Source organism: Danio aesculapii, chromosome 6 (assembly GCF_903798145.1).
Source record: "Danio aesculapii chromosome 6, fDanAes4.1, whole genome shotgun sequence".
In the NCBI taxonomy this organism is placed as follows: Eukaryota; Metazoa; Chordata; class Actinopteri; order Cypriniformes; family Danionidae; genus Danio; species Danio aesculapii.
Window position 1 is genome coordinate 27,307,707 of NC_079440.1, and position 72,089 is coordinate 27,379,795.

The 72,089-nt window shown below is 40.1% G+C and overlaps 2 protein-coding genes across 2 annotated transcripts; both read left to right on the forward strand.

The window, feature by feature from the left end:
• Positions 1–31,823: 31,823 nt before the first annotated feature.
• p4hb (prolyl 4-hydroxylase, beta polypeptide) lies at positions 31,824–46,727 on the forward strand. The gene is made up of 11 exons (XM_056459870.1): positions 31,824–32,131; positions 33,299–33,505; positions 37,366–37,499; positions 37,598–37,735; positions 40,749–40,853; positions 41,023–41,148; positions 41,238–41,438; positions 41,600–41,720; positions 42,561–42,742; positions 44,628–44,738; positions 45,505–46,727. Exons 1-11 carry the CDS (start codon positions 31,993–31,995, stop codon positions 45,568–45,570), a joined length of 1,530 nt encoding a protein of 509 aa, XP_056315845.1. The 5' UTR covers positions 31,824–31,992; the 3' UTR covers positions 45,571–46,727.
• Positions 46,728–50,060: 3,333 nt separating this feature from the next.
• On the forward strand, positions 50,061–52,608 carry ppp1r27b (protein phosphatase 1, regulatory subunit 27b). Its single transcript, XM_056459056.1, has 3 exons — positions 50,061–50,913; positions 51,038–51,188; positions 51,386–52,608. The coding sequence occupies exons 1-3, from the start codon at positions 50,679–50,681 to the stop codon at positions 51,504–51,506; spliced, it is 507 nt and encodes a 168-aa protein (XP_056315031.1). The 5' UTR covers positions 50,061–50,678; the 3' UTR covers positions 51,507–52,608.
• Positions 52,609–72,089: the final 19,481 nt, after the last annotated feature.

Below are 72,089 nucleotides of genomic sequence, written 5' to 3' on the forward strand. Positions count from 1 at the left end.
CTTGTGAAGGCTGTCCATTAATATTCACAAACTGGTAACGGTCAGCTAAGTATGACTTAAACCATTGTAGGGCCTGTCCCTGGACACCTGTAGACTTTAAGCGATTAATGAGGATACCTTGGTCAATGGTGTCAAATGCCGCACTAAGATCGAGTAGAACTAATAGCGAGATGCACCCTTGGTCAGCAGCTAAGAGTAAATCTTTGGTTATTTTCACTAATGCAGTTTCTGTACTGTGAGGAGCTCTGAAACCTGACTAAAACACTTCAAAAACATTGTTCGTCTGCAGAAAAGAGCATAATTGAGCAGAAACTACTTTTTCTAGTATTTTAGACATAAATGGAAGATTTGAAATAGGCCTATAATTAGCTAAGTTGCTGGGGTCCAGTTGTGGTTTCTTAATAATAGGTTTAATAACAGCTAACTTGTAAGGATTTGGAACATGGCCTAAAGATAAAGAAGATTTGACAACGTTAAGAAGAGGTTCTCCTATAACAGGTAGCAATTCTTTCAGTAATTTTGTTGGAATTGGATCCAACATACACGTAGCTGGTTTAGAGCGATTTATAATTTTATCTAGCTCTTCCTGTTCCATGATTTTAAAGCACTGTAGGTTATTTAGATTCAGTGGAGTGTTTACTGGATCTGAAGTATAAGGCAGTGCAGAAAGTTTAATATCTCCTATTTTCTGCCTAAAGCCTTTTATTTTATCACTGAAAAAATTCATGAAGTCATCATTACTAATTTGCGGTGGAACATTTTGTTCCAAAGATGACAGATTATTTGTTAATTTAGCAATGGTGTTAAATAAGAATCTAGGATCAGTTTGTGGAGGTGCTCAGCCCTGGCAGATTTTAAAGCCCTCCTATAGCTGGACATACTGTCTTTGTACGCAATTCTAAAAACTTCTAAATTAGTTTTTTTTCATTTACGTTCCAGGGCACGGGTTGCTGTTTTGAGAGCGTGGGTATGACTATTATACCATGGTGTAGTTTTATTCTCTCTAGACTTTTTTTGTTTGATGGGTGCCACAGTATTTAGAGTGCTAGTAAAGATGGCATCCATACTGCTGGTTACTACATCAAGGTCATTTGCGTGTGCATTTCGAAGTAGAGAAAGATCAGGTAAGTTATTTATAAATTCATCTTTGGTGGATGGAACAATAGTTCTACTAGGGCGATATATCGGAGCGGATCTGCTAATTTCAGGTAAACACAGCTTATATAGTAAGAGGTAGTGGTCTGTAATATCATCACTTTGGGGTACAATGTCTACATCAATGACCTCAATTCCATAAGACAGAATTAGATCTAGTGTATGCTTTAAGCTATGGGTTGGACCAATAACGTTTTGCTTTATCCCTAGTGAATGTAGTAAGTCCATAAACGAGAGCCCTTATGTGTCGTTAGCGTCATATATGTGGATGTTGAAGTCTCCTACAATTAATATTTTATCAGTTTTAACTAGTAAGTCAGAGATAAAATCAGAAAACTCGTTTAGAAAATTGACATAGGGTCCTGGGGGTCTATATATGGTGATTAGAGCGAGAGATATCATAGATTTTTGCATAGTGTTCGGAAGCATAACATTAAGCGCTAATACTTCAAAGGAGCTAAACATAAGTCCGTTTCTCTGATTAACATTAAGAATATCACTAAAGATTGATGCAACTCCACCACCACGACCAGTTTGACAAGCCTCATGTTTATAAAGGAATCCTGGAGGAGTTGCTTCATTTAAACTAATATAGTCATTTTGTTTCAGCCAGGTTTCAGTGAGACAGAGTGCATTAAGATTGTTATCTGTTATTATTTCATTTATGATAGGTGCGTTAGGTGCTAGTGACCTGATGTTTAGGAGACCAAGCTTTATGAAATTTGTATTTTCACTTTTTAGTGGTTTTTCTGGTTTAATTCTTAATAGATTATTTCTGGAGCACACAGTACGTTTGTTTCTTGATCTAATAATGCGAGGAACAGACATAGTCTCTATGGGGTTAGCTAGGTATGCATTACTGTTATTTATGTGGGACGAATAGGATTCTGTATAGCTAAATTGTGAATTTTTACTTACTAGTCAGATAGAGTGGCGTATTCTGGAGATGTTGTCCGACAGGAGTTCAGCTCCAGCTCGACTGGGGTGCAGCCCGTCAGCGCGGAAAAGCCTAGGACGCTCTCAAAAAAGATTCCAGTTATTGGCAAAGAGCAATTTCTGTTCTTTACACCATGTTAATAGCCATTCATTCAGAGCAAAAAGTCTACTGAACCTTTCATTTCCTCGGCGGTAGGTAGGAAGCGGTCCAGAAACGATGATCTGCGTGGCGGGCGAGGTGCGTCGAACCGTCTCGATCAGGCTCCTGAAGTCCTTCTTCAGGATCTCTGTCTGCCGGAGCCTGGTGTCGTTCGTCCCCACGTGGAGAATGATGGCACCGAGGCTCTCGGCAGCGCTTAGAATAGTAGGTATCTGTGCAGAAATATTCTTAACTCGGCCACCAGGGAAGCAGAAAGTGCGTACTTTGTTACCTTTGGAGGAAGCGGAGGCCACATCGCGACCTGTCTCGCGGAGAGGGGCGAAGCGGTTCTCCGTGAGGATCTCGAAAACCGGAGGAGGAGACGTTCTGCCCCGGGACCTGGTAAGCACCTTACGCGGCTGCACCCAGGGGCCGTGGTAGCCGGGTGTCGGCGTGAACGACGCCTGGGAGAGCCGCGCCCTCGGTGCGCTGGGCCTGGACAGAGAAACACGCGGGGTTGAGGAAGACTTACTGGGCTGGGCTGACTTGTGAAGGCTGTCCATTAATATTCACAAACTGGTAACGGTCAGCTAAGTATGACTTAAACCATTGTAGGGCCTGTCCCTAGACACCTGTAGACTTTAAGCGATTAATGAGGATACCGTGGTCAATGGTGTCAAATGCCGCACTAAGATCGAGTAGAACTAATAGCGAGATGCACCCTTGGTCAGCAGCTAAGAGTAAATCGTTGGTTATTTTCACTAATGCAGTTTCTGTACTGTGAGGAGCTCTGAAACCTGACTAAAACACTTCAAAAACATTGTTCGTCTGCAGAAAGGAGCATAATTGAGCAGAAACTACTTTTTCTAGTATTTTAGACATAAATGGAAGATTTGAAATAGGCCTATAATTACAATAGGTGAGAGTTCAAAGTGACTATTACCGCCGGTCCTTATACCGCCGCCGTTTGAAATAACTGCTGCTCTGTTTTTAGTGTAGGACCGCAGTTTGTGAAAAAGCCGCCAGGGGGCGCAAAGGGACGGGATGCGAACGGAAAGAAATAGCCTTTACAGCAGCTTTAAATATGCTACTGTGCTTGTAAATGATATTAAACAATAGGTCAAAGCATTATAAGTCCTTCATTAATCATTTAAAATTTGTTAACACACTTTATTGTAAACTTTTTAAGTGCAAAGAGGACTCGTTTTGGAATTGAAGAAATAAAAGACAACTAACATGACACACACATTCAATACAAATAAGTAGTCTTAAATAAATAAAGCAGTCTTTTAGCCTGCTTTTAGTGTTTGCCGTTTTGATAGGACTAAGACAAGACTTTTTCATTTATGTTTTTATTTATGTTTTTATTTACATTTTCGTTGTTGATTATATTTTACTATCTTATTTTATGTCTGAATTATTGTACATAATAATAAACGAATAATGAAAATAAATTAATAATGAAAATATGCCTAAATAAATAATTTATTTAAAGATATTGCGGCGAAACACTGAGAAACGGTCAGGGGCATGGTCTAAAGAGCTTAAGTTGAATGCTGCTTCATCAAAAGCAAAAAAAAATAAATTAACCTACCTTAAGCAGATCACTAAAAGTATAATAAAAATAATTTTTTGCTCTCTCTCTCTCTCTCTCTCTCTCTCTCTCTCTCTCTCTATATATATATATATATATATATATATATATATATATATATATATATATATATATATATATATATATAATTATGTATTTATTTAATTATAAATAATTCTAAATATATTCTTAATAAACTTCCCAGCCACAAATATTAAAAAAACACAACTTGTATTAAAACTGGGCGAGGATTAGAAAGAATACGATGCTTGTTATATAATTTAAAATGTTATTCCTCTTGTCCAATTTCTTTATCCACATTTTTTCACTCGCTACTCTGCCAGGAACTTCGCCGCTAGAGAGCACCTTCAAAAATCTCAATCTCATGGCTTATTCTTCACGAATATAGAATTAAAATAATGGTGCGTTAGGTTCATTGTGCATCCCGCGGGTGCAACCAACAAGAGTTGTGCATTTTAGTTTAACTTTTTGAGCGTTAAATGCAGTTCGGTGTTAGTTTTTATTTAAATATATCAAGCCGAAACTAAACAGCGCATTCTCTCCGCCTCCTCGTTCATAGACCGGGACGCACTGCTGAAGCAGGCAATAGAGAAACTCCGTCATTCATCATAATCTTAGCTGATGTTTCGGAGTCGAAAGAATATATTAAAGAGAAATGTTCTTTTAACAGTCCCTATATATTTAATCTTTTTCTTTCTTTTTTTCCTGTAATTTCTCTTCAGCAAATTATATTTTTTAAAGCTGCTTGATTCTTTTAAAACTGAAAGCAGAGCCCGTCAATTGGTGTTTTTCCATAAGATACGTTTATCCTACGATAATTTATCCTCTGATCCTTTTGCATAAAGGTTTTAATAAAAAAAAAAAACAGGTCACTTAATTACTTTCGATGTGCTAAAATATTTGTTAAACGAATGTTATTTAAAAAAAGCATATGCACATATTACAATTGTAAAATAGTCTAAAATGCATGGTCTAGTCAGAAATAAAGGAAATTAGTTATATTTAATGCATAAAATAGGCTAGCCCTTTTATAAATTGAGTTTAATTGATTTGAAACTTTTAATTGCATTTTAACGTCCTGTATAAATAATAAAAGTTGCATCAGATTGACGAAAAAACGAATATTAATACCTGCAAACAGTGCCACGGTTACTTTTTTTTCACTGACTTGCATGACTGGCAAACGCATCAGAAAAAAAACTGCTGAATCTCTGCGAATATTTGGTTAACTTATAAAACAAATGTCTGGTTTAGTGATGTTAGTAATGCATAGAAAAATGCAAAGCAGAATTCTCCTGAGCTCATTAAACCACTGATGACAGCGACGGAATCACTGGCCCACCACGTTCTTACGAACATATTTTATTTATTAAAGGTATTATTTCATTGACCTGAACATAACCAGTTATAATATAATTACTAACCCATCGTTTAAAGCAGGCAACACTCTATTCAGCTATGTTCTGTGTTTTTACTTAAAAATATTTTCGTTTTGGCGAATGCTTGGAGCGTAATATAGATATTTTAAATAACAGGTAGTAGGGGTGGGCGGTACACCGGTGTCATAGTCATCACCGGTGTGACATTGCGCCACGACATGGATTTTCTAATACCGTCAATAGCGTAATAAATCAATTATCCGCCTTGAACGGCTGCATTTACATCAATAATAGCTAATTCTAAATAATAAGGCATTCAATTTTCTTCAAACGTTCAGTTGTGGTCTGAAAACATGTCCTTATACTACAGGGCTCGAAATTGCAACCATTTTGGTCGCATGAGCGCCCGAAATTTAATCTATGCGCCCTCATAATATATTTGGGAGCATTTGTGTGTCTGAATATAATGAACAGGGAGCTTTTGTTACTGCAGGAAATACAAACGGCTGAAGAGTGAAAAGTGCACAGGTTTGCAAACCTCACCTAAAGTTATAATAATAATAATGGCGCAGATGACAGCGATCATGACATGAGGTAAATGTTGATCCGCCAGCTGAGATCAATCGAGTGTTTTCGGAGAAGGTGCCAGAATCTTGATGCGTTGCATTCACCGCGTGTTCAGCGCAAATGTCCGCTAAATATAAAATCTAACACTGTACACATCATCGCCAAAGAAACTCACCTTTACTAAGTTTACACTGAAACTACGGCTCATAACAAAGAGCGGAATTGCGCTGGTGGTCATCGCGAGAATCCTGCTCTGTCTGCTCATAAATTGGTGCGGCTGACTCGCCTGCTTTATTCCACCAACACAGAGAAATGAAGATCAGCTCATAACGAGACTGAGCATTTACAATGACCCAAACCGAAACTTTTAAAGAGTGATAGAAGTGAGACTTTCTTTTGTCCGTTCTTCCTTGAGATGTTTTTTATTTTGCTATTGAAAGTAATTCCATGATATTATGCCGTCACCGTTCAAAAGATAGAAACATTCATTTTCATAAGGCCCCATATTTAATGCGGTTTCGTTTTTAAACGCATAGGTTTTGTTATGCCATCCGTCCTATAGGAGTTTTGGATTTTGTGTATTCATATTTGTGAAAAACACTTAATAGTGGAGACCCCCTTCATAACCAAAAGCTTGTCTGTCAGGTCAAATCATGTCGCGTTTTCACTGTAGGGCTAGCATGCAGCATGTCACGCAAACCCTGCCCCCAGAACTTCCCCGGAATTAGATGTTGCATATTATTCTGTGATCTTAAGGAAAGTGTTAAGTAGACTATTTAAGTGTCTTTAATATGGTGTATAGATTATTATGCGTTATTGAAACATCAAGGGGGACGCAGCAAAGTCACTTATAAATTAAAATTGTATTATTTTAAGCAATTTTATTATTTTATGCAACAGCCTTACATTTAAAACGGAAACTTAACGGCGATAATAAAGAACTCAGCCTATAAGGCTAGATGTTTTCTTACCCTTATTTATTAATTTATTTGTTCATGTTTGGCGCATGTAACTCGTGTGCCATCGGAAAACTAGTGTAATGACGGCAAGCCATCTTTCCCAGACTCGGGGCAAAGTCCGCCTCTCCTTTCACTCCGTCCCGAAGCCCCAGCTGGCCCTCCTGGCATCCTCTGCGTAAAACATATGCTGGATAAGTTGACGGTTCATTCCGCTGTGGCAATTACAGACTAATAAAGGGACTAAGCAAAAAAGAAAATGAATGACGAATGAATGAATGAATAAATAAATAATAATAATAAAATAAAAATAAGGTAATAATCTTTACACACAGATGCCGCGTAAGTGGCCTTTTTTAATTTAGAGATGGTACATTTGAATTGCCTCTGCCACTTCTTCCCCCACCTCAAACCTGAAGGTTGAAGAGAGAACTATATTCTTTGAATAAAACACTTAAAAATGCCTTTTGCGTTTGAAGATGATCGACCTGCGAAGTTATGTTTACAGTGTTATAAAAGAAAAATGTAGGCTATTTAGTGTGTGTGGATTTACCGTAGACAGGCTTTCTGTTTGGCTAATGCCTAAAAATGTAACTAAGTAACACATTAATTTTAGCAACTATTTTTAAATGGCATTTAAAATTTAAATTAATTTTTTTATTTAATTTAACATTTAAATATAATTCAATTTAAAACATTTATTTTTTCCTCGCTGATTTTGGTTGGGTAATAAAGCGTGATGACTCAGATATGATCTAGTTTAGCTTGCATGTGTGGGCATATTTTGACGTCTTTACCTAAAACTTTAAACATTTATAATATTTAAAATAAAACGGAAAGAAATAAGGAGACTAACATAATTTAAACCACTTATTTGGTGCTTAAACCACCTTCAGAAAGTTTTGCCAGCTGTGGTAGACCGCAACGGAGGCTCCACTGGAATGTAGCAGATGTGTTAAAACTTGGTATTATTTATTAATATGTTATTAATGTGTTTTTGTGTTCCTCGTCTTGTACGTCGCAGTGTTATTGTGCGTCAACGTCACGTTTATCTGTCCTTAAGCGCGCATATAGTCGAACATTTCTGCTCGACATCGGTAAAAACAAACTTCACAAGTTAAACTCCGCAGACACTGATGAGCTGCAAGATCTTGGCTTGCTCCGGATGCCTACCCATCCTCCGACCCCCACCTCACCACCTCGCCCACAATGGAGGCGCTTCAAGCGGCGTGAGAGGAAGCAGAAGAGGGGTAAGCGCGGGGGTATCCGAACAAGGCTAGCGGCTAACCCCCACAAACCCGCTATCCCCTCCATCATTCTAGCGAACGTACGCTCGCTAGACAACAAACTGGACTACATCCGTCTACTTCGTTCATCACATAGGACTGTAAAGGACTGTTGTGCTTTTGTGTTTACGGAAACTGCACATTAGTGAGCAGCAGACAGCCCACCCCGATGCTTTTCTCATCCTGGCAGGGGACTTTAACCATGCAGACCTAAAGAGTGTGTTTCCAAAAATACAACAACACATAGACTTTCCAACACGGGGCAATAACACAATGGACTTTGTTTACACCACACAGAGAGGAGCTTACAAAGTCTTCCCCCTCCCCCACCTTGGTGGACCACTTAACTGTCATGCTAATGCCTGCTTACAGACCGATCGTTAAAGTCACCAAACCGGTTTGCAAGGAGATACAAGTGTGGCGAGAAGGTTCTTCAGAGGCTTTACAAGACTGCTTCAATACCACAGACTGGGATATGTTCAAACAGGCTGCCACTCAAAAGAGCAAGAGCACCAGCCCCAATCATGTACACCTTCTACAGAGGCACTATTGAGAGCATCCTGACCAGCTGCATCACTGTGTGGTTTGGAACCTGCAATGCATCCTGCAGGAAAACACTTCAACGCATAGTGAGAACAGCTGAGAAGATCGTTGGTGTCTCTCTCCCCTCCCTTCAGGACATTTACAGCACACGTCTTACCCGTAAAGCCCTCTGCATAACAGCAGATGCCACCCACCCAATGCACAACTTCTTCAGTCTGCTGCCATCACACACACACACACACACACACACACATTAATTTATATATATTTGGTTGACAATAAATAAATAAAAGAAAGAATTAATGAATGAATCCTACAGTCTGCTTGTGCCTCTATGTTTGTTAGTTACTGGAGACATCCAGTAAGACACAGTCAAATATTCAGTCCAAATGCACTGGAGAGACCTGAAACATGTTAATTTTTCCTTATTGGCTATATGACATTTAGATGTTGCATATTATTCTGTGGTCTTAAGGAAAGTGTTAAGTATTTCAGCACATAAGAGCAAATATAGCTTATAGCCCATTTCGTTGCGCTCGGCAGCTTTTCACTAATAAAGCTTTTCATGTAAATTTCATTTTTCAATTTTAGCACGTCATATAAAAACATCGCCCTTGCGCCCTCATTTATGATATCCTGCCGCCGGGCCTGCTATAGCGAAACTTTATTGTTTAAGAAGAAACAAAAACGGAAACTGTGCATGAAACCTGGCTGGGAAGACGGCGATAACATGAATTTTCTGTTCTTCAACGAGAAAAAAAAAAACAAAAAAACAAAAAAAAAACGCAGACACGACACAATGACGGCGTTAATTATACAACGCAGTGTTTACGATCATATTAACAACTAACATTAATATCAATAACTCCTCTGGCTTTAGACTTTACCTTTTAGAGCTTGTTCTTGTCGGCGCAATATAAGTTTATTGCATGTATAGCTAGGAATCAGATTATGAAGAATGATTGAGAGCATGCTTTTCCTTTATTTCATCCTTTCCGTAAGGTGTTTTATTTATTTATTTATTTATAATTTTTTAAATAATGATGACAATATTCACTGTCTAAGCATTCCTCGGTATACTACCAACAAATTACGCCCCTGTACCCAAGTAGCCTACCTAAGTTAATTTACATTTCATGTAAAAAATAAGAAATCAAAAAAGACCAAAGTATTATGCTAAATATCCGTACAAACGAACATGTTTGTTGTTTAACTTTCGTTGATAAAACAACACAATACAGCCTATAATAATGTAGGCTAGTTAAATAGAAATAACTTTAACTGCTTGAAACAGTAAACGTTACATTTAAGAAATTTCACAAATACTAATCAATAATAATATAAATAGTAACGAAGAACAAAAATATTAGCCTAGGCTTGTAACAACATAAGTCAGATGTTGAAAAACCTGGCTGGGAAGACGGCGATAACATATATTTTCTGTTCTTCAACGAGAAAAAAAAAAAAAAAAAAAAAAAAAAAAAAAAAAATCGCAGACACGACACAATGACGGCGTTAATTATACAACGCAGTGTTTACGATTATATTAACAACTAACATTAATATCAATAACTCCTCTGGCTTTAGACTTTACCTTTTAGAGCTTGTTCTTGTCGGCGCAATATAAGTTTATTGCATGTATAGCTACGAATCAGATTATGAAGAATGATTAAGAGCATGCTTTTCCTTTATTTCATCCTTTCCGTAAGGTGTTTTATTTATTTATTTATTTATTTATTTATTTTTTTATTTATAATTTTTTAAATAATGATGACAATATTCACTGTCTAAGCATTCCTCGGTATACTACCAACAAATTACGCCCCTGTACCCAAGTAGCCTACCTATGTTAATTTACATTTCATGTAAAAAATAAATCAAAAAAGCAAAAGTATTATGCTAAATATCCGTACAAACGAACATGTTTGTTGTTTAACTTTCGTTGATAAAACAACACAATACAGCCTATAATAATGTAGGCTAGTTCAAGAGTTCACACTTAGATATTGTTTGACAACTGTTAGCAAGTTTGGCATGCTGTCCCGGGAGAGAACCCTGAGCTTGGAGATAGGTGAGCCCAGGGCTCCCGCCTGGTCCATAGAGCATATGAGGGGAGTACGAGATCAGGTGGTTCTCGAGAGCTCCCCGTGGTAAAAGAAAAAAAAAGGAGGAGAAGGGGTGGATGGGGGGTTTCTTCGGAAAACGAAGATAAGAGAGTAGTTCTAGCTAGGCTACTTATAGTGAGTTGGGGTTACTCTGATTGGCTAACTAGTGAATGTAGATGAGTGGCCAGCTGCAGTCAATCATATCACGTGCTCCTCTCGAAATTAGTTTGAAAACTTCACTTCAAGAGTTCACACTTAGATATTGTTTGACAACTGTTAGCAAGTTTGGCATGCTGTCCCGGGAGAGAACCCTGAGCTCGGAGATAGGTGAGCCCAGGGCTCCCGCCTGGTCCATAGAGCATATGAGGAGAGTACGAGATCAGGTGGTTCTCGAGAGCTCCCCAAATGCAGGAGACTCGGGACAGCAGCCGTGAATTCGAAGAAACTCCCCAAAAGGCTTGGAAGGCTATATCCGGCTGCTGGATATAGTGGTTTTACAGAAAGAAAAATAAAGGGGGCTCCTGTGGGAGCAAAGGGTGATACAGACTCCTGCGGGAGCCCGAGCAGGGTTGGCGTGGGCTATGAATACTCCTGCGGGAGTAGAGACTCGGGGAGACCCCTGCGGGGGTTAGAGCCATGGGATGGACAGGAATCCTGCTGGAGTAGTTAAAAATGGGGAAGGGGAAGTGAGGACTCCAGCTGGATAAGGGGGGGGGGTGAAGGGGGCTGGGGTGGGGCATGGACTCCAAAGGAGTGGATTGCTCAAGGAACACTCCTTGCGGAGATAGAGCTGGGAGGTGGCAGCGCTATATATAAATATATATATGTATATATGAAAATATATAGATATATAAATATATAATGGGGTAATCTAGTGCCTTGGGGGGGGGGGGGGCGATTTTTTGGACTCCTGCGGGAGTCGAAGCTCCTGGACACTCCTGCGGGAGATAGAGCTGTATGTGCCATCTCCAGCTGGAGTCGGGAAGAGGAAGGGCAGGTGAAGGCCCCAGCTGAAGGGTGAATGGCAGTTGGGCGATGACCCCTGCGGGGGTCGATGCTCGGGACCACTCCTGCGGGAGTTAGAGCTTGAGGGTGACGGCACTATATATAAATGTATATTTATATGCGTGGGTGCATATATATATATACATATATATAAATGAAATAAAATAAATGAAAGGTAAATGTGTAAAATATATGTATAAGAAAATAAAATAAGCTAGGGCCGGGGAGGGTCGGTGACGTGACTCGTGCTCGTGTCACAGCTCGGGGTTGGTTGAGCTATTTTGGCCAGCTCCAGCAGGAGTTGGGAGAGATGAGGGGGAGGTGAAGACTTCTGCTGGAGGGTGACGGGCAGAATTGGTGCTCTGGGGGTGTTCCTGCGGGAACAGAGCGTGATGGTGGCAGCGCTATATATAAATTAATATTTATATGCGTGGGTGCATATAGATATGAATTTATATAAATAAAATCAAACAGAGAAAAAAATAATGCTATATTATATGTCATTGTTAAAATGACTTATAATATGTAAAAGCTAGGGTTGGGGGAGGGGCCGTGAGATGATTCCTGCGGGAACCGAAGCTCGGGGTAACACTTCTGTGGAAGTCAGAGCCATGGGGGGGGGGGGGGGGGACAGGGGGGGCCTGGGCGGGAAAAAACTCCTGCTGGAGTTAGGTGAGTGAATAGGGAGAGAAAGCTGAGTAAGACTCAGAGCCAGAAGGAAGAAAGAAGGGTTAGGTGACTGGGTCGTGCCCGCGCCCTTGGGTGGCTGAGTAGCTCCTCCGCCCTCTGGAAGCCGGGATGGCTGTGTCTTGTCTTATCCCTGGATTGGGCTCATGCTCTTGGCCGCTGGGTTTAAGTGGTTTGCTGGTGAGGGTCTTTTGGGCTTCCTTTAGATAGCTGTGGCTGAGTCGAATGTAAGATTTGAAGGTGTCCGAAGACCACCTTCCTAGTGTTTGTATGTGTTGTTGAGATAGCCCTTTGTGTGCAGCTGTGGTGGCGGCTCCTATTCTGAATGAGTGATTGGGGTATGATCCTGGTGGGAAGCCTGAATGGTGGAGGACTGCTTTGAGGTGTTTTTTGGAACCAAAAAACGTGTCACTGGGTGGTGTGCGTCGTCTATGAAAAGGGGGGCTAGGGGACTTAAGCTTAGTGTTTTCCTATATTGTATGTAAGCTAGGAGTGTTTGGAATGGGCTTGTGGGGGAGGGGATATTAAATATGTAGATGCAGTGTCCCTTTCTGGATTGATCTGTTATACTTTGCTTGATGAGGAAGGAAATTGTTTCCTCGTCAATCAATGTCAGATCTGCGATGGTGGGGTGAATAAAGGGATCGAAGTTAGAAGTACTGTAAATTCGGAACGTCTGAAAAATCCGAAAAAGGCTAGAATAAACATAGCGTCTAGAGTGTGGTCTGTATGCAAGGATAGATATCCTTTCTGAGTGTGGAAATGCATTGGAGAGTATGTAGGGCGAGATGGGCAGTCTAATGTCTGGGAGGGTGGGATGCCTTTAATAAGGTCGGTTGTGAATTAGCAATAGAATCATAAATGGAGCCATACAAAGCTTGTGAATTTTTTTTTTAATTCCATTTAAATAACTCTTGATAGAGTTGGCTTAAATTGTTTGTGTGAATGCAAGTATGTGATGAATAGACTGATTGTTTGCGGGGGCAAACGGGAATGAAGTGTTGTGTGGGGAATTAAATGTTTGGATGTGTTCTGTAGTGAGGAACTATTGAGATGTTCTGGGGTTACTTCCTAAAATATATTTATGGGTGTTAGTGCAAATCGTGTATGCAGCAATTGTGGGAATGTCATCTTCAAAGGAGGGATGAGGTCAGGTGTGGCTCTGCTTCTGGTACCAGTTTCTAGAAACAAAAGGCAAGAAAGGGGATCAGCAATTTCCTTATAGGAACATGTACGACAGTTATAAATTATTATTATTTATTTTATTATTATTATTATTTATTTATTTATTTATTTATTTATTTATTTATTTATTTATTTATTTATTTATTATTTATTTATTTATTTTATTTTTTTGCTGAAGTCCAAATAAAGAGATAGAGAAGCAGCCTTAAAGCATGATAATGATAACGCCTTTGTTAGTGCAGTGGACAGCGGCTTCATTGTAACAGTAAATGAGAATCTTGGAGGATTAATTTCTCCGTGATATGGTCCGTTGCTAGTGCGTCGGCAGTCCTGATAACGTCCCTCTAAGCCTACTGAGGGGGCGGCGTCTGTACTGAGATATGTATTGAGATATTAAGATATGTACTGAGGATGAAATTGGATCGTTTATAAATGAGTGGGCAGCAATTCCAGCGCTTATGAAGGAAAGCATAAGCCGGTCGCACGCCTTAAGCGCTGTTCGGTGACGTGCAGCGTTGCGCCATGCATTTAGAATTCTAAACATATATGTTCTATCAGTGTCCGCAGTGCCTATTCACAATTCAGGACTCTATTTGTATTCTGCCGCGCCGCGGAGCGCTATGTGAATAGTTTAGTTTAATAACATATGAATTTGCGTGTCTGGTGTGCATTAGCCTAACCCCTGTATTTGTGCGCACCCCGTCGCCGCGCTGAGCGGTGCCTCCGGTGCGCGACGCCCTTCAGGCCGAGTTGTTATGGCCGAGATCGGATAGAGATATATTCTCATCTAATACGGGGACTGATGCTGCGAGTTGAAGGAGGTGAGTGACGAAAAGGCATCCCTGCGGGATAATGCGCCTGTGAGTTTCGATGTCCTAAGATGGACAGTTTGTGCTTAGCGCAATCTTTCTCTTCAAGAATATAGAAGGGAACTAAATTTCAGTCGATTTATTTAGGTATGGATGTATGTATGCAATTCTGCGAATCCAAATTGATGCTTAGGAATTTTTATAGAAGTGCTTGAGCCGGAGGTTCTTCCACGATGGAAATGCCAATATTAGAAAGACTTGTCACTAAGTTCTTATATCTTCAGATATATTATATCTTCAGAACTTATATCTCTGTCACTAAGAGATACATGTAATCGTCTAGTAGATGAACTACGTGCGAACGCCATAGTTATTGCGAGAATCCCGCAAATAGTTTCTGAAGTATAAATGTGGTTACTTCTGCGTCCGAATGTTAGACAGACTGCGAAGTAGATTTGTAATGTCTGATTAATGCCAGAATCGGAGATACCAGAGATCAGGAATGACTTAAAAGGCGGGGGTGATGTCGACTGCGAGCCAAGCTTTGCAGCAGACTAGATTAATTAAGAGATTGCTTGGTTTATGGCGTGGTAATTTAAGGCATCTTCCTTCGGCGTGATGAATAATGCTGAAAAAAGGCGGAATTATGAGAAGATGAAAGATCCGTTATTAGAAACGTTCTAAATCCCATTTCAGTAGGCTAATGTGAATGTGATTGACGAAGCAGCAAAAATGAGGGGATCGAACATGAATTTATTGTCGATCTCTTTCTATAATAGCTCTGTGATTTCTGGTTCAGCGTTGGTGGAGGGCTGGGAAGGGAGCGCCAAGATACAGACCTGGAATGAGAAATTCAGAAAAATTAGACCAGGGTGCAAACGTAATTCAGTATAAAGATTAAAAATGTTGACAGAAGTTGACAAGTACTTTGTTTTCTTTAGACTTGGCTGACGGCGGTAGTAGTACTACGCAGTAGTAGCAGCAAGTGTGTAGACGTGAGAGGAGGGAGAGCTGGGATGGTGTCTAAAGCAGGGTAGATGGGCGGGTACGTAGCCAGTGGATCTTGGGATGGAAAATTCTTATGAGCTGGGTTAACGTAGGAGGTTTGGAAGAGAATATTGAAGAGGGTTTAGAGTGGTAAGGTTTGCTGGAAGAGGAGGGCTGGAGTTTGCACTGGATTGGGGAGCTGCAGGCTAGAAGAGTTGCGTTATTGTCCGGGAGATTCCGAGATTGCTTTAGGGCTTTCTTTGGTGGCCTGGGGTGGCGCAGTGTTTGTGGGCTGTAGTACGTAGTGTTTAGGGGGCGTAGCAGGAGCGTGTGGTTATAATGTCCTAGGGGGGCGGAGTCAGTGAAGACGTGGATTCGTAAGGTCTTTTCGGGTTTATTGCAGCGGTATGGAATATGTGGTTCCGGCGTCTAGGAGTTTAGAGGAGTTCTGTGACTGTCATTGTTGAATACGAGAGACGTATGATGACGCTGGAGAAGGTACGTGGCGGTTTGAAGTAGCGGGAGATGAGGATTCATTGTGCTCTGGCTGGAGTAGCTAGGCCTTTGGCCTCTTACTGGAGCCTCAGCCTCGGGCAGACTTCCATGCTGGGCTGGGTGTTGTTGAGATGGGGCTGATGTTTCAGGGAGCGCGGAGCTTTCTTTCTTGTCCGTTGCTGTGCTGTTGTGATCTCCGCCGCCTCAGTTGTTATTTTCGTTGTAGTTGACGACGATATGATGATTATGATGATGATGATGATGATGGTGATGGTTGAAAATAGTTGGAGGTTGGTTTGTCCGTGAGTAGCTTTCGGAAGAGCTGGAGCGGACTTGTCGTTAGTTTCTTCGGTAAACGAAGATAAGAGAGTAGTTCTAGCTAGGCTACTTTTAGTGAGTTGGGGTTAATCTGATTGGCTAACTAGTGAATGTAGATGAGTGGCCAGCTGCAGTCAATCATATCACGTGCTCCTCTCGAAATTAGTTTGAAAACTTCACTTAAATAGAAATAACTTTAACTGCTTGAAACAGTAAACGTTACATTTTAGAAACTTCACAAATACTAATCAATAATAATATAAATAGTAACGAAGAACAAAAATATTAGCCTAGGCTTGTAACAACATAAGACAGATGTTGAAAAAAACTGCGTCTCTCCGCCTTTTGTTTTCTATTCATATTTTAAATTCTTTGCCAGAAAAACTAACATGTTGACTTTGTTCGGTTTAAGCGGAGACTTATTTGAGATTACAATGTTTCCAGCAGCACTGAGACGGTGTGCCTGTAGCGCATGCAGATACTTTTTCGCAACCGTGGCAAAGAGGGTATCTTGCTCCGCCGCCTGCATTTCTCGGAAACCAGCTCTACATTGCGGAGCGGCGCTGTCACGGATTGGCCAGGCTCTTCCACCAACATCACGCATCGAGCACCTTCACCTGAGTATTAACCACGCACAGCTGCACCCAATCACTCCCATTCACTATATAAGCACACACCTCACTTCACTCATTGTCCGGTCTCGTTCCTACGAAGCGGACTCTGAGTGAACCACTTCCTAGGTTTCACTCCCCTGCGATCTCATCAAAGATACTTACCTTAACTCTGTTTCCTTCCAGTCTGTCCAGTGTTCCCAGTGTCCTGTCAGCGTTGTGTGTCTCGTCAGTCTGTCTTCCCTGCAAGTCCTCTGGTGTGTGCATTCGGTCATCCTTCAGTGTCTATCCTCTCACCTGGCAAAGAGGATCATCAGTTCCTTCCAAACTCCATTCAACTCTCAATTATTATCCAATTTGCTCATCTGTTGTAATAAACATCATTTATACTTACACCCCTGTTTGTCCGTCTGCTTCCCGTAACAGAAGACCGGACCTTCAACTATCAACAGCATGAGCACTCACGATCCCCTTCAGGAGTTGGTGGATTCTTTGAAGAGAGTGCTACTACCATCTGCTCCACTTCCCGAAGCACCACCAGCACCGAGCACTTCTTCACCGTCCACCCACTCATCCAGTCCCATGGCTCGACCAGCGCCCTACTCTGGCGGGGCGGAGGAGTGCAATGGATTTCTCTTACAATGTTCTCTGGTATTCACTATGCAACCCGAGTTATACCCTACAGATCGGTCCAAAATCGCTTTCATCATCTCCCTTCTCTCTGGATCGGCTCTTCGGTGGGCTGAAACCATCTGGCAACAGTCTGGGCCGGTAACGACTTCCATTCAGTCATTCACCCAGTATTTCAAGGAGGTTTTTGGTCGCGCGGATACTGAAGTAGCAGCCGGAGAACAGTTATACCATCTCAAACAGGGAGCCATGTCCACTCAGGAGTATGCTCTCAGATTCCGAACTCTGGCTGCTGCGAGCGGATGGAATGAGCGATCCCTCCTCACAACCTACCGGCTCGGACTAGAGCCCAGCCTCCGGTTACAGTTGGCCGCCCTCGACGACACGATGGGATTGGAGAAGTTCATCCAACACTCTCTACGCTGTTCCGATCGTCTGAGGGTCTACCAGCATGATACTCCACCAGTATCCCAAGCACTCCTCCGTTCGCCAGAGCCAGCCGTCCCTCCAGAACCAGAACCAATGATCATAGAATCTGGTAGACTCACGATCACTGAGCGACAGAGGAGGCTGACCCGGGGTCTATGCATGTACTGTGGTGCCGAAGGACATGTCAGGCTGGACTGTCCCATTCGTCCAGCACGCTCTGTGGTGAGTTTGTTCAGTTCTCCCATTGAAAAAATGCATCCTCTCACCACTAATGTCCAGTTAACTACCCCTTCTGTCTCAGTTTCAGTCACGGCCCTCATCGACTCCGGGTCAGCTGGAAATTTCATCTCGCACGCCCTCTGTCGCCGACTCCAGCTTAACACCGAAGCCTCGACGCACGTCTACCAGATTCAACCCATAACCAACGATATCCATTCTCAGGCACGTATCCATCGAAAATGTGAATCCGTCAATCTCCAAGTAGGACTGCTCCACAAAGAGGAGATTCAATTTCTGGTTCTGGAGGGTGCATCGATGGATATCATCTTAGGGCGCCCGTGGCTGGTGAAGCACGATCCCATCCTCTCTTGGGGCACAGGAGAAATAAGGAGATGGGGTGAAGAATGCAGATCCAGCTGTTTTCCCGATCTACCCTTACAAATTCAAAGACCCCTTACTGTCTACGTCACGTCTGTCGAAAGTCCAGTCGAGAAACGATCCATTCAGATCCCGAAGATCTACTCCTCATACGAGGACGTATTTTGCCCCAAGAGAGCTTCCAAGCTACCTCCACATCGGCCATGGGACTGCGCCATTGACCTGCTTCCAGATGCTCCTATGCCCAGAGGTAGGATCTACCCGTTGTCCCTTCCGGAAACAAAGGCCATGGAGGAGTACATTCAGGAGGCTCTGAGTCAGGGGTATATCCGCCCTTCCACGTCACCCGCTGCCTCAAGTTTCTTCTTCGTGGCTAAGAAGGATGGAGGGCTGCGGCCATGTATCGACTACCGAATCCTTAACCAAGGTACTGTCAAATTCCGCTATCCCCTTCCTCTCGTCCCGGCGGCCCTGGAACAACTCAGATCCGCCAAAATTTTCACCAAGTTGGACCTCCACAGCGCCTACAACCTGGTGAGAATACGTGAGGGGGACGAGTGGAAGACTGGGTTTGTGACCCCTACTGGACACTACGAGTATCTGGTCATGCCCTATGGTCTGGTTAACGCCCCCTCCGTATTACAAAACTTCATCCACGAAGTCCTCCGGGAGTTCCTCCATCTCTTCGTCATAGTCTACATCGATGATATCCTGATTTACTCCCGGAGTGAGGCCGAACATCGCCACCACGTTGCGGAGGTCCTGAAAACCCTCAGGAGACATCATCTGTATCTCAAGGCTGAAAAATGCTCCTTCCACTTACCATCTGTTCAGTTCTTGGGGTACATCATAGATCAGAGAGGGGTTCGTATGGACGAGGGGAAGGTTACCTCCGTCATCTCCTGGCCAGAACCCAGAACCATAAAGGAACTTCAACGTTTCCTAGGATTTGCCAATTTCTATCGACGTTTCATCCATAATTACAGTCTCATCACCGCTCCACTCACCAACCTGTTGAAAAACAAACCCAAAACACTACCCTGGCCTCCCGAAGCCGCCGCAGCCTTCCAAGACCTCAAAGAATCCTTCACTCAAGCCCCCCTGCTGACTCATCCCGATCCTGAATTACCGTTTGTAGTCGAAGTGGATGCATCGACCACCGGAGTGGGAGCCATTCTGTCCCAGTACCACGGTACTCCTCCATTACTCCATCCATGTGCCTATTTCTCCCGGAAGCTCAGCCCGGCGGAAAGGAACTACGACATCGGAAATCGAGAACTTCTGGCCATCAAGCTCGCCCTGGAGGAGTGGCGACACTGGTTGGAGGGGGCCAAACATTCATTCCAGGTGATCACAGATCATAAAAATCTCCAATACCTAAAAGATGCTAAAAGACTCTGTCCTCGTCAGGCCCGTTGGTCATTGTTCTTCTCCAGATTTCAGTTCTCTATCTCATATCGACCAGGATCAAAGAATATCCGAGCAGACGCACTTTCCAGAATCCACGACCAGCATGAGATTGAGACACCGGCCAAGATCCTTCCCGATCAGATCACTATCTGTCCCATCCAATGGTCCGCTCCTACAGTAACCGCCACTCCAGAATCCAGAACTCCGCCAGGCTGTCCCCCCAATCGACGTTTCATCCCTGAAAATCAACGGGTAGATCTCATTCATTCCAGCCATACATCTCTGGGCACAGGACATCCTGGGGCCAACAACACCCTCTCGCTGCTATCCCAACGCTTTTGGTGGCCGAACATGGCGAGGGATGTGAGAAGATACGTCCAAGGCTGCAGAGAATGCGCTATGGCGAAGAGTCCTCGCCATCTACCTGCTGGTAAACTCCATCCCTTGCCCATCCCAAACCGCCCCTGGTCACACCTAGGAGTTGACTTCATGACAGACCTCCCATTGTCTGAAGGTAACACCTGCATTCTAGTCATCATAGATCAATTCTCTAAATTCTGTCGTTTGATTCCTTTGAAAGGCCGAAAACCTGTTCAACCACGTCTTTCGAAATTTTGGGTTACCAGAAGATATAGTCTCGGACCGAGGACCCCAATTTATATCCAGACTATGGAAAGCATTCTTCAGACTCCTAGGTGTGACCGTAAGCCTCTCATCTGGCTATCACCCTCAAACCAACGGCCAGACAGAGAGGAAAATTCAGGAAGTGGGGCGGTTCCTCAGGACCTTCTGTCACGGTCACCAAAACTCCTGGAGCCAGTTTCTGGGCTGGGCGGAATACGCCCAGAATTCCCTGCGGCAATCTACCACCGGACTTACGCCATTCCAATGTATCCTAGGGTTCCAACCTCCACTCTTTCCATGGGATGGCGCACCATCTGATGTCCCCGCAGTGGATTACTGGTTCCGGGAGAGCGAGAGAGTCTGGGACGATGCTCATCACCATCTTCAGAGGGCAGTACGCAGAACAAAGGAGGTATCCGATAAGAGGAGGATTCCAGGTCCCATCTATACTCCAGGGCAGAAGGTCTGGCTTTCCACTCGAGATATCCGTTTGCGACTGCCCTCCCGAAAACTAAGTCCCAGATTTGTTGGTCCCTTCACCATCCTGGAACAGGTCAACCCCGTCACATATAAATTACAGTTACCTCCACAGTACAGAATCCACCCCACATTCCACGTGTCCCTTCTAAAACCCTTTCACGATCCTCTGATTCCCTCCACAGAGCCTGGTCATGAAGAGGAACCTCCTCCCCCACTGATGTTAGAAGAAGGGGCCATCTACCAAGTCAAGGACATCCTACGGTCCCGGCGTCGTGGTGGTCAGCTTGAATACCTCGTCGACTGGGAAGGATACGGTCCCGAAGAAAGGTCATGGGTCCCCAGATCCGATATATTAGATCCCGCACTTATGGAAGAGTTCCACTCCAATCACCCAGAATTTCCAGCACCTCGAGGACGAGGTAGACCACCACGACGTCGGAGGTTCAGGCCCTCAGGAGCGGGCCCTGGGGAGGGGGGTAATGTCACGGATTGGCCAGGCTCTTCCACCAACATCACGCATCGAGCACCTTCACCTGAGTATTAACCACGCACAGCTGCACCCAATCACTCCCATTCACGATATAAGCACACACCTCACTTCACTCATTGTCCGGTCTCGTTCCTACGAAGCGGACTCTGAGTGAACCACTTCCTAGGTTTCACTCCCCTGCGATCTCATCAAAGATACTTACCTTAACTCTGTTTCCTTCCAGTCTGTCCAGTGTTCCCAGTGTCCTGTCAGCGTTGTGTGTCTCGTCAGTCTGTCTTCCCTGCAAGTCCTCTGGTGTGTGCATTCGGTCATCCTTCAGTGTCTATCCTCTCACCTGGCAAAGAGGATCATCAGTTCCTTCCAAACTCCATTCAACTCTCAATTATTATGTAATTTGCTCATCTGTTGTAATAAACATCATTAATACTTACACCCCTGTTTGTCCGTCTGCTTCCCGTAACAGGCGCGTTCTCAACTACCAAATATGCTGCTCCATTTCTCATCAACGTCTACTATTTATCAGTTTCTCTTTTGTATTTGGCCATTTTTGAAAAGGCCTCTCTGCCATACCTGGCTGGACTAGCTGGGCATTTGCGTTCAGTAGATGACACTGGAGCTGGCTCCGCATTTCATGGGCTGGGTGACATGACCGCAGCTCTGGAGGTTCGACGTGTTTGTCCATTTAACACTTATTTTTCTAAACAAGCCCAACAAATAGCTTCATCCTAATTATTGATTCGCCTTTCTCGTTCGCCACGAATCCAAAATGATTCCAGATTGGCGATGTAATAAAAGTTTTCCAGCGAGGTTCATGGCTGAACTTGAACTTGCTGTATCACGTCTAAGTTAACGTTATATTCATAAATGTATAGGCTACTTGGCAACAAAACAGAAAATGTTTGTTCTAGAGTGATTGTCATCACGGTGACCGTCACAGCCCTTACATATGACATTGCATACATGTTTTATAAGCTATAAAATTAAAGCCTCAGTTTGGTGCGGAGTTATCATTATACCAAAATCAAGAAAATCTTTGGATTTGTTTGATTCATAGATTGTAGGCTATTTTAAAAGCTGATATTATATAAGAACTATTAATAACTGTAATTTTCAAAAAAATAAATAAAATAAAAAAGGGGTTTGTTGGTTGTAGCCCACCCTAAATCATCAACAGCCTGCTTTTTTAAGTTTATAAAGCGGCTCCAGACAGCACAGAGGTAATCTGCATTAGCGCTGGTTAATGTCAACTCTGTGTGAAACTGTGACCAGAAATATCCTTCTTTCAATTTGCTTCTTTGGCAAAATGCGTTTGTAGAAACGTGTGTTTGCATGTGTTACCATCCAAAGAGTTAACAAATATTTGTTGTACATTTAGTGGCCGATCACAAAGCGCACGCCTTTACGTTCCAAAAACTGGCGGCGCACCGCGCTGCCTTTTATGGTTGACAAAAAAAAAGAAGCCCTGCACTCTTTTGTATGTCACTAGAAAACGACTGAATCAGCTGGTGTGCGCGAGTCGAGTTGCTGTCGATGTTATAATTGTAATTTTAATAATATTGTGATATTCAAGATCTATAAATACAACTCTGGACAACTTGAAACAGCGACCACAAGTACTCTCCTCCATCTTTAAAAGTTTGCTATACTCACATTGACAACCCAAACCCCGCTGTCACCTCAACAGAAACCCTGCAGTGCTTTCATTTGACTGAACAATGAAACAGAAGTAACACGCTTTTCCGCTCGAGCACACTGTACACAACGGCAAAACTTGAAGCGCGCTGAGCGAGCATAAGATCATGTTTATTACTAAGAAAACTAAATCAAAATGATATTTTAATTGAACACATCTGATCACATAAGGTACGCACAGAAAAGTCTGTTTAGTGTTGTGGAAAGGCAAAGCTGAATATCTGTGGTTAAACTGCCACCCAGCGGTCAAAGGCTGCTGGCGCACCAAGTACCGCTGTCGCCGCGGTATGAATGGCGCCAAAAGGAACACATTGAAGTAGTAACATCTGTAGCTTAGTTGCTGGGGTCCAGTTGTGGTTTCTTAATAATAGGTTTAATAACAGCTAACTTGTAAGGATTTGGAACATGGCCTAAAGATAAAGAAGATTTGACAACGTTAAGAAGAGGTTCTCCTATAACAGGTAGCAATTCTTTCAGTAATTTTGTTGGAATTGGATCCAACATACACGTAGCTGGTTTAGAGCTATTTATAATTTTATCTAGCTCTTCCTGTTCCATGATTTTAAAGCACTGTAGGTTATTTAGATTCAGTGGAGTGTTTACTGGATCTGAAGTATAAGGCGGTGCAGAAAGTTTAATATCTCCTATTTTCTGCCTAAAGCCTTCTATTTTATCACTGAAAAAATTCATGAAGTCATTATTACTAATTTGCGGTGGAACATTTCGTTCCAAAGATGACAGATCACGGCTGCACCCAGGGGCCGTGGTAGCCGGGTGTCGGCGTGAACGACGCCTGGGAGAGCCGCACCCTCGGTGCACTGGGCCTGGACAGAGAAACACGCGGGGTTGAGGAAGAAGGAGAATTGTCGTTGTATTGAACACTTACCTCAGATGAGCGAGTACGGGTTAAGAGCTTAGCCCTGAGCCCCGCTCGCTTCGTCTCGAGGGAGCGAATCTGGGACTCCACTGCTTCCAGCTCCTGCGCCTCCATCGATGCTTCTCCTGCACTCAAGGACAGACACGCAAGCGACATTGTACAAGGTGAAGAGCAAAGCCAGTAAGTGAGAAAATAAGTGAATGAGAGAGGTCGGTAGCTTTAGCTGACCAGCGGTGCTAGCAGGCTGAAGCTACAAACACCAGGCGGATGCTCGAGAGACAGAACGTTTGAAAGTAGATTTGTTTGTATGAGTGTGTTAATGGATTGTTCACCCCAAGTAGGAGAGATCAATATTTAGTGAATGAGGAGGTATTTTATGATAAAAATGTAAATTGCGAGTCTAAGCTACAAACACATGCAGCGAAGCTACCGTCCGGTGACAGCGACAGTGATGTCACTCGAGCATGCGCTTCAACACACAAGCTCGACACACAAGCTCTTACAGTAACCAAGGAAACAGTGGGTAAACTTTTCTAGTACCATACACAGACAGCTGAAAACAAGTTTAAATGTCCTACAACCATACACAACCAGCTGAAAACAAGTCTAAGTGTTCTCTAACCATACACAGCAACTGAAAACAAGTCTAAATGTACTTACACGGTGTTGGTCTCGTTGCTACAGTGCTTCTCCTGCTAACTAAACCTACTGTGCTCAATATATATAGTCTTTACCTGGCGTTTGGACACGCCTCCAGAGTAAAAACACCCAAAAACTGCGGCGGGGGCGCGAAACCGTCCGCGCTCGACATACAAGCTCTTACAGTAACCAAGGAAACAGTGGGTAAACTTTTCTAGTACCATACAGAGACAGCTGAAAACAAGTTTAAATGTCCTTCAACCATACACAACCAGCTGAAAACAAGTCTAAGTGTTCTCTAACCATACACAGCAACTAAAAACAAGTCTAAATGTACTTACACGGTGTTGGTCTCGTTGCTAAAGTGCTTCTCTACATCCACATAGATGATGCAAACAATACATTAGGGGTCGTGTTTATGGATTTACTACATTCACTTGGGATAAAGCAAAACGTTGTTGGTCAAACCCATTGCTTAAAGCATACATTAGAACTAATTCTATCTTATGGAATTGAGGTCATTGATGTAGACATTATACCACAAAGTGATGATATCACAGACCACTACCTCTTACTTTATAAGCTGTGTTTACCTGAAATTAGCAGATCCGCACCGATATATCACCCTAGTAGAACTATCTTTCTGTCCACCAAAGATAAATTTACAAATAACTTACCTGATCTTTCTCTATTTCGAAATGCACCCGCAAACGCAAATGACCTTGATGTAGTAACCAACAGTATGGATGCCATCTTTACTAGCACACTAAATACTGTGGCACCCATTAAATTAAAAAAGGCTAGAGAATAAAACTACACCATGGTATAACAGTCATACTCGCGCTCTCAAAACAGCAACCCGCGCCCTGAAACCTAAATGGAAAAAAAACTAATTTAGAGGTCTTTAGAATTGTGTACAAAGACAGAGACTACGTTTACACTGCGAGGCTTAGTGCTCAAGTCAGATTTTTTCTTAGATCTGTTTTTTTGCCTGGCTGTTCACACTGCTGTTATAAATGTGGCCAATATCAGATTTGCAGTGTGAACAGATCCTGTTCCTAAACTGACCCGCATGTGCAAAAGTACAATTACGGACAGCACAAAATGCCTAATTATGCACGCAATGTGTATACTGTATGAAGTAAGCATGTTATCAGATCATGCTTATGATTATTACTCTGTTCACAGACAACCGTGGTGTATTTCATGAACTGTAAAGGGTTGTTCTGCTACTACTAATCTGTATTTAGGCATTTGAGACCTAAAATAAGTCTCTTGTGATTGAAAACACAGATTATTTGTGATTTATGACAAGCGCGGTGCATGGCGCTCTGACCACCGGTGTAGTGAACTCATCAAGGGTTAATGAGCAGCCGCAGACTGAACTGTGAAGGCGGAGTTGGTTTATCTCCGTTTGCAGAGTTACTTAATTTTACTTTGTTATAAACAACAGACACATCCAGAAGGGGGTTCGGGTGCTCGAGCACCTGCTTTTTTTTCTCTCTGAGAGAAAGTTCCCCCTCCTTTGCACACGGATCCCCTATCCGCAACACCCACAACGCTCTTCAGCTTCACGGTCAACCTGTGCCTCAATCTAACCAGATTAGTTAACAAGCACCAGTTTTGCCTTCAAAATCTTTTTCAACATGAACAACCAACTTTCTGTGGTAAAGTAATCGCCCTGTGTGCCATTCTACTGTAATGAACCTTATTGACATGTATGTCCATCAGAAAAACACCACACACACTGTAATGTACAAAAGAGAAATACTTTATTTACTTTAAGAACAAGGGCCAATTAGATGCGGGTACCAGGGCGAGAAATACAGACGTCAGGCTACATGCGATTATCACGCCCATTTCTTACACACAATGAGCTCAACACACCACTACAACAGTGTTTCAAATAGCACCCAACACCTCAATCTACACTGCACACCAAATTAAGGCGCATCCCCTATAATCATATATCCCCCTCTCCCGCACTAATCACCTTTCACGCACACAAACACAATCTACGTACAACAGGCATAAACACAAATAAAGGTTTAAAAAGACTTCCCTTCACACAGTCTTTGAGACCCAGCCGAGGAGAAAGTTACCAGCGTTATCACATGGAGCAGGACAGGGCGCACGTCCACGGTCACACAGGCATGTTGTAGGATTCGTCCGTCCGCTGCTTGGAGGCGTGGCCAGGATACTCAGTCAGTTCATTCATAAAATGTGGAGAAGGTGGGGCTAGACTCCACGATTTACCCACCAACACATGACTGGGTCAACAGAGAGGCTTAAACCGAGGTAGTGGGCAGCTATACATTTATTACCCCCCCTAACTCAACTATCTCACATAGGAAGCCCTGTCTAGCTAACTATCTTCATCTGCGGAGGACATATTGCCCCTGAGAGACAGCTCAGCGGAACCCACAACTCACCACCTCGGAGCTCGAGTCTCTTTCCCGCACACCTTTTTTAAAGAGTCTCATCATAAGCGGTCCACAGGTGAATCCACTCAGTAAAGTCACATGGTCCTGCGATCTCAACATTCCACACTACTATGCTGCTGAGGAGTGGAGGATGTTTGAAGCACAGAATGATGACACGTCGCTCGAAGATTATGTAAAAGTCACATGAAATCCGACATAACCGTTCACACTGCGGTCGCATTGCAAAACATCAGATCTGTGTCTGATTTAAGATTACATATGAAAGTGGCACAGATCTGACTTGAAAAGATCAGATTCCATGCGGTTTGGGCTGTTCACCCTGTAATCACCTGAGTCACAAGAGGGGGAAAAAATCAGATTCGGGCCACATTTGCCTGCAGTGTGAACGTAGCCAGAATGTCCAGCTATAGGAGGGCTATAAAATCTGATAGGGCTGAACACCTCCGCAAACTGATAAAAAATAATTATAACAATCCTAGATTTTTATTAAACACCATTGGTAAATTAACAAATAATCGGTCATCTTTGGAACAAAATGTCCCTCCTCAAATTAGTAGTGATGAATTCATGATTTTTTTCAGTGATAAAATAGAAGGCTTCAGACAGAAAATATAAGATCTTAAACTTTCTGCACCGCCTAAAGCAGGTCGCACGCCAGAAGTTATCACCTCATAAATTGCTTAAATTCAACAGGTGTCCAGGGACAGGCCCTACAATGGTTTAAGTCATACTTAGCTGACCGTTACCAGTTTGTGAATATTAATGGACAGCTTTCACAAGTCAGGCCAGTAAAGTATGGGGTGCCTCAAGGGTCAGTTTTAGGCCCTTTGCTGTTTACAATATACATGCTACCCCTGGGAGACATTATTAGAAGACATGGGATCAGCTTTCACTGCTATGTAGATGATACTCAATTATATCTAGATGAGACGTCTGAACTGTCTAAGCTAACTGAGTGTATTACAATTTTCTTTTCTTAAACTCAGACAAAACTGAATTATTACTTATTGGGCCAAAATCATGTACACAGCAGATCTCACAACTTCACCTGCAATTAGAGGTATACAAAGTTAGCGTTAGCACTACTATAAAAGATCTGGGTGTCATATTAGACAGCAACTTAACTTTTGAAAATCATATATCCCATGTCACAAATCTGCCTTCTTTCATCTGAGAAATATCGCTAAATTACGAAGTATGCTATCAATATCAGATGCAGAAAAGCTGGTCCATTCTTTTATGACTTCTAGGCTGGATTACTGTAATGGTCTGTTTGCTGGCTGCCCAGCATCCTCTATTAATAAACTTTAGCTAGTACAAAATGCAGCTGCCAGAGTTCTTACCAGGTCTAGAAAATATGATCATATCACCCCAATTTTATCCTCCTTACACTGGCTGCCTATTAAGTTTCATATTGATTTTAAAATATTGCTTCTTAGCTATAAAGCTTTAAATAATATAGCTCCTGTTTATCTAACCAACCTTCTGTCTTGCTACAATCCAACCAGCAATTTAAGATCTCAAAACTCAGGGCTTCTTGTAGCAAAGTCGAGCAAAGGGAGGTCGAGCCTTCTCAATTATGGCTCCTAAACTCTGGAATAGCCTTCCTGATAATGTCCGAGGCTCAGACACACTCCTGCAGTTCAAAACTAGATTAAAGACCTTTCTTTTTAGCAAAGCATACACTCAGTGCATCACTTAGCAGTATAATACATGAATGTGCTCCATGCATCTTGTTTATATACACTATGAACAGCAGCTACGCTAATTATTCTTTATTTTCTATTTCCACCTGGGGATACTCATCCTGAGGCCCTCAGAGACTATGCAGCGCCACTGCATCGATCCGAGACCAGCGACGAGATGATCCCAAGGTTTCCATAATCCTGGACCAGGCCGTATCCTGAGCAGCTGCTGTGGTGGTCATGGAGGAGTAGAGAGCATGAGACTGATTCCTTTGACGCTCTGGGGATAGACGAGTCTCGCTGACGCCCAGCTTCTCCAGCGCCTAGATTGCAGCTCTGCACAAGACGTCTGGCCATAAGAAATGGTCGTGCCCAACTGAGCCTGGTTTCTCGCGAGGTTTTTTAAATCTTCCCTTTCACTCTTCAATTTAGTTTTTTTCTTGCCGCTGTCTCCACTGGCTTGCATGGTTCGGGATCTGTAGATCTGCGCATCGATGGATTTGCTCTTCAGTGTTTGGACTCTCAGTAGTGAATATTAAACTTCACTAAACTGAGCTAAACTGAACTTAAACACTAAAAACTGGACTGACACGGTTTCAATTTACTATGATCTTCTATGTGAAGCTGCTTTGACACAATCTACATTGTAAAAGCGCATTACAAATAAAGGTGAATTGAATTGAACTGAATTTAAATGTAAAACTAAAAATACACTACATTACAGAAAGGTGGAAGTGAATTGACGTCACTGTGAAAAGGGTCTACTGGTCTGTGGAAGTCTGGAAGAGCTACAGGGTTTGAATGATAAAACTGAAACATTGGCCAATTTAGTGTTGGAGGTTTCATGGCTAAATTTGACCACTCTTTATTGATTGCACATTCCTCCAGTAAGAGAAGAGCATGAAGGTTTATTTAGTTTAATTATTTAAGTAGTAATCGCACAGTTTTGCTTAAAATATTGCAATGCACACATTATGGGTGACATATCAGAGTTCAAATTGTTGGTCCATCTCACTGGCTGTGTCTATGACCAAGACAGCAAGTCCTGATGTATCAAGAGCCATGGTATCCAGGGTAATGTCAGCCCAGATTGTATCCAAAAAACATAAAACCACAGCTGCCCAACTCACTGCAGAATTAAATGTGCACCTCAACTTTCCTGTTTCACCAAAACTCTTCATCGAGTGCACCTCAGGGTCAATATACATGGCCAGGCTGCTTTGGTCACTCATGCCAATGCCAAACGTTGGTTTCAATGCTGCCAGGAGCAAAAATCTTGGTCTGTGGGCAATGCAAAACGTATTGTTTTCTGATGAGTCCACCATAATAATTGCCTTTCCCACATCTGGGAGAGGTACGGTGTGGAGAAGTCCAAAAGAAGCATACCACCTAGACTGTTGCATGCCTAGAGTGGAGCATGGGGGTGGTTTGGGCTGCAATATCATGGCATTCTCTAAGCCCAATACTTGTGCTAGGCTGCCAAGGACTGCCGTACCACTCTAGAGGACCATGTGCACAATGGTTCAAACATTGTATCCTGAAGGCAGATATGATGATAATACACCAATAAACACAGCAAGAGTGGTCACCTAGTGCTTTGATGCACATGAAAGTGAAGTTGAACATCTCCCATGGCCTGCACAGTCACCAGACTAAATATTATTTAGCCATATTGGGTTATTTTGGAGGAGCGAGTCAGGAAGCATTTTCCTCCACCAGCATATGACCTGGCCACTAATCTGCAAGAAGAACGGCTAAACATTCCTCGGGCTACTCTACAGGACTTGTATCTGTCATTGGCAAGATGATTTGATGCTGTACTAGCCGCAAATGAACGCCCTAAACCATACTAATAAATTATTGTAATCTAAAACCAGGTGTTTCAGTTTCATTGTCCAACCCCTATATCATTATGTACTATTTACAAATTTTTGCCTTGTTTACCATTTTATAATATACTGTAAAAAGGCAACAGAATGAGGAAAATGCAATTAGTTGTTATAACTTCTGCAAACTCTGAAACATCTTATTTTAAATTTACATGATGTTTATTTCATTCAATAATTCATTTTCTTCTCGGCTTAGTCCCTTTATTAATCTGGGGTAACAGATTCAGAACATGAACCGCAAACTTATCCAGCATTTGTTTTACGCAGCGGATGCCCTTCCAGCTGCAACCCATCTCCGGAAAACATCCACAGACACTCATTCACACACAAACACTACGGACAATTACCCAATTCACCTGTACCACATATCTTTGGACTGTGGGGGAAATCGGACCACCCCGAGGAAACCCACACGAACGCAGGGAGAACATGCAAACTCCACACAGAAACGCCAACTGACCCAGCCGAGGCTCGAACCAGCGACCTTCGTGCTGTGAGGCGACAGCATTACCTACTGTGTCACCCTGATGTTTATTTCATGTTGCAAAAAATAAATAAAATAAATAAACACACATATATATATATATATATATATATATATATATATATATATATATATATATATATATATATATATATATATATATATATATATGACAACGTTGGCTCGTAGAGCATGAGGTGAAAGAGATAGTAGGCTACTTCCACAGTATCTTATTTTTCATATGTTTCGCTTATTTAGATGAATATTCTTATTATTGTCTTATTGTTTTAAGCATTGAAACCAATCAGTTAATCGTTTGTTTTGTGTATTAGACTATTTTCCCTGAGTAGCATATGTCGAGATTACATAACTCACAGCATTTTATATATAAGTTATGTTTCTATAAAATAGCCTGCGTTCAAAGAAATGATAATTAGAAGTTAATTATCCTACGTGTACAAATATTTGGCATGTGAATATTAGTTGGTATGCTCTTTCAACAAATGGGGGTAGTCACAATGTTAAGGTAAATTTTATGAGCTGAGCATTCGCCGTAGTAGGATTTGCAAACTCGCATTCAGGACGGGTGGATTCACTTCCAGGTGCCAAGAGACGCACGGTCCACTCACAATTCAACACGAACTGTGTTCGGCCTCATAAATGCGCATGCGCAGCAGCCTTGCCTCCTCTGTTTCCTGCTTACATTGCCACGTTATTAGTGGCAGACCCAAAATACAAGGGACTACAAAACTGTTAAAGGTGGAAGAAAATCCAACGTGTTGATAGTTAAGCTTCTTTCCTTCACAGACATCTTAATATTTGGTACGCTTTGGGTAAATCCGAGATGTTGAAATTTTTGATTGTGTGCGCACTGGCCGCTATGAGCGCGGCTGAAATTGCTGAGGAAGAGGACGTACTCGTATTGAAGAAAAGTAACTTCGAGGAGGCACTGAAAGCTCACCCAAATGTCCTTGTTGAGTTTTGTAAGTAGTGGCCAGCTTTTCTTTTTCTTTTTACCGGTGTTTGCTGTGTTTGTTCATGGCATGTGCGTGATGATAATTTTAAAGCGAGCCATTCTATCACAAGAAATAAGCGCTTTTATTCAGTTATTGTGTTGCAACACTTTTTTTTGATGGTCTACATAGTTATAACACAGATACGTAACTCCTGCTATAATAATAAAATGTAAATGGCATCATTTGAAAGCTATAAGAAGCGTTCGCGATGGAATATTCCAACGCATTTTTGACAATGAAAATGCATTGAAACTTTGAAGAATAATATATACAATTCCATTACGTTTATTCTCTGCGTGAAGTATACGTTCGATTGCAATAGCAGCTTCACAGAAGCTTTATAGCAGCATTTCTTGGTGAAAATGGGTAAACCAAAGCAATGCAATGTGCATTTTTTTGACGGGGTATTTCCTACTGCATTGTTTTTTCGTTTCACCGGCAGGCAATAGTTTTATAACATGTAAAGATTTCTTAAAGTATGTGCAACTGTACTGAGTTACATGTTACCATGTTAAATTCATTGGTCACTCTCAAAGTATATCCTGGTGCATAACTGAAAGACCCTCGTGCCACCCAATCACTAGCGCCAACGTCATAACGAAAGGCGTGAAAGTATGCTATATGGGATGTACTTCCCAGAGACCCAGCGCTAGGTTGACGTGTACATAAAATTAATAAAAAAAAATTTGGTTCCCATTATGTCTCAGCGTTTTAAAAAATAATGCAAGAAAAGAAAAGCGCATGTCTACATGCGTTTATTAATGTTGATCTATCTGAACAGGGACCATTAAGTATACATGCTGGTTTTCATCATAATAGGCACACACTTTGAACTTGTACAAAATGGCAAATTGAAGTCGAGACCTGTTGAGGAAAATTAAGACGTTATTTTCAGTTTAGCCATGTTCACAGCACGTTTTTCCACAACCCAGTGAAGTCCCTACACTTTTGAAGTATTTTCAAAAGCTACTTAAAAAATAAAATGTAGGTAACATGTATTAGACAAGAGAAGCAATAAAAACACCAATAACATGCAAGTGCTATTGATTAATTTTCTTTTACTCATTACACAGAGCTATGGTTAGTTTGAGAGTGAATGATGTTAAGCCCCTAACTGTATTTTGCTTATTGCAGATGCACCATGGTGTGGACACTGCAAGGCCTTGGCCCCTGAATATTCCAAAGCAGCTGGAATGCTAAAAGCTGAAGGCTCAGACATCAGACTAGCTAAGGTAGATGCCACAGAAGAATCGGAACTTGCTCAGGAGTTTGGTGTTCGTGGGTATCCCACCATCAAGTTCTTTAAGGGAGGAGAGAAAGAGAACCCTAAGGAATATTCTGGTAAGATATAGCCGACACACTTTTTGTACATGATACATGGTTCTTCTATTGCATTGATCTGTGACCTGCTAGACTTCAGCTTTTGAATTCTTTAAGCGTGTGTTTTTGTGAATAAAATAATGATATTAATGAAAGGTAATAATATTCCTCCTACCATATACCACCTACAGTTGATTTTGATATTCTAGAAAGGATCAATTGTCCACAATTAATTGAGAGCAGTGGACGTAAGGGATTGTAATACACCAGAGGCCTGTTTCACTATGGAGGTTCATCCAACTCTGAGTTTAAACTTGAACTTGAGTGGACTTTCCGAGAGATTTAAAAAAGCGTTTTCGGTTTCAGAATAGCTGATCTGAGTTGGGTCAATCAACTTTGAGCAGACTAATTCAGAATTAAGTGCGCGCACCGCAACTATAAAAAGGCACCATCAATGGAGCACAGATATTACGAGTCACCATGGCAACCTCTGAAAAAAAGAGATCAGCATTCCTTTAGCTGAACTTGATGTGCTCATGCAAAGTTATAGCAAATATAACTATATATTTAAAAAAGCAACACCACTGAATCAGTGAAACAGAGACAGTTAGCATGGGAATAACATGGCTGCTCAATTTAATGCGCAAGTATGCATTTTAAAGTATTTAAATTATTTAAATGTTGTGGTATAATAAAGTAATGTGAGGTTTATTGACTTTTTGCTTCGAAAAAGTGGGGAATTGGCTGTGATTTTGAAGTTATTTCAGATGTGATTGCATTAAATGACATTAAAATAGGCTACTGCATAGTTTCTACAACAAATTTAACAAAACAAGAATGCTTAACCTTAGCGTAATGTTCAGTAGAAATGTTTAAGGTTCCCACTTTTACATGTTGTTCAGTTTAAGATGACATTTCTAAAATTGAGGTTTTAATAGATTTAAAAGTGCACTTGTGTCTGCCTTTTTTTGATATATCAAGTGGTAGAGGTTTATGACATTTAGAATGTAAGCAGTACTAAAATTATTGCTTAGAACGATTAATCCAATCTAGTTACAGTACATGTCCCTGTCGAAGGTTAGTGAATTTAAGCTAATTATTTATTAAAAAAAGACAAGCCATTCTCGTGACTTCTTTTTTGTGTGACTGAAATGTAGGCAATAGCTATGTTGGAATATTGTATAAAAGATATGTGAATAAAGCAGCATTTCCATCCAAGTCAAAGAGAACAATTGTCACTTCATGATTAACTAGCGCCAAATATTAACAGTACAAACATAATTTACCACGGTAGAAGAAGCTGCATGAATCTTTTCTTTATTTAATAAATGGCTTGACTTGCCCTGCTTTCTCGAGTTTGACAAACCTGCTATTTTGAAACGGAAAACCCAGAGTTTCTTTTATTTCATGGTTAACATACTAGGAGTTTTCTCTTAACCTCCTTTCTGAAACAGGTTCCAGGATCGTCCTCAAATCCTAGGGAGCAGAGCTTGGGTAGTCAAGTGCAGTATCGTTGGGTACGCACTTAAGTGACGACAACCATTTCGTCACTTGAGGTGTAGTATGCCAGTTTAAACGGTGTTCAAACAATGACGATCGGCCTCCAAATACTGCTTTATCAATCAATTTTTTTACAGATTGATTGAATAGAATGAAATTAAAGAATGAATAAAAGAAATGAAATCTTATTTGCTGCGTCCCAATTCACATACTATCCGTCCTAAATGGTATTTGAAAGTAGAATTGGTATGTCCCAAATCGTAGTATGTTGAAAAGAGAATGCCAAAGGTTCCCGGATGGTTTACTATTTTTGGTAAAAACAAGTGTAGAAGCGTCCATACTCTAACCACTGATATTGCCCACAATACATTGCATGTAGGATGTGAATTCGACTAGAATTACAATCGTGGGTGAAAAGTGTAAATGAACTGCAAGCATGATGAATGTGCGAGACCAACCGTCAAGTAGAGAGGCTTCGGTAAAGATGTTTGTATGATTGTTAATTAATATCTAGCCCACTGGAACATATTTCAATCTTGCTTTCTTTGTTATATTTCATCTGCAACAACAATACTGAACTTGTATAAAGACATGTTTGGACATTAACGTCTGAATGCAGAATTATCCACACACCTGAGGAGATTTGCATGAAAGACTCGTGAATGGGAGATTAACTTGCTGCTGCTTCTCCAATAAGGTAGGAAGTTAAATACAACAGAAATGTGGATGATTGACAGGGCTCGTAACTAAGCAACACAGCGATCTTTTAATGAGGAAGTAGTATGTCCCAAAAGCTTGCATACTCTTGTTACACACACAAAAGTGTGTACTCTTCCTTCACAAAAAAGTACATACTTTTAGGGTGTAGTACAAGTATGCGAATTGGGACTCAGTCATTGTTCTGTTCCACCATCCACATAAATCACATCACATGCCTCCACATAATCAGTTGAGACCCGGTCAATCTGCTGTGCTCCCTCTGTGATTTACACCACTGCCCTTTCCTATGCGATGTTCACACACACTCCATTTGTGGTGCGAAATCCACGGCACGTAGCCACGGCATTGTGAACATTTATACTTCTGCATTCTGTCTGTACTGCTCTGGCAACAGAACTTTTGAAATGGTAGGCAGTGCGTTTTTTTTTTTTTTTTTTTTTTTTTTTTTTTTTTTTTTTTTTTTTTTTCTGTTTTCCACGGTGTCCAGCTTCTTTGGTGTTTTGGGTTACCACTGGAAATCCTTTGGAACACTCGCTCTTGATGTGAAGAAAGAGGTGGGATTTGGTAAATTCAACACCTTTAATGAAAAAAATACATTGTATCTAGAGCTCCTCTACGGGAGTAATTGGTCCCATGAACATCACCTCTACCCTGATGACCAATCACCAATTTTGCACTTGTCAGGGTTCTTGTAAGAGCTACTGTCGTTCAGGGGTTCTGTGATGTGATCTTGTAAGTGCTGCATGCTGCAAAATATTGCTCAAAGCTGCAGTTACTGATTTATATTTTAATATAAATTCAGTTTTTTTGAATGATGATGCTGATGTTGTAGGTCCTTCCATCTCTCTATCCAGGAGTATCATCTATTTATTTTTTTGGTTGCATCAATTAAAAAGGTTACACTAGTGCTTTTCCATAAAGTTCTCAAGCTGGAAATGCAAACGATAAATATAGCAATATTTTTTTTTATTTGATGGGTATATCTTGCCTTACAGCAAGGCTGAAGCTAGGGATCTTGGAATAATAAAGGTTGGAGATCCCCTGCTATATATCATAATTTAGCTGTGTGTTTTTTTTTTTTTTTGTTTTTTTTTTTTTGTTTTTTTTTGCAGTCTGTATTTCTCACAGATTGACCCTAGGTGATCATAAACTCATATTTGAAAAACCCTGCATGTTTTGTCTGGAGCCAATATTCAGAAGTTTAGTCTTTTATTAGTTTTTATCATGATGGAAGGGTTCTATGAGGGGTTCTGTAACTGTCTCGTAAGAGCTCAAACTTCATAATAGACTGAATTGCTGGTGACTCATCTGTAGTTCCTGTTGTACATTGTATTGCTCAGTCCTGGCTGGTTTGAGCACAATTAAGACTACCTTTGAAACTAACATCATTCAGAGTGACATCAGTCTTGCCCTGTGGTCAGATGATTAAATCTTATCCAAGTTCTCCTTCCACGTATCTTTATTTAATGATGTAATCTTAAGCTTTTTAAACTCAAATAGTTTTTGGGGGAAAATGCTTTACTTTTAAAATGTAGCTTATGTCCTCCACTTACACTCCTTAGCCTTTATCAAACAAGCGTGACCCTATGGACGCTCAATTTTGCTTGATGTTTTTCTTTTAGTTATAGCAGGTAAGACTAACTATGATGTGCTGTCTGCAGCTGGTCGACAGGCTGAAGACATCGTCAGCTGGCTGAAAAAACGAACTGGACCCGCAGCCACAACTTTAAGTGATGTGATGCAAGCAGAGTCAATGATTGCTGATAACGAGGTTGCAGTAATCGGATTTTTTAAGGTGAAATTCATTGCATTGTTCATGGTTTTATTTTATTTTTTTTAAATGTATTTGTTTGCTTAAACTTTTTTTTTTTTTTTTTTTTTTGTTCTTTGCAGGGTGTTGAATCAGAAGATGCTAAGTCCTTCATTAAAACCGCAGAGGCTGTGGATGACATCCCCTTTGGAATCACTTCTGATGATGCCGTCTTTACGAAGTTTGAAGTTGCCAAGGATAGTGTTGTGCTTTTTAAGAAGGTACATACTTCTACATTGTGTAAACTCCACTGGATAACTTGCTAAAATTCCTTAGAATTTAGTATTTGCTTGCTTTTTAATGGTTGTAGCAGTGTGGCTGATATGGTGTTACAACTAGCCCTGTTGGTTTAAGCTTCGGTGCTTTGATGAAGGTACTGTAAAAAGAAAGCAAAGAACTAGTGTTTGTGGCTCTGGATGGTAGTATTTGACAATGGTACTATTTAGCACAGGCTTTTTAAACAATTCCCAAAATAACTCCTATTTGTCATAAAATTATGCAGGTCCACAATTTCTCTAGTCTTCAGTGCACTCACGGTAAGGTGATCTTGCTGCCTGTTTATAATGGTGTCATTTGGCAATGCTGCCATTACTATTATTGGTTTTTGCTTGCCTGTGCAATGAATTTAGATTTCTGGTTCCTGCTGGTTCAAGCAGACAGCAAATCTCTGCCTTGACCTTTTGAATGCATTATGTAATCATGCACTCATTTATCATTAACCCCTTTCACACAGTAAAACAAGTAAATATCTGTATAATTACTTGACTAGTAAATTAAAAAAATTCACACAGGCAACAATTTTTTATTTAGTTTTTTTATAAAAAAACGCCATTGACCAATTATTTGCAAAATACTGGTAACTTCTGACATTAACAAGAAATTACCTCCTAAATTGAGTTGTAAACGTGAAGGGGGTCTTTATTTTTTTCTAAGGTTTCATTTATTTAAAACTGAGGAGAAAAATAATGTTTCCAGCATCTGAATGTAGAGGTGCAAACCGAAGATGGTCTGTGCAGTTTGAACCTGGGCAATTATGTAGCTGTATGGGAAAGTATTTAGAAAATGAAGCTGTACGTTTGCTATGAAATAAGACTGTGTTGTACAGAAATTTGATCCACCAAGTGGCAAATTGCACTCCCTTTTGCGTGCATGCACTTCACACAGCTGTGTGTGGTGGAGTATTGTATGGAAAGAATGTGTTTGTGCCAAAACATTAGAACCACACTTCATTTAAAGCTTTGACTTTGAGGATGAACAACCTACAATGTCAAACAACTAAAACTGGCTACACATCTGAAATTGCAAAAAGAATGTAGTGTAAAGTTTTTGCATTTAAAATAAAAAGTTAAGGACACATTTTAAAATGGGGATGTCAATTTTCTCAATCCTGATCAATCATGATTTAAATTAATGATCAATTAACTGATTAATAGTTATGCGAGATGTCTGTTCATGACGTGTAATTTTAGATTCAAAATGAAAGCATCCCCACAAAAATGTTTTTTTTTCTTCAACTTTAAACTCTAGTAAGAGTGTAAAGCAAGCAACAATTGCTTATTGAATGTCGTCATTTAATGACTAAATGCAATGACAAATACAGTGCATCAATCAAAGAATGTAAACTATAAGAATAAGCTGATGCACTGCATGATCCTTGCATAATGATCACTGATCTAAGCTAAGCATTTATGTTATGTACAGACTAAAAATAAGAATGTATTTTTGCATGGTTTGGGATCTGTAGAGCATAGATGGATTTGCTCTTCAGTGTTTGGACTCTCAGTAGTGATTATTAAACCACACTGAACTGAACTTAAACACTGAAAATTGAACTGACACCGTTTCAATTTACTTTGATCTTCTATGTTTAGCTGCTTTGACACATTCTACATTGTAAAAGTGCTATACAAATAAAGGTGAATTGAAGAAAAAATAAATAAATTGAAAGTTTGAATATCCCGTAACTGATCTTATCCACCTACGACCAACCCAGTCCGATATCAAGCAGCCTACTTTTTAATTACCTGAATCGCATATAAATGACAGAACCTTCCATATAACTGAGATCTGCGCATAACAGGATTTAATGCGTCCCACAATATGTAACGTCAAGAGTGACTCCATAAGTTAATGTAAACGGCACAGTTATGTAGGCTAATGTATGAAGTCATGGATGAGTCTCTCAGTGCAACACATCCTTTAAATGTCCATGCTTGAATCAGTCACAAATTTAAAACCATGTAAAAAGTCTTGCTGTGAAGTCCTAGAGGTTTCTTTGGAAGTTTTAAGGAAAAACATAGCATACATTTTGTGCAAAGGCTGTCTGAGGCTTTAAGTAAATTTTTTATTTTATTTTTTTTTAATTTGTTTGCTTGTTTTGCATCAAGTACACAGTTAGCCTGAATATGAAAATTTTGCCTAAGTTAACCATTTTCCCATCTGTACTAAAAGCAAACATGATCGTGCATGTCCTTCGATAATATCTACACCAAGGAAACACCTAAACATGCACTTAAAATCACACTTCTGTGAAATCAAACTACCCGCTTATAAGGCAAAACTGATTGGAAAAAGTATTTTGGGTAGTATATTCATTTTTAAAATATTAATTCTCCGAATAATAGAAAGTAGTAATGACATCCAGTGTTCTATGTTCTGTTGGTCCTAATGCTATTCCACAGTATTGCTGATGTGAACGTACTTCAGCTACTAAGGATTCAATTGAAATTTCAGGGGTTTTTTTATGTTTAAGTACTATTATGGCATGCATGGAACTGTTTAGGTCAGATGTAAACTAAAAATGACATACAATCTGGAGATTTAAGAATATACCATTTTTAATTAAAATAATGAATTAACATGTTTTATAAATACTGCAGAAATGCTAAATAAGCTTCACTGTTTTATATAATGACTTCAGCTTAAACAAATCTAGCTATTTTGGTCAAGATTTTCTTAGCTGAAATTTGTTCTGCTATTAAGGATTGTCCTCATCCCTTTTGCCATACTCTATAATCGTATGTTTCCATGGGGTTTTCATTTGCATGGGGGAAACCTGGGGACATTTATTTATTTATTTTTATTTTTTTTAATTAGTTAATATCAACTAAGGGCAATTAATTTCAAAGACAGCAACTATTGAGTGTCATTATTGGCCACCCCATGTTATGCAGAATAAACATCCACTGTTGCAGTCATGTTGCAGCCACTAATAAGTTTTTCTTTTTGTCTAAGTTTGATGAAGGTCGAAATACTTTCGATGGAGAGGTCAGCAAAGAAAGTTTATTGAACTTCATCAAGGCCAACCAGCTTCCCCTGGTCATTGAGTTCACAGAGCAGGTAGGCTTTTTGTTACATTTTGGTGTAATTTCTGTCTGTTGATTTCCTAAAAACTGTTGTATAACACCTTTTGCACTATGTATTTGGTTGATATGGGAAATTAAATGCATATGGTTTGCAGCTCTATGGGAAAACGATTCATTCTAAGGTTCTTATTTCTTCACTGCAGACTGCTCCCAAAATCTTTGGAGGTGACATAAAGTCCCATATCCTAATGTTTGTGCCTAAAACAGCCAAAGACTTTCAGGATAAGATGGAACAATTTAAGAAGGCAGCAGAAGGTTTTAAAGGCAAAGTAAGTGCATCTGTCAGTAATGTTGTTGTTGTTACATTGTACGTTTCCTGAATGAATTTCAGTTTGACCTAAATTCACTCTCCCCACAGATTCTCTTCATCTTCATTGACAGTGATGTGGATGATAATCAGAGAATTCTAGAGTTCTTTGGCCTTAAGAAGGAAGAGTGCCCGGTCATCCGCCTTATCACCCTTGAGGAAGAAATGACCAAATACAAACCAGAATCTTCTGAAATAACAGCAGAGAACATAATCAGCTTCTGCACAGCCTTCGTAGAAGGGACACTAAAGGTGACTAAGCATTTTTTTTATTATTTTTTTTATTTTATTTTATTTTTTTTTAATTGCCAGTTATCATATTTGAAAATAACATTGTGGAAAATGGGGATATGGATCAATGTCATCTCTTTGGGATGACTTGTGCATTTTTTTTTTTTTTTTTTTGTCTTTAGCCTCATTTGATGAGTCAGGACATTCCTGAAGACTGGGATAAAAATCCTGTCAAGGTCTTGGTTGGGAAAAACTTTGAAGAGATTGCCTTTAATCCTGCTAATAATGTCTTTGTAGAGTTTTGTAAGTATTTTGCATCCATCTTAATTGCTTTGCTTTTAATATAAGTTCTCTAGCCTTGAATGTTGTTGGTCCTTCCACTTTCACCGGTTTGACTATCCATTCACAATTCCACCGGAGAGGCAAAGAAATGATGAATTAAAATGCAGAAAAAAAAAATGCTGAAGTCATTAATTTTTATTGTTAAAAATGAACAATAACTAATTGTTAATTTTTAACAATTATAATACTTAAAACAACTACCACCCCAGTTTGTACTATAGGATGCACACAAATTAACATTTTAATGTGAAGACCAAGGCTAGTAAACCTTTCCTATAAAATGTATATAATTTTCCAAAAAAAAAAAAAAAATAGATATAGATATTTTCTTAAAAAAAAAAGTAAACTATTCCATCTTCAAAGTACAAATTGTAGGACTGATGCTCTTGTCTGCCGTAGTGGGAATGCACAATAAGAGAACTTAGTGGCAAATTTTCTAATATTTTGAGGTGTAATATCTTGTTTGTCCCTGCCAAAAGCCTGGCCATTGTAAATGCTGTTGAATTGAATATTCTCTTTATCTTGGCATGGGCATGCACAGAATTCTCAATTAGAAAGCTCTTCTCTTCACCCTTAAAGTTGCTATAGTGGGAAATGTTATAGTCCAGTCAATTCTTTCATCATAAATGTGGTAGCATTGAAACGAAGCAATGAAGTGAAACACAAACTTTTTAATCATAGTCTTGTCATTACAAGGACTAATAATTCTAAAGCTTATCAACTTTTTCCCAAGAGTGTGTGCAAATGTTTATTAACAAGAACCAACTGTTATGCATTTCCTTTTGCTTTTCCTTTATCCAGATGCCCCATGGTGTGGTCATTGTAAGCAACTAGCCCCTATCTGGGATCAGTTAGGTGAGAAATTTAAAGACAATGCAAATATTGTTGTTGCCAAGATGGATTCCACAGCTAACGAAATTGAAGTTGTCAAAGTGCATAGCTTCCCCACACTCAAATTCTTCCCTGCTGGTGATGAACGTAAGGTGAGGGCTTGCAAGAAATTTTTATTTTATTTTTTTTAATGGCATGTTAATTTAAATAAAGAAATGCTATGTTTAGGTCTTATGCATAAGTCTGGTTTGTGGGTATATGATGTAGATTAACAATACAGCCAAAGCTACAATGTGCATATAATATGGACATTATAAACTGTCTACTTGTATGTACAGTTCTACATGGTAAAAAGCAACAGAGGATGCTGTATTTTTCAGATTCTTGAAGTTCTTTCAGGTATAATTGATGGTATTTTTTTTTTTTTCACATCATAAACGAGAGCAACTAAACTGCTTGATTTCCTATGAGGAACACCACTAATAATTTTAGTGAGGTTGGTAATTGTCAAGAATGTAGGAAATGTTTTTATAATATTTGATACCTTTTATATCAGTGCATTTCCTCATGTTATATTAGTATGCTCTGTATGTGGTGGCCAGCAGTTTTGTTAGCTTAGTTTAGTATATTGCTACTATGCCTGTAGCAGATCTAGTTTTAAGCATTTGGAAGCATAACCAAATGGTGTCCTCAATTATTAGCAGGGCTTTACATTAACACCTGCCAAATGCGGGTGTATTTCAGCAGTGGCAGGTAAGACGTACACTCCCACTAGCCACTTTGGCTGGTTGAAAATTTTCCCAGATAATTTTTTAAAGCAGCTTTCGACAATAAGGATGGCCCAATATGCATGCAAAGGCGATCTTGGAATTTAGAAGCAACATTACTGACAAAAATAATTGCGTTCGCAACTTCGCGTAAGCAAAGCAGGTGAATGCCAAATGAGAGGATAATCACTCGCGCTAACAGCTGAGGTGATGTGCGCGACTGTTTATAATGCATGCGCGCTGCCTTTTCGTGAAGCAACTGTGTCTAGAAACACAACTGATGCGATCGATTCTCTTTCAAATAGTCTGGACAAAAAGTTATGAACATGCACCCACAGTCTTGCTGCTTTCAAGATTTCCAGAGTTGACCTATTGTAAGCAGCACCGGTTGCTTTCGCTTTAACCATTCTTTGAACAGAATCTTTATGGGTGTACATTTTTTTTTTAAACCTGCTTTTGCATTAATATATTGTGTGTGTGTATATATATATTGTTTATCATTTTTTTTTACAATAACTTTGCTTTAATGGGAGATTAACTCCCCATTTATGTGTAGTTAACTGGTGATCTGGGACTTTTAGCCAGGACAGATTACTGTGCATATGTTTTTTTAAATAAAAAGTATTGTATACAGCTATATTTTGCTTGCTTTGCATTTAAAATTTGTGGCTAAGAAATAATTGTTTGTTTGATGTGGTCAGAGATAAATTTAGTAAATCCTTCATTTTGAGCTCTCATTATGTGAAATAAAAACTAATTGTAATACTATGAAACCATGACCCATTTGCTCATGATTGAGCAAGCTCATACACTACACACAATAATAAAATGAATGCGGAATCATGTGGGGATAATGCACAATTTAAATCAAGTAATTTTAGCATGTCAGAGTCATTTGTGTATAAAATATATTTTCCCAACAATAAAATTGTGGCTAGTAAAATGGCGAGTGACTGTTAATGTTGGAAAACTACTAGCCACTGTGGCTGGTGATCAAAAAAAGTTAATGTCAAGCCCTGATTATTAGCGTCCACATTTACAACTACTCTGATATAGCTTATACACATGTCAACACCTGCAAATGGAACAAGACACTACTGACCAAGTGAATTTTCTACTAGGCTGGGTGATGAGTTTCAGGTACTATATGGATCTAATATTTAAGACCACGTTCATATTGCCTTTTGAGGAAATGAAGCAATGACTGAAAGACATGTTGATTAAATGCAAAAACTGAATTAAGCATGTTGTGTCTCCCCTCAATATTTAGGTAATTGACTACAATGGTGAGAGAACACTAGATGGATTCACAAAATTTTTGGAGAGTGGAGGAAAAGAAGGTGGGGCACCAGTTGGAGATGAAGAGGAGGAGGAATCAGATGTATGTACAGATTTTGTGTGTGTGTGTGTGTGTGTGTGTGTGTGTGGTTTTTAACCATTTTAATGACTTCCATTTCAAGCTTGATCTGATATCTTCTATATCTGCTTTTCAAATATTTGTTAACAATCAAGTGCCATAATTTCTATTATTTAGTAAATACTTTGTCTAACTAAAACCACTAGTCTTTCTGACAATTATGGAATTCCTAAACTTCCACAGTCCCTCACTACCTGCCCAGTTTTCTGGCTGGATTCAGAGTAATGTCCAGGTATTAAGACCAATCCTCCATTTCTTACTCACTGGGTCTATTCTTTAACTCTGACCTGAATGTTTAAAGTGAATGGTTATCGAAAGGTTTTGGTCCAATGTAGGAACACCGAAATCAAATCTGTCCCACTTCTTGGAAGGCTGATTTTAAGAATATTATTAGCCACTAATGCCCAACACAACAGCCCCCTCCCCACTGTTGACTGGTCTCAGTCAGTCAACACCAGCTAGTCCACATGTCCCAGTTATGTGAAAAGCACTCTGCCAATGCCGATTGCAACAAATCTATCTCCTTGTGAATGTCTCATCTTGCTTTCGCTTGTTTTTGTGGAGTAATTGGTATGTGCTTGTGGCAGGGCATATTTGTTGTCTGAAGTGAAGTCATGGACTTCTGGTAGATATTAATATGGGCAGTAATTCAATTTTATAAAATTTTATTTGCAAAAAAAAAAAAAAAAAGTTTTAAAACCGGTTTCAAAATATCTTGCTCTTTCCAAAGGATTTGGATCTTGATGATGCAGAGGAAGATGATTCAGATGTGGAAGAGGGACATGATGAGTTGTAAGAACCAGGGGTAAAAGACAAAACCCCTTGACCACCACATCTTTCTACCTGCCTGCCTGTGAACACTGATGCTTTTCCTTACTAATCCTACAGCCAATATGCATTACAGGGTCTTATGTCAGCCAGTACATTGCCACCTTAATCAAGTCCAGAAGTACCTATCTGCCCACAACAACTTTGTCTGTCTGTTTTATTTTACGTTTTTATTTGGCATTTAAATCTTTTTTTTTTTTTTACTGCCTTTTTATACTGGCCTGTATATGATCTGAGGGTTCACTTAAGATTTTGCCATTTAATTCTGGTAAAACTCTCTCTGGGAATTCAGTTATTTTTCTTTGTTTTATATGAATGTTGAACGTTTTAGGGCAGACGGGCTATCTATCGATCGTCATGGGGTGGAAATGAACCTATTATACTGGGCTGCTACTGTAGTGCTAACAACTTGGCCAAGACCAAATTGAGGTACCTTCCCTGTTTATATGCTGTCAGTGCATTCAAAATCATGAACACCTGCTACTGAATTGGTTAAGACCTAAAAGTGAAGAATTTATTTTTTTAATTTCTTTTTTTTTTTTTTTTTTTTTTTTTTAAATCTAGCTTGGTAAAGGGCCTGTAATTTTATATTATTGTTAATATTTTTTTTTATTATTATTATTTTTTTAAGCCAGGGAGATGATTTGAGACCACCCTCTTGCACATGATTCGGTGCCATCAGAGATTGCATATGAGTTACTGTTATGGTTAAAATCTGTCATCTTGCAAAAACCAACTCGTTTCCCATACCCCTCTTGCCTTCCGTTACTCTAAAGTTTCCTTCCACCTGTCGGTATCATGATGGTTGATTCTGCCCTAGTGGTCGCTGTGACTGGAAGGAGAAAATGGCATAGTAACTCTTAATCTGTCTTTTCCCCTTATGCACTTGTGCGAGTGCATGTGTGTGATAGATGGAGAGAGAGATTTGTTAACTCTTATGTTATCTGTCTTTTATTTTTCTAGGAAGGGTGAATTTCAGGGGTGATGTTTGAGATTTACGGAAGTAGGTTTGGGAATGTAAATTGGGTGGGATTTGGGTTTTGAAATGAGCCAACATATTTGAGAAAGCATTCCATTGTTTAAATTGACACTTAACTGATGGCCAAATAAATGACAAAATGATGATTGACGTGTTTTGGTTTTATTTTACCATCTTTAAAAAAAAAAGACTAATTTTGTAATTTTTCTTGGTCTTAGGTTTTTTTGTAACTTGCGTTGTCCTGATGCAGATTTTACCACTATGCCCAAAAAGGCAGCAGTTCTTTGGAATGCTATAACACCATTGCCTAAGTAAAAAAACCTGCTAACCCTTGAATCATTTATAAAAAAAATTGGCACCATTGCTTTAGGAAAAAAAAAAATTATCCCCTGAACCATTTAAGTTCGGTAGCACTCTGCTTCTAATAGTCCATTACCATTGTAGCTTGACTATTTAAACCTGTCTAACAATCATTAATAGAGGTATGCAAAAGACTCATCTGCGGTTTTACATCAAAGTATTTTGTGACTTTTTTACATATGAAGAGTTCTGATAAAGCTGCTAAATGGCACTTCTGCCGAAAATTAGCTAAGGACATTGAGTAAATGCTATAGGCACATAGAACACCATCAAAAAATAGATTTGCTTCAAATCCTCTAAATCGCAGCGTCAGCCTATTCAGAAATGTTTATATGCAAATGCCACTTGCCTACAAAAAAGCCGCTATATATATCCCGAGAACGGGTTCAAACTGAATAGTGTTTTCAATGTAACTGCGCCCTAATAGATGAATTGCCATGTTTGTAAACATTTAAGATGGGCACGCAGCGAGGTTGCAGAAAAAAAACAGGGAGCGCTAGTATTTACAGCGAGGAAATGCCATCCAATGTGGTACAGAGTTTGTTGTCTTAAATGAATAAGTTATATTGATTATATATGTTATTTACGTAATGCTTTCAGTGTATTATAACAGCTTGTCACCCAGTGATGAGCACATTTATTTGGCAAAATTAACGTTAAAGTGAGCGGCGTTCATCTGACTGGTCCATTTGCGATAGCACCCACCCAATGGCTATTGGATAAGATGAAACGGCCAAGCATACAGTGGCCCGAAACATACAACCATCTCATTGAAACTCCAAGTGTTTTTACAAAAGAGAAGTTAAAGGCCTACAAGTCTTTGGATGCCAACAATTTTGTTCTGTGTGGTCATGTGCAAGAAATGTTCCATTATTACCAGATTCAGAACTTTAGTGTTAAAAACTGAGGTTCTGCCTAGCCAAAGACAAGGAAAGAAGACTGAGCTATACAAGGCCTGGGTAATCAAGCAAAACTGCTGCATTCTGACTACGAACTGCACCTGAATGGCAGGGTCTGTGAACTTGCACTTTTTCATTCTTAGCATTCAGTGTCCGCAGTTTAAATCATGTGTATGATTCAGCATAGTGTGAACTTACCTGATGAAATGAAAACTGCACAGTCCAGCATTTATAATTGGGTCCTCACTACATTCAGCTCCCTTTTTAGCCAAATATGTCTGCGGTTGGCTTTAAAAGCAGTGTGATGTATGGTAAAAGTAAAGTGTTTGGCATCCTACCACACAAGACGACATGTTTGCTTTTGCAGCCGGTCTCTTTTTGCAACCGGGAACCCGTGTGATGTCATGTGTTAGTAAGGTTGGTAATTCGTCTTTAAGCCGGCTTTTATGCTTAGATTTTATTCCGTTTTCAATTTTTAAGAGATGGGAGTTTGATGAATTGGATGAGGCTGTCTGAATGTCAGTGAATGGCAAATGAAAACGTGCCTTACCTCAACTCAGTATAACTGCAGTATAAGAAAAAGAAAACACAATGTACAGTTGGAATTGTTGCATGCATTCATAATTTTTTTTTTTTTTTTTTTTGACGCTGCGACGCTACTTTGAGTCCGATTTACTATACATTAAACGGCAACTGTTTAATGAAAAACCGAGTTAAGATGCCATTCTTTTATCCCACATGGATGCTATGAGGATTATCAAGAGACGAAAAAAGAGACCAAGACCTTGAGTATGGTGAGAATAAATGAATGACAGCTTCTAAAATTGTCTGAGGGACATCCCCTTTTTGCCCAGTAGATTTTATTTGCTAATGTAAGCTAATTTTTAAAAGATAAATGTAATTCATAAAACAATACATTTATATTAGCCTACTTCATATTATCTATACGTCTGATAAGCTTTTTTATATTAATGGACCATGCACAGATATTGATGTTTCACAATGTTTTAAACTATTTGAATCTATCGATATTTGAATGTTTTCATTGCTCTACTTGCATTCAATTTAAATCCCAAATATCAGAAATGACAACTGATTAAGATTTAATTAATGTCAGTTTTAATGTTATTGATCAATGCATTACTTAACAGATTTCATTCATTAAATTTCCTTCTGCAAATTTATGTATTTTTAATTTTAGGTGGTTTGTGAAGTGTTTGTTTGGTAAAATAATTTCTAATTGCATCTTTAGTAATTTTTCAACTAAATGCACTGTCTTGTCCTGATAGGTGGATTTTGAGGTTTTCGCAAAAAGCACAAGTGGAATTAGCTGGTTTTGACGCAAAAGAAAATCTACTTTGTTAAAAACCAAAGAAATGTCTAAGGTAACATTTATGAAAAAAAGTTTTTTTATTTACTAGATAATAGCCTTTTCATTATCTATAAAATGAAACGTCTGAACCTAATTCTAGGAGCCTGATAGAAAATGCTCATTTACAAGAAAAGAGGTCTGATGGGTTTATAGGGTTTTGCATCTGAACTCTTCGTGTCTACCTGGCCGCTGCTTGAGGCAAGGAGGAGGAGGAAATTGTTGAACATTGATCAGGGTAAAGTCTAGATCGGATACGCAGCCAGTCGGAAGTGCAATATTCACATTAATATCGTACATTTTATGACACTGTATAACAAAATTTTACAATACGGTTAGGGTAGACGTTAATAAAATGCAGTAAATTTTATAAATAATTCTCGTTAACTTCCCGCTGCAACCATATCCGATCTAGCAACAAAGAGTTAAAGACTAAAGGGTTACAGTTTGACAAATCACCTGGATCTTCAACTGTGGCGATCAGCCCAATTTGTTGCAGCACACAATTAATTACTTAGCTGATGACTCTGTTGGGTTCCCATACACAAGCCATCACCAACAATATAAAATGGGCTGAATATTATTGATTGTGGATTATTGGAAATTCTGGCAGGTTTCCTGGTACATTGGTCAAATATTGAATTAAAAAAATATGCGCATTGCAAAGCACTTCACAAGACCTTTGATCACTTATGTTACTTTCTGGACTGCCCATCAACCTTTGATTTGGCATCATGATTTGCAAAATGTGTTAGACTATTGAACTTTGGATTTTGACAACCATTAGTTGTGCACTATATCTTTATCAAGAAAAAAGTTACATTAGCATTCTACAAGCTTATTTCTGAAACTAAATAATGGTAATATTACAGATCAGAGATCAGATCAGAAATCATACATATTAATGTGATTAACTTCATATGCCGGTAGTCTCTCTGGCAAGAATATTTTTTGCTGGCTGTTTGTTGAACTAATTATTCAAAATATATAATGAGTGTGCTTATGGTTTAAGTGCAGTACCATTTTGCATGCCCTACTCACTGCTAGAAATTATGTCTCTGGTGTCTGATAACAGGAGTTGGGGTGGGGAAATTTATTTCAAGATGAGGAGGAAAGACTTGGTTCAAATGTAGTGTGAAAACAAGTTGAGCCTACATATCTCATTGCTAAGCTGGCTGAGAATCATAGATGTGTGACACCAAATCACACCCACTTCTCTTTCAATTCAGTCATATGAGCTATGAGACAACCACCTCTTAAAATAGTCTAGCAAAGGGCATATATAAGGCACACACAGAGCCACGACTTAAAATCAAATTTTGTAGAACTATCTAGAAAGGACTAACACTGCAATTATCAAGACCTGTACCTTCTGTAGAAAAAACTTATAAAGATCTCTGATATTGCTGAAACTTCAGAATTTGTATAGAATTCTATCTTGTATATCTTAGGAACAAAAACGTTAAATAATGATGAAGTACTACCTGTGTCCGGTCACACAGACTACTCACTATGACATCTGCAACCCAAATACCACTGACCCACTGTCATGCTCTCATTCTCAACCTTCAATCAGAACTGCTCGCAATGTTCACTTTCCCAATGACATAGTCTTCCAAGATTGTGTTCGTCAAGGAGAGCTGGAAAGAGTTGGATGCTTTATTCAAACCAGAAGAGTGAGTCTGGACACAATCTATCATTCAGGTATGAAAACCAGTCTTCAAAGGAAAGAAAATCTTTGTTCTGACCCATGCAGATAACATGCTAGATATAGATAGTAGGCTGACTGAACTTGTATTTTAACATTAATGCTTTGCTGATTGTAAAGGCATGGCAGCAATTCATGAGGCAGTTTTATCTGGAAACATGGAGTGTGTAAAGCTTCTTGTCAAATCTGGAGCTGACATCACCCAGAGAGATGAGGATGGATGGACTCCACTACACATGGCCTGCAGTGATGGCTTCCCAGAGATAGCCAAGTAAGAAACTTCTTAATGTATGTACTATTTGGACTTGATAAATAATTTTCTCAATACCAATTTACTTTTCCATAAAAAATAAAAACTGCAGGAATTAATATGTCAGACTGAAAAATCAAAAGAGAGTATTTCACCAAAGTGATGTGACACCAGCTCTAAAACTAATTTAAAGTGGCAGTGTTCATTTTGGTTTTCAGGTACTTGATTTCTTTAGGTGCGGACACTGAAGCTGAAAATGACTGTGGGGAGAAACCTGTTGACCTTATTGACCCAGACTGCAAAGAGCTGCTTCATCTTTTTGGGGTCAGTGGTGACTAAAACACACAGGTCGACCCCCTTCTGGACTCTGAAATACTTCTGATTGCGCTTCTCCTTTATGGCAGTTGCCATATTGAAAGGATGAAGTTGTCAAAGGAGTGGACTAGCCACTGTACATATATGCAGTGGAGCTGGTTGTTGAGACACATTCAAAGTGTGTCTGATTATAATTTTTGTCCTTCTCTTTTGGACCGATGACAGCAATTAGGACAGGATTTGAACTTGCCTCTACAATGAACCTTTATTTTATTTTGTAGACTAATGCACTGTTGCTGAAAGTTTAAAAAATGTGCATTTTAAATGTGATTTTTATAAATAACTACAGCACAGAAAGTCTTATATCTGAATTTAAAAATTAATATACATAATGTTGTTTGTTTCCACAACTTTTTTATTTTTTTCCCCTAATCGTAGCTGTTTATTTCCACCTTTCAAATATGATATTAGACAAATGCATGCCAGTTTTACTGAATTAAATTTTTTTTCTGTAGCCTAGCTTACAGCTATTGTAACAGTATGAATAATACATACTTTTATTTTGACTGATTTTATTTATCTTTTTTGTTTAATTCATGAAAGTGAAAAAGTGAGACTAAATTTGCTTTTGTTTTGTTATCCTATAACAGTTTACTTTTATTATTCTGTTTGTTGTACTAAGGTCTCAAATGTTATGTTGTAATGTTATATTAATGGGTTCTGAACTTCACAATTTTGTTCCTAATGTTTGGTTTAGCAGTGGTGTCTGGGTAGCGGAACTAATTTTGGGGTGTTGTTTAAGGGGGAGCAACATTAGCGTAAATCTTCTGGGTTTCTCGAAGATGCGCATGTGCTGAAAGCGTCAGTCTGACTATTTGCAAAGCTGATGAGCATATTGGTTCTGTTTTTCCCACTGCGCAGGAGAAGCTCTCTCTTACGAAAATATCATGCTTCCAGTAAGTTATCTTTGATGCTTTGTGTTTTTATTTAATTTTGTACTTCCCTTTCTTTATTTTGTTCTCTCGTTTTTCACTCTCTATTTCTTATTTTTACTTATTGTTCTTATCATTTTGTAACTGTATGTACTTGTATTCCAGTCTCTTACAGATAACCTCCTGATTTATATTGTGCATTTCTTCTTTTCTAAATAAAAGTTTAAAGAAACAAGCTCTCAGGTGTTTTTTATTGTTTCCAGCTGAACATACAAACAAAATGGTACATTCTTACATTTTTGGTACATACTGTCATCTCAAGGTTGAGTAATAAAACAGGCAAACATAATATGCAACTGAAGAATAAAAAAAAAACTGTTTTTTTAAAATAAATAAACTAAAATTAAGGGGCTTTGAAAATTAATGTAGCTTATTAAAATCCAGAAAAGCTTATGGGCTTTATTTTGTCATTCACCACTTTTACAGATTTGCAAAGTTTCACCTCGTTCAACCACTGATTAAAAATATATTAAATAATAGATTTGTACCATATGCATTTGTGAAAAAAGAAATTTCCCAAACACAATAGAACATTGACAGCAAAATGAAATTCTTTGTTCTCTTTTAATTAGATTTGGAAACTGTGACTGTAAAACTAAGTTCTTAATGATTTTGTTAGTGCATTTGCTATTACAAAAACCATAATCATTGACAGACAGTTGCCTCAGTTTTGGAGAATATTTTCGGGAATATAAAATATATTCTTTAACTAATGACCTTAAAGCTACCTGAATGGCCCTAATCATTTTATTATAAAGCTTTACAGTACATTGCAGCTGGAATTTCTTACAAAACTCTCCATGCAGTAGAAAAATGCCATTATCGTCCAAAAAATGTGCAACTGCTCAAATCCCTTTAGTATTCCATTCCTCAAAAAAATACTGACTTTCTACCAATTTTTACATATCTATTGTTTCAAACAGGAGTGTTGTGAGGGGTGGGGAGGGGGGGTGGGGGGGGGGATTATTCTTTTTACAATAAAGCAACACCTGCTGATGAAAATTAGAAAGTTGCACTGGCAACGCCGAGCACTCAAAATCACAATGTAATGGCACTTATTTCTTCAAATAAAACTAAAAATTTATTTATTGATAGCTTTAATCATTCTGGATGAAATGGGCAAAGTGAGAGCAGGGTAGATAAATCAATAGACAAAACTTTTTTTGGGTTCTTCCAAAAATTGAGAAATGTCTCTGTAACCATCAATCTAATATGGATTTACATTTGTCTATATTATTCCACACATTTTTTTTTCCCACCATTTCTTTGTCTTTAGAAATAAAAATATCTAAATATTTAACTCCTTTCTTAATTTGAATATTATATAATAACTGCAAAAAAAGAATCCTGTAACCTTAATTTTATTCATTCATTTTCTTTTCGGCTCAGTTCTTTTATTAATCCGGGGTCACCACAGCGGAATGAACCGCCAACTTATCCAGCATATGTTTTATGCAGCGGATGCCCTTCCAGCTGCAACCAATCACTGAGAAACATCCATACACACTCATTCACTACGGACAATTTAGCAAACCCAATTCACCTATACTGCATGTTTTTGGACTTGTGGGGGAAACCAGAGCACCCAGAGGAAACCCAGGCGAACATGGGGAGAACATGCAAACTCCACACAGAAATGCCAACTGACCCAGCCGAGGCTCGAACCAGTGACCTTCTTGCTGTGAGGCAAACATGCTACCCACTGCATCACTGGGCACCCCGTTAAAATTTCACATTTGTTCAAATTTAAATAAAGCCCTGAAGCATTAGAGAACAGTTTAATGGCATGCAAAGTCATAGGAATTTGTAGATTTTTTTTTTAATAAATTTGTATCGTCTGCAAACTGACTTATAATAATTTTTTTCACATAACGATAAACCTTTAATTTCATTATTTTTAATCAATATAGATAATAATTCAACAGCCATTATAAACAATAATGTAGAGCTACCACACCCTTGTCGAATCCCCCTGTTAAATGGAAATCGTGTACAAGTTCCATTTCTAAGAGTAACAGAACTATTAATTCCACTACAGTATAGCATTTCAATTAAACTTATAAACTTTAAGCCAAACCCAAAATAGTTCAAGCTTCTCAAAATAAATGGATGCTCCACAGCATCAAATGCTTTATAAAAATCTAAGAAAACTAAAATCTCATGTTATTGAACCAGAACAATAGACTCAAAATAAATCTAGGACCGGTCTAATATTGTCATGGATTGTTCTTCCTGTCAAAAAACCTGACTTTTGTCTCACTGATTATGGATGAAGTGAAGTTTCATAAACTAATTTCGAGAGGAGCATGTGATATGATTGAGCACGTCTGGCCACTCATCAGTAATCAGTAATAATCCAATCAGAGGGATCCTAGTTTACTATAAATGGATCATTTTCTCCCTAATGTTTTATCTTCGTTTGGAAGAATGCTTCCCGCTACAAACGCTCCAGCATTTAACCTAGGCTTCAGCATTGTTTAACCTTTCAACGTGGAAGAACAAACAAACAAACAAACAAACAGCAACAACAACTCAAGCCCGAACCCTGCTCTCCCCAAAACTTCAGCAACCGCCTTGCCATTAAGCCTGAATTACAGCAAGACACCGGCCCACCAGCTCTTCCAACTTCTACTCCTACTGCCCCACACAACGCAAGCCACACCTTCCATTAAACTCAAGACGCCGGTGATCCAAACCATTTCTATGAAGCCTGACTCTCACTGATATCCTAGAGGTCCACTTTCGGTAACGTACATGCTTTAAGCGGAAGCTTCACTACATAACTACACTCTAACAAAGACTAAACATTTTATAAAAGTTTTGAAAGATGAGACCAGCGTAAATCAAATGATTTCAATAAAGAACTCACCTCTCAACCTCCCGCCTGTCCACAGATCCTTAACTTTCTGACCGTAGAAGTAATTGGATTGCAACTAACCAAGCAATCTATTCCACAAACATTAGTCCACAACATATTCATATGTTGATAAACGTCCATGGAAGGATGCACTGTTTTCAGTCAAACCAGCTGCTGGAGCACGTGCAGCAGAATAGTCTTTCAGGCACAAACACTATAGCGATTTTGCTTGACAAAATGGCCGCCGACCTTTTGCACTCTGACGGATACTCCAAGGAGCCAATAGCCAAAAGGAGGTGTCACCATCCAATGAGCTTTCCAAACTTTAGATGACCCTGCCTTATCTCTTGACAGTTTCATGAATGGACTGAGTGCTAAGACTTTGTGAATGAATCGGGCCAGATACGCTCTGGATTTTTCAATCACGTTAAGATTCCGAACGTGATGATATTTATCTTGGACTTAGTAAAAGCCCATGACAAACAGTACATTCACACAGTTCCTACTAAGTGGTGACATCGTTTTTGAAGTTAAAGGTTTGATGTTGGCAGTTGATCATTTACATTTTATTTATAAAAAAAAAAAAAAATTGAAAATAATAAATAATAAACCCTCTGCCACATCTAATCTGATAGCCATGGAACCAACGAAAAGAGTATTACCCAGCCAGTGAAAAACATTCAACACAAAGCATTGAAGCTCTTTTGTAACATGCCAATAGCTACTCTTATATCAATACACATGAGTGCCATAGTCATGCTTATAATGGCAAGTCAGTGGGATGAGAAACGGCAAAGAAACAACTTCCCGCTTGACTGCTACGAACAAAGAGGACATTTCTGGCAGTAGAATAACGTTTCATCCACTGACTCTGTTAGATACATTTTGCTTTTAAACAAACTTCTATATCACTAAGGCGTTTAAACTCCACTTCACCATACTATCACCTCACCTGCTCTTCAAGAGGTACTTCCAGGACCACCAGCCAAGACACGGCCCATATCCTCAGCTCTCCATCCATCTGCCACCCTGCAGGGGGACGAATGTCCACTTCTACAACCCTTGCTTATTGTGACATCAAAGCTATTGCAACATGTATTAACAAAGGCGCTTCCATTCACAGTTGCCCACGCTCTTACGAAGTGACCTTGCATGAATATCAGCTAAAACATTTAATTATGTCTGCTGTACATGTACCATGTCGTGGACCATTTAATCTCTAATTCTTTCTTGTTTTCTCATTTTAGAGGTCATGGCTACCAGCTCCAGAAACTACCCTTATTCAACCCATCACACTCTACATCCATTTCCAAATGTATTCACACTCTTCGCAAAGATGCATTTCCCCTCATACAGCCCACACACTTTAGGCCATATTCACACTAGCCCCTTTTTGCCTCATACAGCCCACACACTTGAGGCCATATTCACACTAGCCCCTTTTTGCCTCATACAGCCCACACACTTGAGGCCATATTCACACTAGCCCCTTTTTTGGTTTTTGAAAAGTCTGAATTAACATAATTTCAATCCCACATTCCATCCCATCATAGCTGATCTAACTAGGCAGGAGGAGGAAGCTCTGCCTTTATTAATAAGCCCCCCCCCCCCCCACACACACACACACACATACACCCATTTTAAACACTATTAGCTTTCTTACACCTCAAGAGAACAATACCACATCACGGAAGCCCAGCTGATCCTCTCCAACTGACCTCCACCCTCATGCATTTCTAGCCCTCTTCCCCTCTTTTCTTCCTTTAATTTCCCTCCAAACTCAAACTATCCCATACTTCCATTTACTCTTTTCACCACAGCCCTGACCCATTAGAGGTCACCCAAGTGTCAATTGATGTAGCAGCAATGCTCTAAACAAGTCATATACACTTACACTTCAAATACCACTATCGTCACACTCCCACCTACCACCCCCCCCCCCCCCCCCCCCCCCCCCACCACCCCCCCCCCCCCCCCCCCAATGAAAACAGTAATATATGCTTCTGCAAGAGCACATATTGTCTCCATACTGACCCACCGCACCTCTGCAGCAGCAGAGACGCTCAGCTGAGCTACACCCCCCCCCTATAGCGCAACTGCAGTGATATTTTAACCGACCCCTTATTCACTCACCTCTACATATCACTAACAACAGTATTTTTCATTCTTACGGGAACATGCATAACCATCCAATGCTGACTACCACTGCATCTCGGCAACTGCAGAGACACTCCACCCAGTTACATTCACCAATAACACCATGGCACTGGCACTCTAGCTAAGCTCCTCTTTTACTCATCTCTACATATCACTACTGACTCTCACTTCACCTCTACATATCACTAATGACAGTATTTTTATTCTTACAGGAACATGCATAACTATACAATACTGACTACCAATGCACCTTTGCAACAGCAGAGATGCTTCAAGTTACATTTAACCATAGCACTACTGCACTGGCACTCTTGCTAAGCCCCCCTTTTACTTCATCTCTACATATCACTACTGACTCTCACCTCACCTCTACTTATCACTAATGACAGTATTTTTTTCTTACAGGAACATGCATAACTATACAATACTGACTACCACTGCATCTTTGCAACAGCAGAGACGCTTCATTTTACATTCACCCATAGCACCACTGCACTGGCATTCTAGCTGAGCCCCTCTGTTACTTCATCTCTACATATCGTTACTAACAATATTTAGCACTCATAATGCTCCAATGCGACTGCCACTGCACCTCTGCAACAGCAGAGACGCTCCGCCGAGCCTTATTTTCCCTCTGCCTTCGCCCTACCTCCTCCCCTCTCCCCCTCTCCATTTATAGTTGACAATCGCCCAGTAACACTATTCCGAATTTAGAGATGATTCATAGCATTCTCCGCCTCTCAGGCTCCCACTCACTCTCCAGTCCCCCCTTTCACAGGGCCTCTGCGAGGGGTTAAGGAGTTAAGTCAATATAGAAAAGTTTGAGGACATTAAAAGTTTAGATAGTCTTAGATTCCTGCAATGTACTAAATTTATCTATTTCATACAAGGTATCATTGTATGGTAAAATTTGACTGTATTAAATCTGTGAATATCAGGATATTGTGTAGTTACGAAATCAGTAAAATCCTAGTAGATTTGACAGCTTGTTGCTTATTTACCACAGTTACCAAGGCAACACCATTATTTCTGCAGCTCTATAGGGACATGTTGAATTGGCTAGATTTTATAGATCTATATTCTATATGTATGTTTTAGTTTGGATTAATTTCTTTCATTTTAATATTTAGTAAACATATTGTAAGATAAATATCGCCAGTATTTCTGGTTGAAAAGTGGTTATAGGTCTTTAAACGTATTGAAAGAGTCTTAAAGGTATTTAAAGGTGTTGAATTACACTTTCTGATTCCTGTATATACTCTGTTTCAGAATATGAGCAGCCACCACAGAAGCACAAAGGGCTTTACAACAACAGATCCAGACCCTGGGAAGGTGGTCATCCAATGCCTTAAAGACATACATACGTCTTCGCCAAAGGCACCTCAAAGAAGCCCAGATGACTCTCGCCAGCCATCAACCCACAGCTACTCAAGGGCGAGGGCATGACCCAGCCCACCTTCCCTCCTCCTTTCCCTACTTTTAAACTGAGTAACACTCAACCTTCTCCCCCAGTCACATAGTAAATCGAAGGTGCATACAAGCCCCCTCGTCACCCCCGCCACCCCCGGCCGTTTCTGCAGGAGTCTTCACAGCCCCCTCCCATTTCCCGACTCCTGCCAGACCCTGCCCCCCCCCTAAGGCTCTGGCTCCTGCAGGAGTGTTACCCCGAGCTTCGACTCCCGCAGGAGTCATCTCACTGCCCTTCCCCCCCATCCCCCCATGCCTTAGCAAATTTCTCTTATATGTTTGCATATATATGGGTGTATGCGTTTGCGTACGTATGTATGTATGTATGTATATGCGCGGGCGTAGATGTTGTATATGCATGTATGTATGTACACATGTATAGAAGTATACACGTGTATAAGCGTGTATGTGGGTTTATATGTATATACGTATGCGTGCGTGTATGTATGGATTTGTGTGTGTATATATGTATCTATGTACGCAAGTACATGGACATATATATTTTTTACTTATAGCGCTGTCACTCCCCGCTCCATCTCCTCACGGAGTGTTCCTCGAGCACCTAACTCATCCCGTCACCCTCTAACAGGAGTCTTCACCGTCCAAATCCCCTTTTTCCCAGTCTCCTGTCAGAGTCGGCCAGCTTGCCCTGTTCCCCGGGCGCCGACCCCCGCAGGGGTCATGTCACTGCCCCCCCCCCCCAAGGCCACTGAAACTCATTATTTATATATATCTATGGATTCTTGTCCATGGTTATATATTTATATAGAGCGCTGTCACTCCCTGCTCTATCTCCAAGTAGGAGTGTTCCTCGAGCATCGACTCCCACAGGAGTCTCGCCAAACTTGCCACTCACCCTCTAGCAGAAATCTCCACCACCCAAATCCCAATTCACGATTTCTGCCGGAGACGGCAAATAATAAGAATTGCTGCCCCCAACTCCCGCAGCGCCTATTCCGACTCACAGAAGTCTTCTGATTGCCCCCTCCAGGCCTTAGATTACCCCATTATATATATATATATATATATATATATATATATATATATATATATATATATATATATATATATATATATATTTATATACTCTCATATATACATATATATTTATATATATATATATATATTTATATACTCTCATATATACATATATATTTATATATAGCGCTGCCACTTCCCAGCTCTATCTCCGTCAGTAGTGTTCCTCGAGCATATTTTGTTTTGATTCTTAATGAGTCAACCCTGGCCACCCCTTTCTGGCCCCCCTCACTAGTCACCTTTCCCCCTCCCCCCCGCTCAGGCTCCAACAGGAGTCTGTTTCACCCTTTGCTCCAACTGGAGCTCCCTAATCTCTTTCCCTTTCCATAACCTCTATATCCAGCAGCCGGATATAGCAAAAACTTTCTAGCTATTTGGGGGGAAATTCTTCGAAATACACGGCTGCTGTCCCGAGTTGATAGCATTTTGGGGAGCTCACGAGACCTACCTGATCTCGGATCTCCTGATATGCTTATCGACCGGGCGGGAGCCTGTGCTCAAATATCTCCGAGCTCAGGGTTCTCTCCCGGGACAGCATGCCAAACCTGCTTTATACGCCAAGCATATCTAAGTGGGAACTCTTGAAGTGAAGTTTCATAAACTAATTTCGAGAGGAGCACGTGATATGATTGAGCACATCTGGCCACTCATCAGTAATCAGTAATAATCCAATCAGAGTGATCCTAGTTTACTATAAATGGATCATTTTCTCCCTAATGTTTTATCTTCGTTTGGAAGAATCCCCCCTTCCACCCCTTCTCCTCCTTTTCCTCCCTTTTCTAAAAGGGGGAGCTCTCGAGACCTACCTGATCTCGGATCTCCTGATATGCTTATTGACCGGGCGGGAGCCCTGGGCTCAAATATCTCCGAGCTCAGGGTTCTCTCCCGGGACAGCATGCCAAACCTGCTTTATACGCCAAGCATATCTAAGTGGGAACTCTTGAAATGCCCCTTTTTTAGTCGAGCTGCTATAGCTCCTGAAAACATTTTATAATGGGTGTTAGTAAAGTGATGGGTGTCAGATTATCTAAAACTCTTTTATCTTACCCACTTTAGGGATTAAAGTAATCAGACCTTGCTTCATACTTTCAATCAGCTCTTTTTTATGCATTCTTTTAGGTCATTAAATAATAATTTCCTCAGATCCTACCAGAAAAATTTGTACAAATTATTTGTGAGCCCATCTGTCCCTGGAGATTTATTTAAAGACAATTGTTGCGCTACTAAATCCAATTCCTCAATTCTAAGATCAGAATCACATAATATCTTAAAGGACTGCTCAATATTAGGAATGTCTGCTTTCTCTGAAGAAAGTCTGAAAAATATAATTTAGAATAAAACATGAACACTTCTTTTCAGTTTTTTTTTGGGGGGGGGGGATTTTTTCATTTCTCATCTTTAATCATTAAACTATAAATTGAATATTTTTGTTGTCTATTTTTTTTCTAAATTACGAAAATATGAGTTTTTCCCCTCTCACAATCCACCTGGCCCGAGATCTAACATAAGCACCTTGTGATCTTTCCAAACAGAGATGACTAGAAACTCACATTTTCTAGTATTAAAGTCTAAAGCATCATTCAACTCAATCTCCCTTATTAATTCTTTAATGCTAATGCAAAATTATTTGTTTTGCAGAAGAGCTGGATTAAATTTCCAGTATCCTTTTGTTTCTGAAATGTTTATGTGGGGGTTCTAAAATGAGATTTATCAGACAATGATGGAGCGTTATTAATAGATTGAGAAGCATATTGGAGAATATTATCACTTACCATCCAATAATCAATTCTAGATTTACTCTTACCATTAGGCCTACTCCTGGAAAAATATTAGATTTCAGGATTCAAAATTCTCCAAAACATCATTCAAGTTATTTTCATTTTCTATCATAGACTCAACTGTAATATTCAACTGTTGCATATTAAATCTGGGAGGCCATTTATCTCTCAAATCATCAGTAGCCATGTTCCAATCTCCACCTACAATGACATTCTCAGAATGGAACAACCCTTTTGTTTCTGAAATTAAATTAGATAAATCGTTAACTAATTTGCTGTTTTGTAATGCACAATTAAACCCATAAACAATAATCAAAATGAAAGAAAAGTGTATCAATTTTCAATACCACCATTAACCAGTGACCATTTCCATCAGCTTTATGAGAAACGACTACTCCAGGACATTTTTGTTCAAACATATTGCCGATCCTCAGAACTTAGATTACCCCATATATATATATCTATATATATATATATATATATATATATATATATATATATATATATATATATATATATATATATATATATATATATATATATATATATATATATATATATATATATATATATATATATATATATATATATATATATATATATATATATTTATATATATATTTATATACTCTCATATATACATATATATTTATATATAGCGCTGCCACTTCCCAGCTCTATCTCCGTCAGTAGTGTTCCTCGAGCATATTTTGTTTTGATTCTTAATGAGTCAACCCTGGCCACCCCTTTCTGGCCCCCCTCCACTAGTCACCTTTCCCCCTCCCCCCCGCTCAGGCTCCAACAGGAGTCTGTTTCACCCTTTGCTCCAACTGGAGCTCCCTAATCTCTTCCCTTTCCATAACCTCTATATCCAGCAGCCGGATATAGCAAAAACTTTCTAGCTATTTGGGGGGAAATTCTTCGAAATACACGGCTGCTGTCCCGAGTTGATAGCATTTTGGGGAGCTCACGAGACCTACCTGATCTCGGATCTCCTGATATGCTTATCGACCGGGCGGGAGCCCTGTGCTCAAATATCTCCGAGCTCAGGGTTCTCTCCCGGGACAGCATGCCAAACCTGCTTTATACGCCAAGCATATCTAAGTGGGACTCTTGAAGTGAAGTTTTCATAAACTAATTTCGAGAGGAGCACGTGATATGATTGAGCACATCTGGCCACTCATCAGTAATCAGTAATAATCCAATCAGAGTGATCTTAGTTTACTATAAATGGATCATTTTCTCCCTAATGTTTTATCTTCGTTTGGAAGAATCCCCCCTTCCACCCCTTCTCCTCCTTTTCCTCCCTTTTCTAAAAGGGGGAGCTCTCGAGACCTACCTGATCTCGGATCTCCTGATATGCTTATTGACCGGGCGGGAGCCCTGGGCTCAAATATCTCCGAGCTCAGGGTTCTCTCCCGGGACAGCATGCCAAACCTGCTTTATACGCCAAGCATATCTAAGTGGGAACTCTTGAAATGCCCCTTTTTTAGTCGAGCTGCTATAGCTCCTGAAAACATTTTATAATGGGTGTTTAGTAAAGTGATGGGTGTCAGATTATCTAAAACTCTTTTATCTTTACCCACTTTAGGGATTAAAGTAATCAGACCTTGCTTCATACTTTCAATCAGCTCTTTTTTATGCATTCTTTTAGGTCATTAAATAATAATTTCCTCAGATCCTACCAGAAAAATTTGTACAAATTATTTGTGAGCCCATCTGTCCCTGGAGATTTATTTAAAGACAATTGTTGCGCTACTAAATCCAATTCCTCAATTCTAAGATCAGAATCACATAATATCTTAAAGGACTGCTCAATATTAGGAATGTCTGCTTTCTCTGAAGAAAAGTCTGAAAAATATAATTTAGAATAAAACATGAACACTTCTTTTTCAGTTTTTTTTTGGGGGGGGGGATTTTTTCATTTCTCATCTTTAATCATTAAACTATAAATTGAATATTTTTGTTGTCTATTTTTTTTCTAAATTACGAAAATATGAGTTTTTCCCCTCTCACAATCCACCTGGCCCGAGATTAACATAAGCACCTTGTGATCTTTCCAAACAGAGATGACTAGAAACTCACATTTTCTAGTATTAAGTCTAAAGCATCATTCAACTCAATCTCCCTTATTAATTCTTTAATGCTAATGCAAAATTATTTGTTTTGCAGAAGAGCTGGATTAAATTTCCAGTATCCTTTGTTTCTGAAATGTTTATGTGGGGGTTCTAAAATGAGATTTATCAGACAATGATGGAGCGTTATTAATAGATTGAGAAGCATATTGGAGAATATTATCACTTACCATCCAATAATCAATTCTAGATTTACTCTTACCATTAGGCCTACTCCTGGAAAAATATTAGATTTCAGGATTCAAAATTCTCCAAACATCATTCAAGTTATTTTCATTTTCTATCATAGACTCAACTGTAATATTCAACTGTTGCATATTAAATCTGGGAGGCCATTTATCTCTCAAATCATCAGTAGCCATGTTCCAATCTCCACCTACAATGACATTCTCAGAATGGAACAACCCTTTTGTTTCTGAAATTAAATTAGATAAATCGTTAACTAATTTGCTGTTTTGTAATGCACAATTAAACCCATAAACAATAATCAAAATGAAGAAAAGTGTATCAATTTTCAATACCACCATTAACCAGTGACCATTTCCATCAGCTTTATGAGAAACGACTACTCCAGGACATTTTTGTTCAAACATATTGCCGATCCTCAGAACAATTAGAGCCATGACTAAAAATTAATTTTGTCACCCAATTGCTTAGTCCAGAAAGAGGCATCCAAGTCAGAAAGAATGAGTCTCATGTAAAATATACATGCTTATGCTTTTTGCCCTTTACAGAATAAAAAAAATCTTTTCTTTTAACAATGTCTTTTAAGCCCCTAACATTCAATGAATCAAAAACTATTTTTGTCTTAAACCATTAAAAATTAACCAAAATAACGAACAAGTGAATAGAGAATATAGCAATAACTATAGTAACTTCTTTCTTTGAACAGTGACTTACAAATAAAGCTTTATTGTTCCCATTAACCATTTCCCAGTATTTGACGCACCAGTATCCTCAGTCAGCAGCAATCCGTCGAAAAAAAAAAAAAAAACTCTTTTGTCTGCTCTTCTTACTTGTTCAATTTGAGACCAAAATTTATGTCTTTCCTCCAAATTCTCTTTACGGAGCATCTCCGCAAACCGGATTGATTCAGCTTTGCAAACCACTAAATCTTAATTTTTTTGCCAATTTTCATCCTTCATCTGCCTTTGAGCAAACAGAACTACGACATTTCTGTTCCTGTTGTCCGTCTTTTTTCCGAGTCTGTGAACAATATCAATACCGTCCTCCAACTTTGACTCTTCGTCAGGAGCAAATTTGCATGGCATTTGGATGACTACTGATCTGATGTTTTCTTCTTTTTTTTTTCTTCTATGCCTTGAATACGCAAGCACCATCTCATTCTGTACCTCTCTTGCTCACGAATTTTGTCTTGCAGCTCATGATTTTTCTGACAAAAATGTTCATTTTGTGTCTCCAGCTCTTTGACCCCTTTCTTGCTCTCTTCTGTATTGAATTGAATCGCCTTCGATAAGCTTGCAATCATGATGGTTCTTTGCTTCGCTTGCTCACTTATATCCAATAGGTCCCCTTCGGGAGGGAAACTTCAATGCTATGTGTAAAAACTTCCACTATGGGGATTTCGTTCAGAAAGCCAATCATCTGAAAGAGTATGTAAACGGGCCAATAAAATGCCAGCTGATGCTCGTTGAAATCAATTTGGCAATATAAGCACAAGCGAGAGCAAGACTGAGGCATCATTTTTCGCTTCAGAGTCTTTCACAAAGCTTCTGAAGAGTCTATGAGGGTTCCTTCAAGCTGTACAACAGAGAGAGAGTGAACGAGAGCGGTCTCCCGGTCCAGAGTGTGTGACACGCAGCAGCAGCTGGTCGAGCTGGGTTTCAGCCGCTTATGACTCCAGAGGAGCCGACGGAGGGAGAGCGAGGCTCGATCTAACTGCGCAACAGGCATGCCACCGCAGTGATGCCATGCACTGCCCGTCCTCCAGAGTGGTTTGTATTGTTGCGAATTTCCTAAAAGAGCATCATGGTCATACAGCACGTCTTTTTCAAATCGCTCCGACTGTGCATTTCTGGATGCGGTGGTTTCCTGTGCTCGGATGATGGGCACGAGCACTGGGTTTCATGTCTGGGGGTCCAGCATGTTAATGCGGTGCTCACGGGCAGTGCATGCCATCACTGCGGTGGCATGCCTGTTGCGCAGTTAAGATCGAGCCTCGCTCTCCCTCCGTCGGCTCCTCTGGAGTCATAAGCGGCTGAAATTGCTGCTCGCCATTCACATTCCAGGTGAGCTCAACCGTGCAGTCAACGCACTCTCATGGCAACCTTTACGTCCAGGAGAATGGAGACTCCACCCCCAGTCTGTTCAGCTGATATGGGCGCGATTCGGGGAAGCCCAGATTGATCGGTTTGCTTCCCCCGAGAATGATCATTGCCAGTTGCCAGGGCTCTCTCGGAACAGATGCACTGGCCCACAGCTGGCCTTGGGGTATGCACAAATATGCGTTTCCCCCAGTGAGCCTGCTCGTGCAGTTACTGTGCAAGGTCAGGGAGGACGAGGAGGAGGTCTTGCTAGTTGCACCTCTCTGGCCCAACCGGATCTGGATGTCAGACCTTTCCCTCCTCGCGACTGGCCCTCCCCTGGCAGATCCCTTAAGAGAGGACCTGCTCTCTCAGAAACAGAGCACCATCTGGCACCCTCGCCCAGATCTTTGAACCTTCATGTGTGGTTCTTAGACACAAGGAAGATTTCGATAACCTACCAACGCCGGTGGTTAATACCATCACTCAGGCTAGAGCCCTCTCTATGAGGCACGCTTACGCCCTGAAGTGGAGTCTATTCACTGAATGGTGCGTCTCTCACAGAGAAGACCCCCGAACTTGCCAGATCAGCGTTGTGCTTTCTTCCTTCAAGAGAAGCTTGAGAGCAGGCTGTCGCCCTCCAAACTCAAGGTTTAAATGGCTGCCATCTTGCCTTACCATGACGCGATGGCTGGCAGCACCGTGGGAAGGCATAACCTCATCATCTGGTTCCTCAGAGGTGCTAGGCGAATTAATCCATCCCTCCTCCCTTTCATGCCCTCTTGGGATCTCACCCTCATTCTCATGAGCCTGCGTACAGATCCCTTTGAACCACTCGACTCAGTATCTTTAAGATTTCTGTCCCTAAAGACAGCTCTGCTGGTCGCGTTGGCATCGATTAAGAGGGTTGGGGACCTGGAGGCATTTTCGGTTAGTGACTCATGCCTGAAATTTGGCCTGGCCTACTCTCACGTTATCCTGAGACCCCAGCCTGGATATGTGCCCAAGGTTCCTACTACAACCATTTAAGGACCAGGTAGGTAGCCTGCAAGCGCTGCTGCTCCCGGAGGAGGCAGACCCAGCCCTTCATTACTATGTCCAGTTCATGCTTTGTGATCTATCTGGACCACACTCAAAGCATCTGATCAGCTCTTTGTCTGTTATGGTGGTCGGCAAGAAGGGAAGTGCCATGTCTAAACAGAGGTTGGCCCTCTGGATAGTGGATGCCAACACCCTCGCTTACCAAAGCCAGGGCGAGCCGTGTCCTCCAGAGTTTGTGCGCACTCCAACTCAGAGCATCTGTAGAGCTGCGGACTGGGCGACACCTAATACATTTGCAGGGTTTTATAATCTGCGAGTGGAGCCAGTTTTCTCAAGGGTTTAGGTAACCCTTGGTCATTGAGGAAACAACTCGGTAGGTGTTGTAACAAGCCTGCTGCGCCATTTCCATAAAACATGCGTTTATTCACTCCGTCAGTAAATATCCCTGCTTAGGCGAGCCCTGAAGAGATTCCTCGGAGGCCCCCAGCATTGACTCTGCGGAGGAGTCACGTGCTGGCCCATTACGTTGTAGGTCTGCCTGCTGGTCAGCCTGCGTTCTGGGTATAGGTGCCTTCGCATATGCTTATTCAGCCACGGTGCTGTCCCCGCTCACAGGCGGGCTTGTGTTTTCCCTCACCGCTAACCATCTTATATTCATATTTGTACTTCCCCTTCTCAGGGCTAGTCCATATGCTCTCTTGCCACCATATCTCCCCACTCGCTTTCTCAACATACTGTCGTAATAAATTCCTAGAATTATCTAGATGCTTTGCGGCTCCCGAAAAAATATATCTAAGTCCGTAAATCTTCTGTTGAAGTGGGATAAAAAAGGGCCAGGGAACGCATTGGAAGACCGCGCCTCTGGTGATGCAGGTGCGCTCACGCTCTTTTTGCCTGGCAAACCTCTCATCGAGGGCAAAGGTAAGGTTCGATCACTATGGCGTTTCCATAAATTTCCCCATAGTGGAAGTTTTTCCACATAGCATTGAAGTTCCCCTCTCGAAGGGAGTGCTATTTTTCTACGGAAATGCTATGTTCCATAATGATTGCCCCTCAGCTGTGGAGGTGAAAGTCTCTTCAGCTAAAAAGGATGCCTCACCTTGCTCTCACTGTGCTTATATTGCCAAATTAATTGCAACGAGCATCAGCTGCGCAAGCTGATGCTGCAATCTCATTGGTATTTCATTGGCCCGTTTACACACTCTTTCACATGATTGACTTTCTGAATGAAATCCCCATAGTGGAAGTTTTTTCCACATAGAATTTCCGTTCCCCGAGGGTTACTTTAGTAAACTGGAGTGTTTTTCATCCACTCTCCGTTCCAAATTTAGAATCGCTTCCAAGATAGATTCCTTGGAAATCACTATCATCTATTAATGCCTTATGGTAGGTGATACTTTAATACAGTCATTACCCGCCGCACCATGCACTAAAAGAGAAAGAACATGTTTTTTAGGTATGACCGCAGTTTGTGACTATGCCGCCAGGAGGCACAAAGGGATGGGATGTGAACGGACTGAAATAGCCTATACATTAGCTGTAAATACTCTGCTACTTGTAAATAAATATAAACAATAAATAAAGCATTATAATTCCTTCATTAGACTTTAAAAAGTAACTAGGCTACTGTTACGATCCTTGATGGAAATATGTCTCGGAAATTAAAAGGAGTAACATAGAGATGACCAAAGTATAAACTGAAGATGAAAATGGCTAGAGAAAACCACAAAACAACGAATTGGCACCGCAAAAGATTTATTGCTCCCACAGTATTTACAATATTTACAAACAATAATATAATGTTGAGAAGAACCAAGACAAACGGGAGAGGGAACTGAAGTTTTGCGCTAGCAAATCAAAGAAATAAATATAACAAAATTATTCTCTTAATCTCCGCCCCAATCCACTAAATAACAAAAGTCTTCAGCGCCAAAAGCACCCTGAACTTACACAACAAAAAATACAAATTAGCGCACTTCGCTAACTAGTGTGTCTATACATCAATAATCCTACGTGAAAAGTATGTATGTCACGTGACTTACTATGTTGTTCCAGATTTCCCTTGTCAAAAGTCATAGATATATACACTAGATATCGCATACGACCCTGAGCATGCGTCAATACCGCCGCCACATTTGTACAGTGCTCCCAGGACAAATGTCATTCAACCGCACTAGTCAAGACAGTTTGCCAACGTGAAGATGCTGGACTTTAGCACTGTGTATAGGTGTAGTAACGAGCAGTCAAAGAAAACAAAGTACAAAGGCAGAATATTTCTTAGGTAAAATTTCGTTTTTTTACATTTTTGTATGTTATCAACTTTTGTGCTAAACAAGTACCGTTATTGATGATAATAGTCCCTTACTGCACTGATCATAAGGGGAGTAACACCATTTCGCACTGAATCCTAGGCTTATGCTAATTTTGTTGAATAAATAAGCAAACAATGCAAATGAAATGTGACAACAAGACGCTGCTGTGCCAGAAACTGATATTATTGTTGGCTAAGTGAACGAGTTGTTTATAACGGAGATTCATTCACAAACGAATTGCTTCCCCTGGTAGAATGAGAAGTAAAAACAGGAGAGGAGGTGTGTTTCAGGACACAGATTAGATCAAATTTGACAGGGAGGGGAGGATAATATATTTCCATACTCACAAACACATGCTGTTAGTCAGGAATGCCAATGCGGTCACATGTCCATCAATGTAGAAAAGTGATGTAAAATTATAATTTTCGTAAAAATTTGCATAATGACCACAGGGAAAACTCCCGATCATAGATATATACAAATATGTGTATATCTCTGGCTCTAGTGGCCACAGTCCTCCACTGCAGCTTGGTCCTGCATTCATTTCAAAGGAGCGCTACCCTGTACTAAAATGGCGGCTCTATTGACGCATTTCTTCCAATAGACAACAACAGGGTAGGCGACATCTAATGTAAATATCTATGGTCAAAAGTCACAGGCTTAGCGGGCTAACCCAGCAAGCAACAGGGTGGAGGAACTATGACGTCAATTTATATGCAAATACAGAAAAAAAATACAGGCAGTGTCGGAGACATTATACGTCATCGAGCTGAACTCGTCTGAAGCGCAGCTCGCTTGTGTTTCTGGTATTTGGATTTCTCTGTTATTTAAGTATTTTCATAAATAGTATATTATAGTTTGTAGTATTTTTCTAATTGGGAATTCATATTGTGTGTAGATAATGCCTTCCGTTGTAAAGACTGTCAAGACAGATTAATTTGTTGATCATTTATTTTAATTAAAGATATGGGGATACAGCTTGCCAGTGCAGCCTGTCTCTTTCCTGCTCTCGGTAATGCAAACAAGAATAAATATGTAAAAAACATACATATTAACTGTCATTTTAACGTGATCAAGTGATTTTTCGTAATTTTTTTTTTCATCTGAACACATTTAACTGTCATAACTGCAGTATTTACACTTCCCTTAAAATGTATAGCATATGTGACTGTATGGGCTACTTTTCGCTGTACTTCGTGACATAAAAAAAATATTGAATGTTGTTCTGTGCCCATGATGGAACGGTTAGTACTCGATTTCCTTTGCATTGTGTACAGTACAAATGAGACCCGAAAAAAATCCTATATACTTAAAAGTTAGTGATCAAAAAGTCAAAATCCCACTCAATTTGACTCACTCCACAAACCAGTTCTCTGTTCCTGTCAGAGGCGAAAAACAGTCCTTTACTCCTCCTTGTGGTCAAAAGCGGTACTGCTTTAAATGGCTCCTCAAACGAGCTCTCGTAACCCGCGGTACGAATGCCTCCGGAAACCTCTGATGAATCGTTCCTGCACGCGGCTTCCAGAGTCATGGTCATGGCACCATTGTAACGGTTAGTAATCGGTTTCCTCTGAGTTGTGTTCCTGCTGAAAAATCCAGCTTAAACCAGCCTAAGCTGGTTGGCTGGTTTTAGCTGGTGACCAGCCTGGTTTAAGAGGGGTTTGGTCATTTCCAGGCTGGTTTCCAGCCATTTCCAGCCTGTTCTTAGTTGGTCAGGCTGAAAAATGACCAGCTAAAACCAGCCTGACCAGTCTGGTTTAAGCTGTACATAGCTGGTTTTGGCTGGGCTCCCAGCCTGGCTAGGCTGGTCAAGTTGGTTTTAGCTGGTCATCACCCAGCCTGACCAGCTAAGACCAGGCTGGAAATGGCTGGAAACCAGCCTGGACTGGAGTCTAAAACCAGGCTGGTCAACCAGCTAAAACCAGCCAACCAGCCTAGGCTGGTTTAAGCAGGTTTTTTCAGTAGGGGTACAGTACAGATGAGACCTGACACCCAGTCACGCCTTGGACAGATCACTTTATTCTGGTAAACAGAGTAAAACCACAGTGATCAGTTTCGGCAGTCTAACATGTCTTCCACGACCACTCTCTTGGCTGGCGCGAATAATAATAAAGTAAACATATAACATGAGTTCAGAAACACAGTAAATATTAAATCATGTACCTGGTATGGTAAACAGAGTAAAACCACAGTGATCAGTTTCGGCAGTCTAACATGGTCCTGCAATGATGGGTGTATATTAGCAAAAAAGTTGTATGCACAAAGAAATGATACATTGTGAATAATAAAACAAAAAAATATATATTTTACAGGAGCACTCACTCACCACGACCACTCTCTTGGCTGGCGCGAATAATAATGACCTGTCCGGAACTAGTTTATAACATGCCACCAGTCAATGAACAGAGAGGGGGGTCATTTAGAATTAAAGGGCCATGTACATAAAATAAAAGCAAGTGGAAGCATTTTTATAACCTGTTACACTGGCATTTGATAGACTTGCTCCTCATGGCTCATTTCTGTCATGCGAGCGATACACTTATTTAAATGTGTCTTATGATAGTAC

Excerpts from the sequence above, each read along its gene's own strand:
- ppp1r27b (XM_056459056.1), top strand. The coding sequence starts at position 50,679 with ATGATGAAGTACTACCTGTGTCCGGTCACACAGACTACTCACTATGAC. Across the intron at positions 50,914-51,037 it reads GGACACAATCTATCATTCAG|GCATGGCAGCAATTCATGAG; the intron begins GTATGAAAACCA and ends CTGATTGTAAAG. Across the intron at positions 51,189-51,385 it reads GGCTTCCCAGAGATAGCCAA|GTACTTGATTTCTTTAGGTG; the intron begins GTAAGAAACTTC and ends TTTGGTTTTCAG.
- p4hb (XM_056459870.1), top strand. The coding sequence starts at position 31,993 with ATGTTGAAATTTTTGATTGTGTGCGCACTGGCCGCTATGAGCGCGGCT. Across the intron at positions 40,854-41,022 it reads TCATTGAGTTCACAGAGCAG|ACTGCTCCCAAAATCTTTGG; the intron begins GTAGGCTTTTTG and ends TCTTCACTGCAG. Across the intron at positions 41,149-41,237 it reads CAGAAGGTTTTAAAGGCAAA|ATTCTCTTCATCTTCATTGA; the intron begins GTAAGTGCATCT and ends CTCTCCCCACAG.